Source organism: Malania oleifera, chromosome 12, assembly GCF_029873635.1.
Source record: "Malania oleifera isolate guangnan ecotype guangnan chromosome 12, ASM2987363v1, whole genome shotgun sequence".
NCBI classification, from domain to species: Eukaryota; Viridiplantae; Streptophyta; class Magnoliopsida; order Santalales; family Ximeniaceae; genus Malania; species Malania oleifera.
In genome coordinates, this window is record NC_080428.1 from 44,124,229 (window position 1) to 44,196,317 (window position 72,089).

At 35.8% G+C, this 72,089-nt stretch overlaps 1 protein-coding gene and 1 non-coding gene across 2 annotated transcripts; one reads left to right on the top strand and one right to left on the bottom strand.

Annotated features, from left to right (window-relative positions):
• The first annotated feature begins 2,831 nt into the window (after positions 1-2,831).
• Positions 2,832-7,476, top strand: LOC131144096 (GDSL esterase/lipase At5g45670-like). Its single transcript, XM_058092482.1, has 5 exons — positions 2,832-3,335; positions 5,892-6,016; positions 6,287-6,532; positions 6,683-6,938; positions 7,039-7,476. The coding sequence occupies exons 1-5, from the start codon at positions 3,089-3,091 to the stop codon at positions 7,266-7,268; spliced, it is 1,104 nt and encodes a 367-aa protein (XP_057948465.1). The 5' UTR covers positions 2,832-3,088; the 3' UTR covers positions 7,269-7,476.
• A 20,785-nt stretch (positions 7,477-28,261) lies between these two features.
• LOC131145287 (small nucleolar RNA R71) lies at positions 28,262-28,367 on the bottom strand. The gene has a single exon (XR_009134070.1). It is a non-coding gene; the product is annotated as a small nucleolar RNA R71 (small nucleolar RNA).
• Between the last annotated feature and the right edge of the window lie 43,722 nt (positions 28,368-72,089).

Sequence of the window (72,089 nt, forward strand, 5' to 3'; positions counted from 1 at the left end):
TCGCTTTAATTATTTTTTAACTCACTCTATTTCATTTCTCATTTTCTTTCTCGCTTCCATTCTCATTTCATTTCCATTTTCATTCAATTTCCATTCTCATTTCATTTTAATTTTCATTTCAAATTCCATATCTAGCTCATGAGTGTCACTAATTACCAATACATCTGTGTCTATACTCATGGCTGCCCTGAGGATATCATTCCACGTCATGCTTCCCCTCACGAATAGGGTAGTGAGGCCCGAAGGTTGGACCTAACCGCAGTTGGACGACCCGGTTAGGTCAAATAACATCATATATCTTGTGTTTGTAGTACGACTGGTCAGCAAAAAGTCTTGATCCGGGCTCAGGGGGCACAATAACTCTACTATACATCTCAGTCTACTATCACGCTACTCGCTCCACGAGTCTGTGTGGTTGCACTAACTCCACTAGCAACAGTACCGTGCTCTATATCACAACCCATCTTTAGGGTTTCCATGTCCATCCATCAGGGTTATAGCTACAACATACCAGCAATCATTATGCAATATTGACATTTCATCAATCACATGTCTGTATTCCTGAATTTCACATTTCAATTCTCATAGTTCAATATTCATATTTTTCAGAATTAACGGTGCAATATTCACATTTCTCATTTCCACATTTCAATATCTGTATGTAGTATTCACATTACAATACATACATTCACATATTCGCAATTTCTTATTCTCATATCATTATTCTCATTGTAGCATTATCCTTGCAATGTTAACATTTTTAGTATACTTATATCATATTCATATTGCAGTATTTACGTTGCAATATTTTTATTTCTTTTTTTCACATTTCAAAGTCTGTTTTGCAACATTAGCATTGAAATATTCACATAATAACTATTCTTAACTCAGTTTTCGTAATTCAGTATTCACAACTCATTTCATCATTTCTCAAAAGATATACATCTTTTAGTACATTTCACTTTCATCATTTTTCCCCATTTCAAATCTCATATTTCATTTCACATTTTCAGGTAAATCATTTAACCCAATTTAAATATTTCTAATAACGTAATACCGTTTCTCATATTTCTCAACCCATAAATTTTCAGAAATAGACTAATATAATTTATTCTTATTACCTGACTTATTGCGAGGTCCACTAACACCCTAAATCTGACACTCCTCGGTGTTCATAGTCTAAAAGCCTAAAAATCACATTTTTACCAAATTAAACAACCCAACTCCCAGAACATTTATTATTTAGAAATCTCTAAACTCTATATACTCAAAAGTAACTTAAAAATCCTTAAAGTATCTCATTTACCCTGATTTTGGGATGGTGTCCCAAAACTCCAATATGAAAATCTACTTCGTCTAAGATGCAGAGAATCTTCCCAGGAACCTTGTGGCGGTTCCTGATCGTCAATTCGAGTTTTAACAAAGCCAGAAACGAAGAGAGAAGTGAGAGAGAGTCGTGGGTCTAGAGAGAGAGAGAGAGAGAGAGTGAGAGAGAGAGAACGACGTTGAAAAATGAGGCTTTCACCCTTTATAGGCCGAAATTCGTCGACGAATTCAAGTGGTTCGTCAACAAATACATGAAGGTACTTTGTCAACGAGGAGGTTATTTCGTCGATGAACCTGCATTTCCCTAAACCCTCTTAGTAATCTCTCGTCGACGAGACACGTGTACCTCGTCGCTAAAATCTATGGGACATTCGTCGACGAAGGCCCTGGGTTCGTCGACGAAACCCTGTTTTCTTTCCCTTTTAAAATTCTCTTTTTCCTTCTCTTTTTTCTTTTTTTATTTTACTAATTTAATTTTCCAGGTCTCTACACTATAAGTATCAATGATTTGATAGCAAAGTAATCGGACATTTGGACATAATTAAAAAAAAATGATACAATTTTAAATAGTTAAATTTTATCAATTTAGAAAAATTTTGGCAACATTTTGCTTGTAAATAGAACATTTTCTATAGATATATGTTTCAAACCTGCGTATTTACAATAAATAGTTTACAATAATCCAACCAGAATAACGTAATGTGTTCATGCACCTATAAACAATTTATATCAAAATATAGTTTTATGAAAAAATAGAATGTGATGTTCATGGTTTGCATAACTTCCTCATTACTCAAAAACAACTATAATAATCAAATAATGCAATTGAGTTCATTATTGATAAAATTTTCACTTAACATATGCAAAAGTAAAAGGAACCTCTCTCACATTTTTTTTTTTTTATATTCAAACCAACTTTCAAAAATCGGTTGAGTATAAAATGGTAAGTATAGCCCACCCACCCTAAATTTGTGTTTTTTCTTTTTTTTTATTTTTCTTAAAATTTCCCTAAAAAATTCCATCACCTGCCCTGTTGTGTGTTCACAAGTATGCATTATTGTCTGTATATAAATATATATAAATATATATATATATATATATATATATATATATGCATAAACAGTACCGCGCGCGGGCGACTCCAACCCGGTTCCAGCTGGATGGCTAAGCATATATGCAGCCATGCAGGAGTCAGAAAATACTATTAATTAATGGAAATGAGGCAGCAAGCTAGCTAGAGAGCACCAGTTTTGGACGAAGAATACCATAAATTCAAAGGCATAGCCTATGCCCAGTGGACGATGGAAATTGAAGCGCACAGTGCACAGATAAGTAGCTAGCAGCATGGTGGACGATGGGAGCAAGCAGCAAGCGTCGGTCAGTCGTGGTCGCCTGGCCGCAACGTTTCACGCAGTGTATCCGTGTGCATTTAATGCACCGAACCAACCTCACCGTCTCTTTTCTTTTCTCAACTGTAAAATATATTATTGCCTAATAGATTTGTTGACTTCTATGTCATATCTCCACTTTCACTGCACGTTTCCTCCCTGGCTGCTTGCCTCCCCTCTCCTTCTATATATTCTTCCCAATCTGTCCTCCATTTCCTCCACACCGCCTGCCCTCTCCTTCTATATATTCTTCCCAATCTGTCCTCCATTTCATCCACACCGCCTGCCCATTTCCTTCTTACCTCTGTTTAACTGCCTGCTGAGGTTGCCTTAATTAATTTCTACCTTTCTTGATTGTTGTGTGCGGGGGGATTATGAGGGAGATGGGGTGGTGGCGGCAGGTGGTGGTAGTTGTGGTTGTGGTTTTGAAATGGGGAATGGGAGTGGAAGCAGCTTCGCAAGTGCCATGCTACTTCATATTTGGGGACTCTCTGGTGGACAATGGGAACAACAATGCCATTTCATCTTTGGCCAGAGCCAATTACCTCCCTTACGGCATTGATTTCCCTGCTGGTCCCACCGGCCGGTTTTCCAATGGTAAAACCACCGTTGATGTCCTTGGTGAGCTCTCTCTCTCTCAATGAATTTTAACTGTTTGTTGCTGAATGGCGATTACCACATTAGGTATGCACACTGCTAGCTAGTCCGCAAGTCTATTTTGGTTTGTTCAGTTGGCAGGCCAGTAATAGTGAAATTAAGTTTGAATCTCTGATAATTGTATTTTTTTAATTGACTCGCGGATAAAAGAAAACCACTGCCACTTTGTTTCTCATAAAGGTCATGTCTATGCAAATGCTTTTTGCAGGAGCAGCAACACAAAAATTCAAAACTCCACCTCACCACTTTACATAGGCATGTGCTTTTTAGGTGGCGCAATTTTTTTTTTTAAATTTTTTTTTTTTATAATAATCTTAAAATTTTTAATACTCCTCACTTAGACAAAAAAAAAAAAACCGTAATTACAAATATATCACAAGTAATTTACAATTAAACTAACAAAACCAGCCCAGATAACAAAAACTAAAACTAGCCTATCAAAACTTATACCATTAACCACGGTAAATTAAACTAAACATAAAACACAAATTTTTAGAGACGCTGACAAGGCTCAAACCCTCAAATTTTTAATTTAGAAAATGAAGCACTGGGCTAGGTTCCATTCAATGCCACTTTGATAAGTAACTTTTTTCCTCGAAACAATGTCTAGCAGCAACCATTTTATTCAATCAACTAATTAATTATATAAATCTAGAAGTTAGTGGGCGAAAACTATATATTGGAGTCTCCAGCTTATGTCAACTCCTTTGGGAAACAGTTCAACAGTTTATAGAATATAAGAGAGAGAAAAAAAATTGTATACGGCATGAGAGATAAATTATCCACCCATGTCTATAATTAATTATCTTTTCTATTTTGGGATGCTAGTTATGTGGATAGTTAAAATGATCTTAATTAATAATCCAAATTGATACGTCAAGTACGACAATCTACGTGCTCTTGGGGCAGTCCACTCACCTCTTCGGATAAGCTCCCTAATTAATTCGGTACAGCAGGCGTGATTTGACCTGGGAAATTTTTACTAGGAGCAAAAATAAGAATAAGAAATTATGAGGTGTATGTGTGAAGGTAATGAATGATGCAGCATGCACCATGTGAATCGAGATGATAAACTCTACTAATAATTCGGGAAGTAATTTTCTCCTGTAATTAATGAGCTTTAATAATAGCGATTGAAAGAGTGATGCTTTATTTATGGACTGTAATATATACGGTCTTCATTTGTGCTACAGGAGACCATAGATAAAATGGACTTCTCTATGTTGCCCATGGCGTCTACAATATGCCTGCAATGTAGCAGTATGTGTAACTATTTTCCTTGATTAAACTTTTAAGACTTTCATTTCAAATAAAGAGGAAGATCAAGCACATACTAAGCACCAAATCCACGATCACATGGAAGGAAACGTACATACAAACTTATATATATATATATATATATATTTCAATTTTGCTAGTGGAAAAAAATTAATTAATTTTTATTTATTTAGTTTGATGTGTGAGTAAATTCATAAACTAAGATTACAAAATTCTAGTCCCCTTCATTATTTAACCAAAAAAGTAAAAGGTCCCCTTAAAATATCCCATTGTCCAAATTTTGGAATTTTTACGCTAATTAGAGTTTCTCATACTTAAATACAGGGAAATGTGTGAAGAGGCATGAGATTGATGAAAGGTTGATTACTTCATATATATATATATATATATACATAGCCCAAGTTTAACGTAGACTTTCAATAAAATAAAATAAAATAAATTAACAATTATATACTAAACTCACTAATTAGCATTTGATTTGAAGGTCAAATCTAATATATACTTTTAATCCTATGTTTAGAGAGATTCTAGATTTAAATTTGTATTGAATTTTGATAAAATGTAATATTAAACTATATTAAAATTTATTTAAATTTACGCAAAAGCAAAATTCATGCTCCAAAAGTAACATAAATTCTTACTTTCTTTTAAATTCTTGAAAGCCCGGACCACATTGACTTGACTTGATCCCCAATCTTTTGAGCTTATACAACAAAGTTTTCTTTCTTCTTCTTTTTTGGAATTTTGTGATAGGTCAACTCTTTAACTAATACTCACAGTCAAGCCAACTCAATTCGACACACAAGTTGATACATAGAATGAAAAGGACCTCATTAATTTCGAATTGAACTCATGGAATTAATAGAAATGGTTCATTCCATTTCCTGCATTTCAGTTAATTATGTTCAAACTTTGGAATTATGGAAACACACAATATTTTGATTTTGTACTCACTGATGCAAAAAACAATATTATGATCGATGAAACCAAAATATTTATTTATTTATTTATTTTGTCTAGGACATACAAATAGATAAAAGAATAAGATGTTTGCCATAGAAAAATCTTACTCTTAGGAGGCATGAGAAAGAGAGAATGAGATAGGAGATGACTACTTAAGAGAGGAAAAGAAAATTGTTATTCCTGGTTCCCAAATTCTCATTTGAATTAAGCTGGATGGGTAAATATAAATAATATAAAATAGTATCTGAAAAAATAATTCTACATTTTTCATCTCTACAGCGGAGCTTTTGGGATTTGACAGCTACATTCCGCCCTATGCAACAGCAAGAGGTCAAGACATACTTGGGGGAGTGAATTACGCATCGGCAGCTGCTGGTATTAGAGATGAAACTGGACGTCAACTGGTAAATTAATAACTGTCTCCCGCATTACTTAACAATTAAGGTGGCCGCAAAGCTAGTCTTTCAAAATTTCTGAATACCAATCACATTTCAATCTCATGTTTATTAGTATTGGAGTCAGAAAATGACTTGAGAGCGATCTTATAATGCATATCAAATAAAAAAAAAATTATTAAAAAAATCCCTCTCTTGATTTCCCAATTAGTGTCATTTTTTCAGAGAGCAATAATTCCTGATTTATATATATATTTTTATGTATATATGATGTACAAGGGAGGTCGAGTGAGCATGAGTGGGCAGGTAAGAAATTACAGAAACACAGTGTCCCAAGTGGTGAACTTGCTGGGCGGTGAGGCAGCGGCCGCCAATTATCTGAGGCAGTGCGTATACACCGTCGGAATGGGCAGCAACGACTACCTCAACAACTACTTCATGCCCCTCTTTTACTCCTCTAGTAGTCGGTATACGCCCGAGCAGTTTGCCGATCTCCTCATTCAACAATACTCCCAGCAATTACGGGTAAGTACTCCATTCTGATCTATCATAGCAATTAAATCCCGTCACGGGTGTTGCACAGAAGCAATTTAATACGAAAATGGGCCTTTTAGACATGGATGACCACGATCAGCTTCATGCGTTTTCTTCTTTTTCCGGAAATGATGAATGCAGAGTTTGTACAACTATGGAGCGAGGAAGGTTGCGTTGATCGGGGTGGGGCAAATAGGCTGCAGCCCGTACGAGTTGGCTCGAAACAGCCCGGACGGCAGGACCTGCGCCCAGAGAATTAACAATGCAAACAAACTTTTCAATGACAGGCTTAAGTCTTTAGTTGACACATTGAACAGGGACCTAACTGGTTCAAGTTTCACCTACATCGACGCCTATGGGATTTTCCAGGATATACTAAGCAATCCCTCCTCATACGGTATGCAAGAATATTTACCGCCATGCGTTTGATCGCGCCGGGATAACAAGCAAGAATTTTCCAATTTATGTATGGGTTGACATGCATATGTTGGGTGCAGGTTTCAGAGTGACAAACGCGGGATGCTGCGGTGTTGGGAGGAACAATGGTCAAATTACATGTCTGCCTCTGCAAACTCCATGCCGGAATCGGAAGGAGTACCTGTTCTGGGATGCCTTTCATCCCACAGAAGCTGCAAATGTGATCGTGGGCAAGAGATCTTACAGTGCGCAGAAAGCCTCCGATGCTTACCCAATTGACATCCAACGTCTGGCTCAGCTTCAACTCTGAACTTTGGAGATGATAGCTGACGTAAAACTATATGTGTCCCTCGTCATTAAATTACTACCGTTGTTATTGTCCCAATGGACTGAATTTTGTTATATGGCCCTTAAATGACCACTCACCCCACTTTTGTCTCCCTTAGATCCATCTATAATGTAATGGCTTGCAAAGTGCGTATACATGGCACGGTATATCATAAAATATTTCATCATCATTCCATAGCTTTTTATGCAGTGTGCAAGAGTCATGCTCTGCATGAGTCATGCTATGCATCAGGGTTGTAATAATATGGGCCATGTGACAGAATTTTACGAACTCCACATTGCTGTACCCAATCAAGTCCTTATCACGAGGATCTGTATCACCGCGAGTCCATGATACTGAGCACTTACTTGTGTACAATGAATTGAGTGTCCAAAAGAGAAATCTACTTTTCTTCTCTACAAGAAGATATACCAGCTGCATTTAATGAGTGGGAGTAGAAAAAAGGTGACAAGTCTCCACTCAATTTCCATCTCCTTTTTCTTTTAGGGCAAAATATATTGACATTCTCTGTAATTTGGTTAAAAGATATTAACCTCTCATGAGATTTAAAAAATCTCATAGACCTCCTATGAAGTTCTAAGAATAGCACAAACCTCTCATGAAGTTTATCAAAAAGATACTAGCCTCCTCTGAGATTTGACAAAAAGACATTTACTCTCCCTAATATTTCAAAAATTTCACACCTTCTCTTGAAATTTGTCAAAAAGACAAACCTTTCCTTGTATTTGATTAAAGGTAAATCTTTTAAGGGGAGGTTGTATCTTTTTGGCAAACTAAAGAGGAGACTTGTCGCATTTTTGAAATTTCAAGGGAGGTCAATGAAGTTTTTGAAACCTTAGGGAAGGTCCCTATCTTTTATTAAATCTCAATAGAGGTGAGTTTCTTTTACCTTATGCAAAAAGATAAGAGTTCTAAGAGGTGTTAGTATTGTCGGGGTTATCCCACATCAGTTGTGGAAGGGTCTGTTTGGAACTTGATGTGAGATTGTGTAATGACTCGAAGAATAATAGTATTTAGATAATAAAGAGGGAGGGAGATGGAAATAAAAACAGAAGAAGGTAGCAAACTTCGTCGACGAATGCGACGACGTTACACTTTGGATATAATAACTCAAAAGATTTACACAGGGTATTGTCGACGAACACAGAAAGTTCATGGACGAGCGCATAAGGAGACCTCGTTGACGAAACCATGTCTCATCGACGAGAAGATATCGAGAGGGGTTTTATGGCAGTCTGAAATTCGTCGACGAGGGAGGAAGTTCGTCGACGAAATTCCTTAAGGACTCGTTGACGAGATGACATGTCTCGTCAATGAATCTAGGGCTATAAATAATGAAAACCTGGATTTTTCAACAAAAAATTTGCTTAAAACTTCATCTCTCTCTCTCTCTCTAAAACGTCTCCCACTCCTTCTCTCTTTGATTTTGAGTCCGTTGCTCACCGGATTGAAGATCCGAGGCCACCACGATGCTCCTAACAAAGTTATCTACAAGTCTGTTAGAGCTGATCATTGGTGGAATTGGTTTAGAGTTCATCCCAAATTCAGGGTAAGGTGTTTTATTCATAATCTTCTTTCCCTGCAGTTATAGGAAATGTTGTATGTAGGAAAATACTGATGTTTTGTTTTGAAAGATGTCGTTTTCAGGGTGCTGAGTGGAGAAACTTGCGGGTGTAGGGCTAGAGTTTAGTGAGGGCTTTTCAGAAACTAGGTAAGGGAAATATGTTATGCTAGGAGATTTGATTATGTTAATAGAAATGTTATAGTTGCATGTATATCAAATATTATGTAGTTTTTATAGGATATGATATTATAAAGTATGCGTGGCCTGAGTAGATATTATTTAATGTAGACTTTTATACAGTTATTCTAGTATATGATGTTATACAGAACATATAGACAGCCAGATATTTATAGATATTATACAGACATATGTATGTATATATACAGTTTTATTCAGATAGTTTCATAAACAAATATATATATACTCAGATGTTTATTCAGATCAGTATATGTAATATTTACAGAATGTTATATTTTCCTAAATGTCATAACACTCAAAGTATATAGACAAATTATACAGTTATAGCATCAAGATGTTACAGATATTACAATATTTACAATACAGATTAATAGCGTTATGGTTATTTTAGAAATAAAATAAAAAATAGTAAAAGAGTACAATATATATATGTATATAGTATCAGATCCCTATGGAAAGATTACAGACAGATACAGCTTACCGAGTACGGTACCATTACTATATACAGAATAGAGTGCAACCACATATCTCAGATAGTATGTGGGTACCATCAAACTGTGTTCAGAGAGGATGCAGCTCCCGAGTTCATTGGGTTGAGGTGGCTAGTTTGACGAGGTAGCAATTAGTTCTGAGCTTAGGAGTGGATGCAGTTTGGCCGAACTGAGGTAGCATAGAGTATGATGACTTACTTGGAGGGCCGACCAGGTTAAGTCCCGCCTATAGGCCGCACAACCCTGTCATGAGCGGTCAAATCATGACATACAAAGTCCCAGGTAAAGAGCACAGTTATATATATGTATATGTATACAGTTTTACAGCTTTGTTGTATATAGTATGATATTGGCAGTATGAATGATAGAAAGTACAGATGTTACAAATATTTTAAACTACTATACATGTGATATATGTGCTTTATAGATTTGTCAGATCGTGTAGTTTTAAATACTATTATTATAGTTATACTACTCGGTCGCCATACACTAGTAATAGTATATTTCCCCTTACTGAACGTTGTCTCACCCCATTACTTTACAACTTTTTAAGTGAGCCAACTAGGCAAGCAGATCAGGCTCGCGGATAGAGAGTTGACTTGGTTACCCTGGTTGTAGGGTAAGTTTGTGATAGGGTTTTGTATTTTTTGGGTAGATGATACTGGAGGGAGTTATTGTATATGACTATGATCTGTTTGTACTAAATTATGATATTGTTATTATATATGGTTGTATGACTTATGTTTCCGCTGCTTAGGTATGGTTATATAGATATTTATAAAAAAAAAAAATGGTATAATTTTGACGACGTTATAGATTGGGAGATTATTGGGGTTTATCCCGCATCGGTTGTGGAAGGGGCTGGTAGTCTGTGTGTTTGGTGGTCGAGGGCCTTCTCAACTCCAAAAGCTATCTCATGGGGTGAGGTTTTCCCTCACACTTAATAACTAACTACTAGCCCCTTCCACAACCGATGTGGGATAAATCCCAACAATCTCCCCTTCACACATCGGGCTTCAAATAGCCCCTTCCACAATCGATGTGGGATAACCCCAATAATCTCCTCCTCACACATTGAGCTCCAAACGGCAGCAGTATGTACCTGGAAACTAGGGGAGAATGTTGACCCATGGGTTCTGATACTAGTGTGGGATGGTCTAGGGCCTTCTCAAGCCCAAAAGCTAGCTCATGAGGTGAGGCTTTTTCGCACACCTAATAATTGACCACCAGCCCCTTCCACAACCGATGTGGGATAAACCCCAACAAGTATATGAAAAATAAATGCCAAAGAAGGTCTTTGGGAGTTTTGAAACCTCATGAGAGGTCCATGAGATTTTTGAACCTCAAGGGAGGTTAGTATGTTTTTGTCAAATCTTGAGGGAGGTTAGTGTCTTTTTCCTTTCTTCTTAATGGTTAAGAAAAAAGTCCAAACTAATCAAAGGAGCTAAACTCCAAAAATAAAAAATCTATTGGACAAGATTGTTCAAAAAATAAAATAAAATTAACATGACAATTGAAGGTTTTTTTTTACAAGGATGACGAGAAGAATTGTATTAATAAGCAAAGAAGGTACAAGGTTACATAAATCAAAACACTTAATATCTAAAATTAATTACAAAACTAGATCACTGAGCAACTAATTAAAGAAACTCATCTTAAGTAAAATTCGAAAATACAGAGCAAGTATAAGACAAAATTAGTCTGAACCTTAATGTAGGGGCATCTAGATACTTGCCTTACAAAAATTCTAATTTCTTTCTTTCCATAGTTCCCACATTATAGCTACGTACGAATACTGAGTATTTGAGTTTTCAATGATTTCCTTTAGGCAATGACAACTTCCACATGTTTAGAAACTCTAGGACAATGTTGGGCATGATTTTGCACAAATTAAGGGATACTAGATCAAGTTGTCATACTGAATTTACATATAATGCTACAAAAGGCAATTAACAAATTCATAATCTTCTTTGCATAGAAAAAAAAACGGGACCAAATCCATCCTCCATTTATATTTTGCTCAGCAAAGAATTCTATTGAGGGACCTACTCTATTGGAAGAAATAAAGTTTTGAAGGGATAAGAGTATTCTAGATCAATTTGAAATCATGCTCGAATTTCTATCCTTGGAATTGTTTTTCTAATAGACCTGTGTACATATATTTGACCACAAATACCTGTTAGCCTTGGTTGTAGGAACCTAAACCAAGAAAATAATAGAAAAAATAAAAGAGAAAATAAAAGAAAAGAAGGAAATCAGTTTGGCACAGGACCAAACTGTCGATGGTTTTAGTGAGATCGAGGAGACCGTCGACGGTTTCAACTACCGAGAGCTCATATGTACTGTGCATGGGAGAGTTTTGTTTGGTAAGTGACCAAACCGTCGGTGGTTTTAAGAAAACCGTTGACGGTTTCCTATGAGGCTGAGGCTTATAAGTTAGAATCTTATTATAATTTTTCATTCTAACTCACATTTTCTCCTTCATAGGGTTTTCTCTCTTACTCTTTCTCACATCTCTCTTTCTCTCTCTCTCTCTCTCTCTCTCTCTCTCTCTCTCTCTCTCTCGTCTCTCTCTCTCTCTCTCTCTCTCTCTCTCTCTCTCTCTCTCTCTCATAAGCTCCCCCAGGTCACCCACTCGCTCTCCAATTCTCTCTCCCTCCGCCCGGCTTACAAGTCCATATTCCTCGGCCGGTTTAGAAGCTAGAGTTTCGGTTCTCCAAAGGTTTTAGGTAATTTTTTTAGGATCTGGTAAAGGGATTAGATTATGTCAACTATTTTTGAAATATGAACCGGTTAAATTGAAGTATATGATTACATGATAGTATATATGTTTTTCTGAATGAATCAGGCATATGGAAATGATAGTTTTGATTATTATACATACTTGGGGAAAACTAAAGTAAATGAGTTGATCATCTCCCTTTTTTAGTAAAACATATAGTTTGAGTTAAATTAAACCCTAGAGATGAGCATACTCTTTTTTTCAACAAATTATATGTTCCTCGGGCATTTTAATATGTTATGATTTATTAGTCAAAATTGTGTGGCATGAGAACGAGTATTATGACATAATTAAACATGATGGTTTTATCACATGATTTTATCAATATATGATACGACAGATTTTTATGGTTATGATATAATGATATGACGGCTATGTGCCAGTTACGATATAATGATATGGCGGCTATATGCTGGTTGTGATGTTATGCTATGCCGGTTTTATACCGAGATAGAATATGATGGCTTTGTGCCGAGTTATGATATGCCGATTTTATATCGAGACAGAATATGATGGCTTTATGCCGAGTTATGATATGTCGATTTTATACCAGGATAGGAAATGCTGTATTTTATACAGAATTATGAACATGTCATGTTTTATACACTACTATGAAAATGAAATCATGTTACAGTTTTTATTTTATAAATTGCATTATATGATTTTTGAACCCTGATGGACCAAAAGTTTAGAGATTGCTCGGTACCGTAGCTATAGTGATATAGTAGTGCAATCATACTATTCTGAGAGTGTTGATATTAGATAGTCGATATGGCCATAGTAGAGTAGAGTGCCCCCTTAAGTCCTGACTAGTTGGGCAGGCAAATCGTACTTTAGATGATAGTTTTGACTTAGCCTAGTCGTAGGTCAGCCATGGTTAAGTCTAGTATTTGGACCTGTAGAGACTCGGGGAATTATAGCAATTGAATAATAAAAGGAAAAAAAAAAAAAAGAGAGGAAAGGAAATTTCAAAATGGGGACTCAGTAGGGTCTCGTCGACGAGAATTTACCGAGAGGGCTGATTTTAGGTCTTGAAATTCATCGACGAGGGTTATGTGTTTGTTAATGAACCACCTTCTTGGACTCGTCAACGATGTGTCGTGGCTCGTCGACGAGGCTGAAAATGACATTTCAGCGAGATAAATCAAAATCTCTCAGCTCTCCCTCTCTCTAGTTCGCTTCTCCCTCCTTCTCTCTACAATTCTCGCCTCATTTCTCCCCGTTTCGATGATCAAAAGCTGCCACATTGATCCTGGGGAGATTCTTTACAAGTTTGCCGAAGTAGATTGTTAGTTACGCCAACTTAGGCACTATCTCAAAATCAGGGTAAGTTAATTATTAGGTATTTCCAATATTACCAGGTTAATTTGAGCCCAAATTTTGTATTGTATGAGAATATATTGGTGATTTATGGAGTAAAGTTATGATGTCATGATATTAGGGTTAAGGTGTTTTTGGGACCCTGCAAGCATGAGTTGAGGACCCCAGCGGATATTTTTTCAGGAACCCACGTAAATTATAGTTTGGGAAATTACGAGTAGGCAGGTTCAGGGAATATGAGTGTGATGATTTTCTGGGAAATTCATTGTTTTACTGGAAAATTTGTATATATGTAATTTCAGGATATTGAGATTGGTACGCCAAGGGGTGAGGGTTGAATTGGAGGCAAGCTTCCCGATCAGATAGGTAAGGGAAATATGTTATGCCAGCTAATTTAGAAATATTTACCAATTAAATATGATATATGATTATGAGTGTTTTCAGAGTATATATATGTGTGTGTGTGTGTGTGTGCATGTGTGTGTGTGTGTGTGTGTGTGTGTGTGTGTTTGTTTTATTTAATTAATTGTGTGTCATGAAAAATTATTAGTACAGTACAAAATTTATACAACTTTCATGATATTAGAATTTATGTGATTTTATATAGTTAAAATATTCAGTTTTCTTAGTAACATGATTATATAGTTTATACAGAAAGCACGATATGCGGTAATAGTCAGAATTATGATTTATACAAATTATGATTTTTATAGCTTATACAGAAATATGAAATTCAATTTCAGTAAACCATGATATTCCGATTACAGGACCATAACATTCAAATATATCAGTTTATTTAGATAAGTTATTACAACGTTATGGTTATTTTAGTTGAAGAGAATCATGGTTGACCAGCAATATAGATATATCAGTTATATGTATATATAACATCAGACCCTGATGGACCAGATCAGTTTTTAGAGTATGGTACCGTTGCTATTTTAGTTCAGAGTGCAACCACATATCTCAGATAGTATGTGAATTTTCAGCAGTCGATCGTGCCTTTGTTGTGGACAGGCTCCCCGTCAGTTAGGGTTGAGGTGGCCGATCTGACTATCGGAGTTCAATTGACTTATCCTGGTCGGCCAACCAGTGTTAAGTCCCACCTACGAGCCTCACAACCATGTCATGAGAGATTAATTCATGACTTTTAGTTATCCATCTAGGGAAGTTTTCTCAGATATTATTATATATAGCTAGATTTACAGAAACCGCAGTCATACTTATAGATATTAGAAGTATTTTGAATAGAATATTTAGGAAAACAATTTATGTTAAGTAACATCGGTGTGAGTTATACTGTGTTCTATTTATACGTGTTTTCTCAGACTCGGCTGTTGAGAGCATACAGTACTTTTAAATCAGATATTACAGTTATACAAACTCATCTGCCACATATTGGTAATAACATATTTAGTCTTACTGAGAGTTGTCTCATCCCAGTAATTTATCACTTTTCAGGTTAACCAGATAGATGAGCAGATGAGGCTCAGAGGTAAAGGGAACTACAGTACTGCCCTATTTATAGGGTGAGTAGTTTTGGGAAAGATGCATTTTTGAATGGTCTCTAGGAGATTAGATGGAAGATTTTTGGGAATGTTTATGTTGTATGTATATTTTGGGAATACTGAAACTCTGGTATTGTAAATGTGGATATATGCTTCTTTTTTTTTACCGTTGTATTGGAAGTTTTGTGGATGTTTAGGCTTCCCAGTCCTCACTTGGATTTGGATGACATCATAGATTTTATTCAAGGTATCAGAGTAGTATAATTTTATGGTATATAATAAAATGGCATGAAAATCAGGTTGTTACAATTTGGTATCAGAGCCTAAGTTGATAGGTTCTGTAGACTTCAGACTATAGCAGAAACAATACCAGAGTATGGGAAAAGGATTTGAGGTTTTTTTTTTTTGTAGTTTAGGTATAGGATTTCTATGGTGGTTTTTGTGTCTTTCCTGGGGTGATGATTTCGGGAAAGCCAGAGTAAACTATTGTCAGGTTGTGTGTTTAGGTTGCAGGATTGAATCTTGAATTTAGACCAGGGATGATAAGTTAATTGAAGATATGTGATTTTAGATTGATGAAATATATATTAGATATGTAAGAAGATAGGGTCCTTAAACCATGTTCATTGTCTTTTTGGGATGGACCCGAGGAATAGTAGTGCCCACGCTAGTGGTAATGAGGGCACAGGGCCCTTGAGGGCGGACGGAGAATATTTAGATGTTGTTTTGTGTCACGTGGCTCAGCAAGTTATGACTGAGATCGGCAGGAGCTTAAGGGTGTAGGGAGGTCCGTCTGTAGGCCTGTGTTGTACCATAGAAAAATTCATAAAGATGAATCCTCCAGCGTTCTCAAGAGGAGCTGATCTTGCAATTGCTGAGAACTGGATGCAGAAGATCGAGAAAATATTGATAGTGCTTCCATGCACAGATGAGCAGCGGGTCCTATATGCTGCTTATAAATTGATTGGTGAGGCCGAGAGATGGTGGACAGCCACGAGGTTATTAGAGGAGCAGAGAATTATAATGGTGGCTATGACCTAGAGCCAATTTAGAGAGATATTCTTTAATAGATATTTTCCCGACACTATCAGAGAGGCTAAAGTACAAGAGGTTTTGAATTTGTCCTAAGGACAGATGATAGTTCAGAGGTATGCAGCAAAATTCATCTAGTTGTCACGCTTTTGCCCTTATATCATCCTAGATGAAGTTAAGAAGGACAGGATGTTCGAGAGGGGTTTGAGGCGAGACATTTATAAACATGTGGCAATTCCTAAGGTACAGGATTTCTCCGAGTTAGTAGATTGAGCTACCATAATAGAGGAAAACAATCAGGGAGATGCTGGAACATCGAACCAGAAGAAGAGGTATGTTCCCTCAGGTTTTTAGACCGATTCTAACTGGGGCCTATGGAGAGGATACCAACATAGTGGAGGTCATAGGCAGATGACGGGACATCATGAGAATCAGGGTGTGCAGACCTAACTTGCATGTCAGCCATGTGGAAAGAAACATTTGGGAGAGTGCCGAGTAGGAAAAGACGTTTACTATCATTGTGGGAGACCCGACCATAAGGCACGAGTATGTATAGGGCCGCCGATCCTTGAACTAGCTTCCATACCATTTCAAGGTGGTTATCAAGTGCCCCGTGGAGGCTAGCAGAGGAGCGTAGCTCTGGCTAGGGTTTATGCTTTGACGCCGAGAGACACCAAGGCTGCTGGAGATGTTATTACAAGTACACTTATTGATTTATCATATAAAGCTATTGTTTTGTTTGACTTAGGTGCCACCCATTCTTTTATGTCATCAAGATATGTTAGACGGTCTAGAATTGAGACACAGTTTCTAGACATTAAGTTGTCTATAGCCACACCGACAGGATTAGTAGTGAGGTGTAGGAGGGTACTTAAAAAGTATCCAGTGGGCATCCAGGAGAAGGTATTACCAACCGACCTCATGGTATTAGATATACAAGGGTTGGATGTCATTTTGGGTATGGATTGGCTGGCAGCTAATTACGCTAGCATTGATTGCCATCAGAAAGTGATGATCTTCATACCCCCTGGAGAGTAGGAATCCAGGTTTGTGGGGTCGCGTGTGCACGCATCACCACAGTTGGTGTTAGCTATTCAGGCGAGGAGGCTACTTTTAGGTGGTTTCCAAGGATATGTTGCCTACATAAAGGAGCTGCCAAAGGAAGAAATGAAATAGGTGGACATTTTTGTGGTTAAATATTTTTCAGATTTCTTTCCAAAGGAGTTACCTGGCTTACCACTAGATCGGGATATAGAATTTGCAATTGATCTGCTTCCAGGGATGTCACAGTATCTAAAGTGCCTTACAGAATGGCTCTAGTTGAATTATAAGAATTGAAAGACCAGTTATAAGAGTTGTTAGATAAAGGTTTTATTAGGCCCAGCGAGTCGCCCTAGGGAGCGCCAGTCTTGTTCATGAAAAAGAAGGATGAGACCATGAGGATGTGTATTGATTACAAAAAGATAAACAAAATGTCACTCAAGAATAAATACCCTCTTCCTAGAATCGACTATATATTTGATCAATTCCAAGAGACCCAAGTCTATTCCAAGATTGAACTTCGGTCAGGTTATCACGAGGTGAAATTTAAAGTGGAGGACGTTTCGAAGATAGCTTTTAGGACCAGGTATGGACATTATGAGTTTCAAATTATGTTGTTTGGTCTAACTAATGCACTAGCTGCATTCATGGACCTGATGAATTGGGTGTTCCATTAGTATCTGGACCAGCTCATTGTGGTTTTTATAGATGATATACTGGTCTACTCGAAGAGTTTTGAGGAGCACGAGCATTATTTGAGGCTAGTGTTGCAGATATTGAGAAAAAGAAAGTTGTACACAAAATTCAAGAAATGTGAATTTTGGCTGAGGTAGATCACCTTTCAAGGGCATGTGATCTTTGAGAATGACATTTCAATTGATCCAGGTAAGATAAAGAAGTGGTAGATTGGCCAAGGTTGAGGAATGTTCAGGAGATCAGGAGTTTTCTAGATCTAGCAAGGTATTACCGACACTTTGTAGATGATTTTTCCAAACTATTAGGTCCCTTAACACTGCTCACGAGGAAGAATGTGAGGTTTGAATGGTCTGATGAGTGTGAGCAGAGCTTCTAGGAGTTGAAGCGGCGGCTAGTTACTGCTCTGGTGTTAGCCATTCCATCAGGATAGGATGGATTTGTCATATATAGTGTTGCATCCCAGAGCGGACTTGGGTGTATGTTGATGCAACACGGGAGAGTTATTGCTTATACATTAGGGCAACTTAAAGAACATGAGAAGAACTATCCTGTGCATGATTTAGAATTAGCTCTGGTAGTGTATGCTCTCAAGATCTGGAGGCATTATCTCTATGGAGGAAAATGTGAAATCTTCGCGGACCACAAAAGTTAAAAGTATTTCTTCACCCAGAGGGAGTTGAATATAAGGCAGAGGAGGTGGCTAGAGCTCATTAAAGATTATGATGGCACTATCAGCTTCCACCCAAGGAAGGCAAATGTGGTGGCTGATGCACTGAGCTGAAAGTCAGTGGGAGTAGGATTGTCAGCAGTGGAGATTCAACATCCTATTCAGATGGATTTGGAGAGGCTAGGTGTGGAGCTGATAGAAGGTGATCACTAAACATTTATTGCCAATGTGCTGTTACAGCCTTCGTTGCAAGAAAGAATTAAAGCTACCCAGAGTGATGATATCGAGTTGGTAAATTTGATAGAGAAAGTGCAAAATGGATAGGAGGAGGAGTTCAGCATATCAGATGACAGAGCCCTGCTGTTCCGTAGCAGACTATGTGTTTCAGCAGATGCTGAGATTAGGAGGACTATCTTAGAGGAGGCACATAGATCCCTATACATCGTGCATCCAAGTAGTACTAAAATGTATCAGGATCTACAGGAATCCTTCTAGTGGAGCGGCATGAAGAGGGAGATTGTTGAATTCATGAAGCAGTGCTTAATGTGCCAACAGATAAAGGCTGAGCATTAGAGACCAGCGGGGAAGTTACAACCACTCTACATCCCTAAGTGGAAATGGGATCACGTCTCAATGGACTTTGTAATAGGGCTACTACCAGCATGGTAGGGAAAAAATGCTATTTGGGTGGTCATAGATTGACTAACGAAGACCACTCACTTTATCCCTAACAAAGTCAACTATTCTATGGACAAGCTAGTAGAGTTGTACATTCAGGAGATAGTTTGCTCCAATGGTGTGCCGGTATCCATAGTCTCGGACCGTGACCCTCGATTTACATCACGATTTTGAAAAATATTTCAGGAGGCTATGGGGTCGCAGTTAGCATTCAAAACAAATTTTCATCCTCAGACAGATGGACAGACAAAGTAGACGATTCAGATACTTGAGGATATACTGCGAGTTTGTGTGCAAGATTTCGGGGGTAGTTGGACCTAGTATATGCTGCTGGTTGAGTTTGCTTATAATAACAGCTATCAGGCCAACATCAGCATGACACCTTACAAGGATTTATACGGTAGGAGGTGTCGTTCTCCATTATATTGGGAAGAAGTGGGAGAAAAATGAGTTTTGGGATGAAAATTGGTGCAGCAGGCATACGATAAAGTCTGACTTATTAAATATAGAATTAGTGTAGCTTAGAGTCGGCAGAAAAGTTATGTAGATATTTGCCGCTAGAAGTTAGAGTTTGACATCAGAGATCAGGTATTTTTTAAGCTAGCTCCACTAAGAGGAGTTATGTGGTTTGGGAAAAAAAGGTAAGCTGAGCTTTAGGTACATTGGCCCATTCGAAATACTTGAGAGGGAGGCATCAGTTGCCTACAGGCTGGCTTTACCACCAGCCCTATCTAGAATACATGACCTATTTCATGTTTTCGTGCTGAGGAAATACGTCCTAGACCCTTCCCATGTGATCAGCTATGTAGAGATAGAGCTCAGAGATTCACTAGTATATGAGGAAACACTAGTGCAGATTTTAGATAGAAGGGAACGGGAATTGCGCTCCAAAAAAATTCAGTTAGTGAAAGTTCCGTGGAGGAATCATGCTATAGAGGAAGCTTCATGGGAAATTCAGGAGGAAAAGGTACAATGAAACAACCCAGGATTTTTGCACAGGGTCTCGTCGACGAATACAGGAGATTCTTCGATGAGCGCATAAAAGACCTCGTCGATGAAGCGACATCTCGTTGATGAGAAAATACCAAGAGAGGTTTTAGGGCAGCCTAAAATTCGTTGACGAGGGAGGAAGTTCGTCGAAGAAATTATTGAAGAACTCGTTGATGAGGTGACGTGTCTCATCGAAGAATCTGGCCCTATAAATAGTGAAAAACTCATATTTTTATCTAATTTCAGTATTCCTCTCTCTCTCCTCTCTCTCTCTCTCTCTCTCTCTCTCTCTCTCTCTTATACGGTCTCTCTCACTTCTCTCTTTGTTTTCGGGCCTGTTTCTCACCGGAATGAAGATTTGAGGCTACCACGATGCTCTTGGAGAAGTTCTTTACAAGTCTGCCGGAGCTGATCGTTGGAAAATTTGGTTTCAATTTCATCCCAATCTCAGGGTAAGACATTTTGTTCAGTATTTTCCTTTTCCTCAGTTATAATAAATGTTGTAGTTAAAAAAATACTGATATTGTGTTCTGGGGGATTTTGTTTTCAGGATGTTGAGCTAGGAACCCTGCGGGTTTAGAGTTAGAATTTTATAGGGGCTTTTCAGAGTTAAGGTAAGGGAAATATGCTATACTAGAAATTTTAAAAATGTTAATATAGATTTCATAGACATGTATATATATACCAGTTTATTATACAGTTTTTACAGAATATGAGTTCAAATGCTTGTGTGGCTTGAGTAGATTTTCATGTGATGAAAACTTATATAGATTTACAGATATTTTATCCAGAACAGTATATTACAACTTTATTCAGATCAGTTTGTTATAGTTTTATATAAATCAGTATATCATAGATATTTATCCAGAATAGTATATTATAGTTTTACTAAGATCAGCAAATATATAGCTATATAAAGAACAATATACACAATGTTTATAGTATGCCATGTTTTCTATTACCATAACATACAGAGTATATAGACAGAATATATAGACAGATATACAGAGATAGCATCAAGATGCTACAGATTACAGTATTTACAGTACAGAAAGATAGCGTTATGGTAAATTTGGAAAATGATGAAAACAGTAAAAGAGTATATATGTATGTATGTATATATATATATATATATATATATATAGTATCAGATCCCTGAGGAAAGTATATAGACAGATACAGTACAGACACAGAATATAGAGCACGGTACCATTGCTAGATATAGATAGAGTGCAACCACATATCTTAGATAGTGTGTGGGTACCGTCAACCGTGCTTGGAGAGTATGCAACTCCCCAGTTCACTGGGTGGAGGGAGCCGGTTTGATGAGGTAGCAGCTAGTCCTGAGCTTAGGAGTGTATGTAGTTTGGCTGAGTTGGAGTAGTGTAGAGTATAGTGACTTACCCGAGTAGGTTAAGTTCTGCCTACGGGCCGCACAACCCTATCATGAGGGGTCAAATCATGACATATAGAGTCCTAGGGAAAGAACACAGCTATGTATATGTATATAGTTTTACAGCTTTTATTATATATAGTATGATGTAGCACTATGAATGATAGAAAGTTTAGATGATACAAACATTTTAGGTTATTATACATGTGTTGTACAGAATCGCCAGATTATGCAGTTTTTGAATTCTATTATTATAATTTTATGACATAGTTTTCACACACTAGTAATAGCATATTTCCACTTACTGGGCATCGACTCACCCCATTACTTTAACATTTTTCAGGTGAGCCACCTAGGCGAGTAAATTAGGCTCGCAGATAGGAAGTTTACGAGATTACCCTGGTTGTAGGGTAAGTTACGACAGGGTTTTGTATTTTTTTGATGGATGATGATGGAGGGGTTTATTTTGTATGGTTGTGGCTTGTGTATACTGGATTCTGGTATTGTATAGTATATATGTAAATGGTTGTATGATTTGTATTTCCGTTGCTTAGGTATGGATGTAGATACACACACACACACACACACACACACACACACACACACACATATATATATATATATATATATATAATGGTAAGAATTTTGAGGATGTTACATACAATATTAATCTATATTATTTAAATAAAGTCATTTTTGATTTAATCAGTACAAAAATGTAGGGTTGTATTTTAGATTATAGGATAAGATAGTGTTTTGGTTTTGGGAGAATTTTCTTTTATGAGTATATTTGCAATCTCCTATAACCGTATATGTAACCATGGTATTCCTCCACCATAAGTGAGGGTAATTAATAAAATAAGTAGCCATTTTTTTCTCAGAGGATGGTGTATAGCACAAAAAGCAAATTTTGAAGACAAAATTTTATAAAGAGAGGAGAATGTAGAGACTCGAGGAATTATAGCAATTGAATAATTAAAAAAAAAAAGAGGAAAGGAAATTTCAAAAGTGGGACTCAGTAGGGTCTCGTCAATGAACGCAAGGCGTTCGTCGACGAGCTGTCTTCTTGGGCATGTCAACGTGGACATGTGTCTTGTCAACGAGACTTACTGAGAGGGCTGATTTTTGGGCCTGAAATTCATCTACGAGGGTTATGTGTTCATTAACAAACCTCCTTCTTAGACTCGTCGATGAGTCCATGCGGACAGCACTCTACAAATACCAAAAAATGACATTTCAGTGAGATAAATCAAAATATCCAGCTCTCTCTCTCCATTTCGGTTCTCCCTCCTTCTCTCTACAGTTCTTGCCTCGTTTCTCCCCATTTTGATGATCAGAAGCTGCCTTGATGATCCTGGGGAGATTCTCTCTAAGTCTACCAGAGTAGATTGTTAGTTAGGCCAACTTGGGCACCATCCCAAAATTAGGGTAAGTAGATTATTTAGGTATTTCCAGAATTACAAGGTTAATTTGAACCCGGATTTTGTGTTGTATGAGAATATACCGGTGATTTGTGGAGTAAAATTAGGATGTCATGATTTCAAGAGTAGGATGTTTTTGGGACCCTGCAAGCATGGGTTGAGGACCCCAACGGATATTTTTTCAAGAACCCCAGTAAATTATAGTTTGGGTAATTATGAGTAGGCAGGTTCAGGAAATATGAGTGTGATGATTTTTTGGGAAATTCTATGTTTTACTGGGAAATTTGTATATATGTAATTGCAGGATTTGAGGTTGGTACGCCAAGGGTGTGAGGGTTGAATTGGATGCAAGCCTCCCAGTCAGATAGGTAAAGGAAATATGCTATGCCAGCTGATTTAGAAATATTTACCAGTAAAATAAGATATATGATTATGGGTGTTTTCAAAGTAAGAAAATTATATAGTTTTACAGATTTCAGTATATATATATATATATATATATATATATATGTGTGTGTGTGTGTGTGTGTGTGTGTGTGTGTTATTTAATTAATTGTTTAGCATGAGAAATTATTAGTACAACACAAAATTTATACAACTTTCATGATATCATAACTTATGTGATTTTACATAATTAAAATATTCAGTTTTCTCAGTACCATGATTATATAGTTTATATAGAAAGCACGGTATGCAGTATTAGCCAGAATTATGATTTATACATATTATGATTTTCACAACTTATACAAAAATATGAAATCCAGTTTCAGTAAACCATGATATTCAAATTACAAAACCATAACATTTCGATATATCAGTTTATTCAGATCAGTTATTACAACGTTATGGTTATTTCAGTTAAATAGAATCATGGTTAACCAGTAATATAGATATATCAGTAGTTTATATTAAGCAACATAGGTGTGAGTTATACTGTGTTCTATTTATATGTGTTTTCTCAAACTCGGTTGTTTACAGCATATAATACTTTTAAATCAGATATTACAGTTATACAAACTCATTTTCCACATACTAGTAATAGCATATTTCGTCTTACTAAGAGTTGTCTCATCCTAATAATTTATCACTTTTCAGGTGAACCAGATAGATGAGTAGATCAGGCTCGGAGGTAAGGGGACTACAGTTCTGCCCTGTTTGTAGGGTGAGTATTTTTGGGAAAGATGCTTTTTTGAATGGTCTCTAGGAGATTAAATGGAAGATTTTTAGGAACGTTCATGTTGTATGTGTATTTTGGGAATACTGAAACTCTGGTATTGTAAATGTGGATCTATGCCTTTTTGTTTACCACTCTATAGGAAGTTTTATGGATGTTACGGCTTCCCGGTCCTCACTTGGATCGAGATGACGTTATAGACTTTATTTAGGGTATTAGAGTAGTATAATTTTATGGTATATAAAAAAATGGCATGAAAATCAAGTCGTTATAGGACCGCACAACCCAATCATAGGAGTTTTTAGATGATGTGTTATAGTTTCCCTTCAGAAAGGTTCTTCTATGCATATATGTAGATTTATGATAAATGGGCTATATTTAGTCAAATGTATGTATTTTAAATAATACAGGTGCGAGTATAGTTTCAAATGCCATTTCACTTACAGTTATGTATATGAAGATGAATTGTTCACACTAAAACTCATGATAGCCACACACTGAAGATAATCTATTTTGTCTTACTGAGAAGAGTCTCACCCCATTAAGCATTTTAACATTTCAAGAAATCTAGGGAGCCATTCTTAGGAAGCTTTAGGGCGAGACTAGATAGTTTTTGGTTGAAGTAAGTTTTGCAAAACACTGATCTATACACGTATATTGATATGTTTTGTTACCAGGGATGTAATATGAACGCTTGGAGATACATGTGTAATTGTGGTAGTATTAGAACTCTGGTATAGTGTATATATATATATATATATATATATATATATATATATTCCGCTGCTTGTGTTATATTGATTTATGGACAGGTGTACCCGGTACCTCACTTCGGGTTTGGGTCTTTATAGTAATGCGGTATCAGAGATGTATGTATAGATTATAGCACTCTGGGCCCCACTAGGTTCAGGATGCTACAATTGTGGTATTAGAGCCTAGGTTTGCTAGTTTCTGCAGACTTTGTCCAATGATTTTACCAGAGTATATGTTTGAGTTAGAATGAGGATAGGAATGCGAAGATTATTTTGAGTTTTGTCTAGCAGCCTGGAGGCAGAAATTCCTTGACAGAATTTTGTGTTTTTTCTGAAATGATGGTTTCTGAAAAATCATGGTAATCCATGATATACTGCTAAGTTCATTGACCTATATCGCTTCACCCTATATATGGTTCCAGATGAGTTGAAGAAGGCACAGAGGTTCGAGAGGAGCCTGAGCAGGAGATTTATAAGCAGGGGACGGTTTTATAGGTGCGATATTTTTTGGAACTGGTGGATAAAACCACCGTAGCATAGACAAGTCAATAGGGGATCGCAAGGTTGCAGAGCCAGAGGAAGAGACCCATGCCTCCAAGTTTACAAGAAGGTACCAATCAGGGTCCATGGAGGAGAAATAACAATGTGGGCCAGAACCGGGAATGGGGATTGGAGCTGATCAGGGTAATCCATCACCCTGTCTTTGTACAAGGTGTGATGGGAGGCATTGGGGGGAATCCCGTGTTGGGAGGAATACTTGTTATCGGGGCGGGAGACCTGAAAACTTTGCACGAGACTGCTATGGGACATCGAACAATGCACCCCCACCTAATCAATACTGCGGAGGAAATCAGGCACCTAGAGGCAACTACCAAAGGAACACCGCCCAAGGGCAGGTTTATTCTCTTACTCTTTAAGACGGGAGACATGGTAATAGGTAGTATCTTATTGTTTTCTGATGAGTCCCTAAAATATATGATTTTCGACCCACATTTACCTGTACTTATCCTCATTTTATTATGTATTTACCCAGAGTTATCATTGTTCAGAGTTATGCAAGGTTTGTTTGCCTTTTCAAGAAAAATAGGTTAAAACCATGGAGGATTCAAAGCTCGAATTTATACATTCAACCAAGCTCTAGAGGCTTCAGATCATAAATGGACAAGAAGATGATGCTCGACCATGTGGCATGACAAGCAAACCACAGGGGCAACTTAATCTTCCACTGCAAACTCCGAGGTTGAGTTTGAGATAAGAATGTTGTAAGGTTCGACCAAGTGCTTGACCAAGTGACTTGTTAGGGTGACTATGCTGAGATACAGAGACAGAACTGAAATTCAAAGGCACCAAGAGTCTCGACGAAGTGGTCGACCAAAAGACCTTCCGAGGCAACTATGTCAAGATACTGACAATTCTTGAAGGCCGAGATACTGCAAGTCTCAACCATTAACTCGACCATCAATACCCTAAAGCACGACGAAGTCAAAGACATTGAAGATTTGAATCCCTGACTTCCCGTGAGATCCGACTAGGGTGCGCACAAGAATGACAAAGGAGCGACTCGGTCGATAGCAATGATCTTCTACGTGAGATTTGCTATAACCTTTCCTAATTTCTAAAACAAATGTTGTAAACCCTAAAGCCTATAAGTATTCATTACGAACACAAGCCTTAGGTTCCTATTTGGCCTCTCTTAGGTGAGTGACAGACCTAGGAAGTCATTAAGAGCCAAGATAGAATAGGAGTTGAGTAGTTTTGGTTTGTGTATGGAGTGTCCAACAACCTATGACAACCGACAGCGTTCATGCAATAGTCGTGTATATTAGGATCTCCTCTTGTACTTTTGGAATTAGTCATAGACGTTTGGAATGATAAAGGGATGATCTTTTTACTCATGCTTTCATTTATTGCTCTCAATTTACTGCTTTCCATTTACTTGTTGTATGTTAGATGAACGTTTGCAGATAAGGATAAGCACTGTTATGTATCAGTTAGAGGGAAATAGTTGGCTACGAAACCGCAAAGGTTTTCATTATTGTTAAGATAGGATATACTCCGGTTCCCAATTGTACTTCGAACGGTTGGTGCACCCTTGCTACCCTGTGCCCTCAATTGCCCCTCTCCCACTTTGGCCCGCTCGGGTTAGTACTTCTATGGAAGTTTGGATGAGCGTAGTTAGAAGCATGGCATCCAATGTCTAACTTGGACCACAATATCACTTTGTAGGAGTAGGGTAACATAGAAATTTACTTAATTTCCAGTACTTTAAATTTATTTGCTTTTAGTTAGATGCTTTCGAGTAGTTATGAGATAATCACCATTGCAAAATATCATCTTTCACTTCTTTTTCATAACAAGGCTTTAGTTACTATATTGGAAGATGTTTAATAACTGCGCTTCAAGTCTCCGTGGATCGATACCCAACTTACCCACTTTCTACTGAACTTGGGATAGTTAGATTTTATAAATAAGGACCCAAGCCTTGGCGAGCCTACCAAATTTTGGCACTGTTGCCGGGGACTTGGCTACAGTTATAAGCCAACTTCTGCTTTAGAGTACTATTGCCTTATTCTTTTGATTTGCTCTCCTTTTGTGTTCACTTTCTTTGTTAATTTCTATTTTCTTTGTTTTGTTTCCTATTTTTGAAGTTTGAATCTGTGTGCTTCCACGTGTGTATGTTTGGTTTGCACTCTTTGGAACCCGAGATAGTTCCCATAGATCTTGAGATTGAGAAATCCCGTAGGTCCTTTAGGAAACCTATCTCTAATCATGAGAAGGCTGAGTCGTCTGAGCTAAAAGCAATGGCCAAAGATAACCCCCCAGTTCCCACTGAACAAATCCCGGAACCCCATGCTCCTCACCTACCTCTGGTGGGAGAGCAACACCTCCGACCCCTTAGGGACTACTTTGTACCTAATGCATACACATCGTTGTCTTGCATCCGGTTCCTGGATGTGCAAGCGGCACAATTTGAGATTAAGACTTTGATTATCTTGATGCTGCCCAAACTTTCTTGGGAATTATACTGAAAATCCTTATTAGCATCTAGATGAGATCTTGGAAATTTGTTCCATCATCTATATCCCTAATTTCAGTGATGATGCTCTCCAACTTAGGATTTTCCCATTCTCTTTAAAAGACAAGACCAAATATTGGTTGACGTCCTTAGAACCAAACTCGGTGACTAATTGGGTCACCATGCAACATGAATTTCTTAAAAAGTACTTTCCAATTGGGAAGACTAATCAGTTTCAGAAAGCCATCACAAGTTTCTCACACATGGATGGGGAACTCTTTTTCGAGACTTGGGAGCACTTTAGGGACCTGCTCCGTAAATGTCCACATCACCAGGTCCTCAGGTGGTAATTAGTCCAAACTTTCAATGAAGGGTTGGCTGAGAAACATAGGTCTATGGTTGATGCGTCATGTGGAGGTACTTTCCTTACTAAGCACAAGAACGGGGCTTGGATTCTCTTTGAAAATTTTGCGGAAAACTCTCAGCAACATATGGCTCCCACCCATAGATTACCTAATCCATCAACCTCTAAACCTAAAGGAGTCTATGAATTGGCCGCAAACTAGGACATGGCCCCTACTTTACATGCTATATCTAAAAAATTAGATCAATACTTGTCCCTAGGACTGCAGATAACAGCGTGTGCATAGGTTTGCGCAATTTTCTTTAACCCTTCACATACATGTTATAATTACCCACATGTGCACTCCCAACCTGAGCTTGTGTAGGAGGAAGTAAAGGCCACTCATGATTGGTACGATAAGCCGTCCAATGATCCTTATTCGAATACCTACAACCCGAGGTGGAAACAACATCCTAACTTCTCATGGAGGCCACAAGCTCCCTATTTTCAAGCCCAAAGACCTCCATAAGCCCCGAATGCTTTGCCTCCAAGACCATACCAAAATCTCCAAAGTCATCCTCATTCAGCCCCAAGATTTTCAACTGCCCAATAGCCATCTCCCTCGCAACCTAAGTACGACGCATTTTAAGAGACGGTGCTGATGTCCTTTAAGAATATTGAAGTTGATCGACAACTTCTTCATTCTGACTCCCAATCCATTGCAAAGATAGAAGCCACATTGGGACAACTAGCTACCACCTTGAGTTGGAGAGATGAAGGCAAGTTTCCAAGTCAGCCTATAGTAAATCCTAAGGGACAATACGGGGTAGAATATGAACCGGGCGCTAGCCCCTCATCATATTTTGAGCATGCCCATGCGATAACCACAATTCTAAATGGCAGGTTGATAGCTGAACAAGGCAAGGAGCAGTTAAGCACAGAGGAGAGCCAAGATGAAAAATTGGAAGCACCCAATGCGGATTCATGCACTCTTTCTTCCTTTAGTTGGGTACAAAGACCATTGAGTCTCACGTCTACCACCAAAAGGACCACACCTCACTTCGCCTCCCATAGGTCTTTTCACGGCTACCTAGTGACACATCTAGAAGCCCCACTTGCACCCTCTATATTTAGAAAAGAGGCTTCCACTGAGTCCATCTAGGACATGTTTAAACAAGTGAGAATAGATAATCCTCTCCATGATGACATTAAGCAATCGACTGTGTTCATAAAGTTCCTTAGGGACTTGTCAGCGCAAGGGATAGAATCAAGGGTGCACAAGGATGGTTTGGTTAAGCAAACCGAGCATATGAGTTAAATAATACTAAAGCACCTTTTTCCAAAACTAAAATACCTGGGCTCACCTATTATTTCGTGTGTAATTGGAGATTACACCATTGAAGGGGCCCTTCTAGATTTAAGAGAAAATGTGAACATCCTTTTATACTTAGCTTATTAAAAACTTAATACATGAGTGTTGCGACCCACCTCGGTTTCGTTATGCCTTACTGATTGAACTCTTAAGCAACCCCGGGGTGTGGTAGAAGACATGGTAGTCAAGGTAGGATATTTGCATTACCCTGTTGATTTCATCATTTTAGACATGGAAACCTCCATAAACCCGATTCCTGTCCTTTTGGGATGACCATTCCTTGCCACGACTAATGCCTGTATTCAATGTAGGATGGAGATTATAGACATCTCATGGGACTATAAGCAATGTAGGCTGAACATATTTAGTGCCTCCCAATATCCACTTAACGCCATCCAAGCTGTGGATGAAGACATGATTGACAAAATTATTAAGGACGCAACTCCGTCAATGCTATGGAAACACCTTTGGGAGAGTACGCTTCAACTTGACAACCCTACCACTACTGAATTTGTGGACCTTGTTGAGAAATTTATAATAAAATAGAAGTGGGTCTCCAGTTCTAAACATAATTTGTGGGTATGCAACTCCGGGTGTGAGGAAGAAAATTGAGAAGCCACTGCTACTTGGGAACCAAGATGAGTCCAAATTGAGCTTCAATGCGTCTGGCTGAAGATGGTAAAATTTGCGCTTCTAGGAGGCAACCCGATAAATTTTCTTTACTTTTTGAGTCCTTAGGATAGTTAAAGTAGGTTAAGTAGGGTTGAGGGTCTTTCAAGTAGAGTTTAGTATAAGCTGGGGGTGTGACAAAGTGTAGCGATCATCACATGTGTGGACAACTTGGTCGAGCCCCTGTACCGTTATGAGATTAGGAAATACTAAGAGGTTCGACTAGGTCCGTGACAACCACTGAGCTTGGTGCACCTTGGTCGAGAAACAAAGAGAAGCAATTTAAAATCTACTTGACCCCGACTCTTCATCTCCCGCCTTCTCATTAAAGCCTGGGCGAGCATAGTCGCCCTCTTCTTGCACTTGCTACTGGAGCAAGTCGTGGCCCCATTGCAATGTCTTCTCCTTCTGAATTATCTGTGGCATCCTCCCATGCATCATCTCATCCCGCTACCAAGATGCGATGGTTTCGAGCCCTGCCACATCGGGGGTCTTCATTGCGGGCAGGTAGGGTTTCGAGTCATAAGAGGAGGTTGTGCACGTAGTTCGAGCACCTTGCAGATGTCTACGTATGATACCATGACGAGGGTTGGCCCTACAATCAAGGGGCTCGCCGCACATAGTAACACCATCATTCATGAACCAGACCACCATTGACCTTTATGAGGTCCAGTTTCCACACCCTCTGCCATTCCACCACTTCCAACTGACCATGTCGTATATCCCACCGGTAGAGATTCCTAATCCTCCCACCACTACGCTTCTGTTTCCTAGGCCTGACCAACAACCATGGCCGTACGATTTTGAATCATATCAATCCCTCCCGCCAAGTACAATACTCGATCAGCTGCAACCACTTCTGGCTCTCCAGCCACGTCAGACTCAACCCCCACTCTCCCTCAGTTGGCTTTAGTACCTGCGAGAAATGACACCTTCTCATGACGTAGCATTAGCCCACCCAATCATGTTTTGTTCTAGATTCAGATTCTGACTCTGAGTCTTTCTAGAATCAACATTGCTTTGTCATTTACTTTTGGGTCTTGTATTATACCTCTGCAGAATAGGGTTTTTTTCTTTCTTTTTCTTGTTCTGGTTCACCATGTTAGAGTAGCAATCTCAATATTTGTAGAATGCCTTTCTACAATGTATTGCTAGAATCTTAATGACAAATTTCATGGTGTTTTTAGTCATTTTGTGTTTTTTGTGCTACAGTGTCAATTTGCATGCATGACTCGTATGAACATTATATTTTGTAAGAACACTGTTGGTTTTACTGGCACCATGCACTGTCCTATCCCTTCCCCAGGTTCTATTTTTCATTACACACTTCAGTGAGGACACTAAAGTTCTAAGTTGAGGCTAAGGGGTGGCACACTGCATGGCATAAGTCACGCACAAAAGGCCATTGCCGCAATTTTAAATTTGTGAACATAAATTCCGGTGAACCATGCTAAATTATTTCATACCCTCTCCATACACCTATATAGCCTAAGGTCACATGCATAAGCTTTTCAGTCCTATGATTTTATTATGCTCATTAACAATGCAGTAAAATAGTTGTGTAAAAGTTGCATAACATGGCCGACAACTTGATATTACTCTAGGTAATTGACTAGTGGTTTGTTTGGGTTAATATTGCAATATAAACTCTAGTATTTACATGGTACTTCACGGGGTTAAAAACAAACTTATGCACGATTTGCAATACTTAGGGTTCTTTGAGAGCATTGAGAGAACAACCATGGTGACTATGACACCTTGTGAGGTATTGTTGAGCCATTCATTCATTGCTCAAGTTTTTGACGTCAAACTTTGAGTTTATAAAACTCAACCATCTTTCTTTTACTGGATTCCCTTTTTCAACTAGTTGTTGCTCTTGTATTTGCTAGCCTAGAGGTGACATCAAGTGGGGAGATATAAATCTAGGTCTTGTAGCCTACTTAAGACATAAAGGTCAAGCCACCCTTAGAGACCGACTTTTTCCATGGACCCCTATTTGAGCTACATTCCTATTAGAAACATGAAGAGAAGATAAGAATGTGATGATTGTCTTAGCTGACCATGTAAAGAAAGAAAAAAAAAATGAAAAAAAAAAAAGAGAAAGAAAAACCTGTGCAGAGGAAAATAAAAACAAAAATATACACCTACTTTGAGGAAAGATAAAAAGGTCAAGCTAAGGACACACACTACAAGTTTGCACGTATGAATTATCTGCTGACCAATGCATTTGCTAAATTCACGCAAGCTTGGGAATAAGTTCATCTAGGGTGGTCTTGATTAAATGTGGCAAGTGAGTGAGAAGATACTAGGGTGAAGGACGCGACACCTTTAAGGCTGGATCCCTTTCCTATAAGACTAGTCTACTCCACGTTTCTAACGTTAATTCTTCAAATATGTGGGACGTTTGATCATGGCACTCTTCCTCACATATGAGAGTGAAACCATTTTCTTGAGTGAATTTTTAGGAATAAACCAATGAGACTAAGTCAAAATGACCGTTCTGTAGGTGCCTCTGAGCATTATAAGTGAGACAAATCGTACACCTTACACATGCCCTAGGAGGTGGCCTTTTCATACTTGGTTTTACATGCTAGTATTAACTTTAAATTATAATCATGGGCTAATCCTCTGAGAATAGCATGTTGAAATGGTTGTGTCATGTTAAGTTTTGCATGATTAATACATTGCGGAGTGTATGCATAATGGAGTTGTGTATGAAGGAATATGTATGTAATAAAGTTATATCTTTGTATGTAAAATGGTATGATTATGTGCATGCATTTCCCTCTTTTAAACAGGTGTTTGTGGGTATTGCCTTGGAAACCCTCACAAAACTAGAACTCGTCTACTAGGATCAACCTAGGGGTTTAAAGCTTGTTGCATACAGTAAATGTAATCGTATTTCCCATGAAAAAGGATATAGGTAGGATTTGGTAGTTTTCATTGATTTTGCTTTGCTCGAGGACTAGCAAAATGTAAGTTGGGGGTCGTGATGAGTTCCTAAGATATATGAATTTGGACCCTCATTTACCTGTGCTTATCCTTATTTTATTATGTATTCACCAAGAGTTATCATTGTTGAGAGCTATGCAAGGTTTGTTTGTCTTTTTAGGTAAAACAGGTTAAAACGATGGAGTTTGGCATTACAAGAAGACAAGGAAGATTTGGAGGATTTAAAGCTCAAATTCAGACATTTAGCCAAGCTCTAAAGGCTTTAGATCATAAACGGACAAGAAGATGGTGCTCGACTATGTGGCATGACCAGCAAACCACAGGGGTGATTTAGTCTTTCACTACAAACTCTAAGGTTTAGACTGAGATCAGAATGCTGCAAGGTTCGACTAAGTGCTCGACCAAATGACCCGCTAAGGCGACTACATCGAAATACTGAGATAGAACTGAAATTCAAAAGTACTGAGAGTCACGAAAAACTGGTCGAACAAGAGACCTTCCGAGGCGACTATGTCGAGATACTAAGAATTCTTGAAGGCCGAGATACTACAAGTCTCGACCATCAACTCGATGATTACATGCTTAAATTGTGTAATTAGGTGTTTTAATTAATGCATTAAGGTTATATTTTTAATTAAATGCCTAATTATTTTCAATATTTTAACATTTTGTTCTATTTATAATATTTGGGTTTTATCGAGTAATTTATGAATTTTTGGTATTTTTTATTGCAGGACAACTATTAGAAGCTAAAACTGACACTACTTTGAAATATGGGCATAACTTTCTCGACGGAGCTCCAATCGAAGCGATTCAAAATTTTGATGAAATATGAGAGAGTGCTCTACAATTTTTGTGTTTTGAGTTTTGAGATATATAGGTTGTAGTAAGGTCGAAATTAAGCTTGAAGTTTCTGTACCTGCATAAGACAAGGAAGTATGTGAGCCTAATATATTACATGTGAGCCATGAAACAAAAGCAAATTAAATGAATGGGCTGCTTCAATGTGGCTTTGTTGACCTTATAGGTTGCATTCGGTTTTGATAATGACAAATACTAATATTTGATGATTGACAAGTGTTTGTGCAGGTTCAAATTAATATTCTAAGGAAGGACACTTGAGGAAAAAAGAAGATCGTGAAGATTTGTAATTCGTGATTGAAATTCATATTCATATCGGTCTGTAATAATATAGGTCTGTAATGGTAACTTAGCCACGTGGATGTATGCTTATCACATGCACATCATGCACACAAGATATAGTGTAAGCTCAACTAAGACCATAGCAAGACCCTAGTCTCCAACACTCACACACATAGCATAAAACATATGAGTGTGTCTTAATTGTGCTCAGAATAGAAAAAATCTAAGCAAAGTTAAGAGCGTTCGAGTGACCGAACCTTTGGAGTACAAAACTCCTCGGGCGAGCGAACCATAAATGCATGTATCTTCTCTGGGCGCCCGAACCCTTTGAAAGGGACTATTCACAAACTCGGGCAACTGATGATTTTAGTTCAAATCAGCCTCGGGTGACCGAACACAAGAGTTCGGGCACCTGAACCTTGGACCGGGCACCCAAAGTTACGTAGCTTTGCTACTGACTTTGGTTCGAGCTATCGAACCAAGACACGAGTGACCGAATTAGCCTAGAATACTTTTATTGTTGTGTTTGTTCAGGCGACCGAACCTTGGTTCAGCCACCCGAACTCCAGCCAGTTAAAATAAATTAACCGCGGTTAAATAGGGTTATTTCGGGCTAATTGAATTTTAATCTTTTGACACTTTTTAATAATGCCCATTATATCCCGAACGGTAATAATTTTTTACGTGGCTATAAATATGAGTCCATTTGCTCAATTAACAGAGGATTTAAAAAAGTGATTAGCAAGAAATCCTCTCTCTCTCTTGAAAATCCATTTTGTGTCCTAACACTTTCAAACTTGCATCCCTTTGATAAAATTCGAGAGTGTGAGAGTTCCATCTTTGTTTATGTGATTGTTGCTCTGTGCTAATACTCTCATTGTTGTGGGTGCTTGAAATTCATTTTATTGGGAGCATAGCTTAGGTTTATCCCACAGATTTCTCCTTTGTAAATCTCGTGTGGGATTAAACCAAGAAAACTTGGGATATTTGCATTCCATTGCAAGTGTCCAAGTGCTTTGGTTTTGGTGTGCAAAGAATTTTTCAAACAAGCAAGCAATCTTTTCAAACTAGCTTTGTGCTTATTTCATTGAAGAAAACTATTCTGGAACTATTTTGATTATCTACCTAGTATACTTGGAATATTGATGTTTTGTTGAAATATTCTATTTAGATTCCAAGCCACTGCTTGTGTTGATTATTCTTTAGCATCATACTGATCGTATTATGTTGAATACTCTTGAGCTTTATATTGACTATACTGTGTTGAGTATTGATAGAACAAATCTTGCATCACTGATCTTATATTATATCCATGCTATTGATGCGCATTTGATTGAGCGTATTATTTGGGTACAAATCTACTTTACATGAAAGCACTTATCTGTTGTACCATTTGATTGTAAAATCTGAGTGTTTCTAGGCGTGGCCTAAGGGGGCGGTAATCTAGCCCGGTAAGGATTGTATGTACTGGTTGAGGTCAGCCCTCGAATTGACCAGGTTTGTATAGGTGTTGATATACCCGTTTAAGTAAGCAAGTTATAGTGGTAATCCTTGTGCTAGTTAGCCAAGGCGAGGACGTAGGCAATTGGCCGAACCTCAATAACATCTTTTTGTGTCACTTTTACTTTGGTGCTTCCTGGTGCATGTGGCATTAAATAAATTGCTTTATTTAAATTATGGTATGTTTACTTTACTTGCATTATATTGTCCTTAAGGTTGTGAACATACTGGTGTTAGAACATTCACCTAGGGATTGAATTTAAAAATACCAATTCACCCCCCCCCCCTCCTTGGGATCATGGTAAAGCTAACAAATGGTATCAGAGCCACGTTGCATAGACTAGTTGTTATTTTGCAAAAATATCATGGCTCATAGCTTCGCGACCCCTTTCCCTAAGGGACCATCGTCCACACGACCTCCTATTTTCTATGGTGTCAATCACACCTTTTGGAAACAGAGGTTGCGCATCTACCTTCAGAATACTGATTGGAAGGTGTGGAGGATTGTCTCTAAGGGAAACTATGTCCCTATGAAAACAGAGGGTGCAGCCAGGGTTCGTAAGATGGAGGATGAGTATGATGATGATAATATAAAGTTGTTAGTCTTAATGCCACTGCCATGAATATTTTACACTGTAGTCTTGATGTAAATGAATTTAACTTAATTATGGCATGTTCTATTGCAAAAGAAATATGGGATAAGCTAGAGGTCTCTGATGAGAGTACTAGAGACGTGAAGGACAGTAGGATAGATATGTTGACCAGTGAGTATGAGGCATTTAAGATAAATGTAGGTGAGTCCATTCAGAGCATGTACACCAGATTCACACACATTATAAACTCACTGCATGCATTAGGAAAGACCTATCCCACATATGAGATGATTAGGAAGATCCTTAAAGGCTTACCTCCTGTTTGGGAAGCCAAGGTTACGACTATTGCTGAGGGTAGAGATCTTAAGGCCATGACCCTAGATTAATTGATAGGTTCCCTGATCACATATGAATTGAGCATAAACGAGAGACTTAATGAGCATAATTGTGCTAAGATGGTTACTTCATTGAAAGCCTCCACTAACACATCTAGTGATTTTAGTGAATCTGACACTGATGATGAAATGGCTATGCTAACTAGAAAATTTAGCAGATTTTTCAGGAAGAACAGGAAGCCCTTTAAAAAATACAGAGAGTCTACTAATAAGAAGGGAGAGTCCAGCAAAAGAAAATAAAAATCAACTACTCCTGTGTGCTATAATTGCAATAAAGTGGGGCATATTAAACTTGATTGCCCACTGCTGAAGAAGGAGGCTAAGAAAGAGAAGAAAGCCATGAAGGTCAGGACTTCATGGGACAAACTCAGTAGCAGCAATTCAGAATCAGATCACAACGACTCGGAGGTCGCCAATCTGTGCTTGATGGCACACGAGGATCAGGTATTATCTTCTAGTTTATTGTCTTCATACTGCTCATCTGATGATTGTGATTCTGATTGCATGCCTACATTTAGAGAATTACAACTTGAATATATTCGTGTTTCTAAATTGTTAGGCAAAATGACTAAGGAAAATAATGATTTGAAAAAGAAATGTGAAAATTGGTCATAGTTGTTTAATATGGCAAAAACCTCTCATGCCTCTATTTTAAAAGAAAAAGATGCCACTATTGTTAAGTTTGAGAGGAAATTGGAGGATAGCTCCAAAATCATTTTTAAGTTCACCAAGGCCAAGATAATTTTGAAAAATTACTTGGTGCCCAAAGAAACTCCTTAAGTAAAGAGGGTATTGGTTTTAATGGTGTTGAAAATGTTAGGAGGCCTAATCTTTACTTAGGACACTTTACACGTGAGTCAAAATCTCATATTCCTCCTAAAGAGTCTAAGTGTAGATTAAGATGTTTTAAATGTAAACAAATTGGTCACATTCAGTTTGATTATCCACTTAGGAATAAGCATGTTAGAATTAGGAAAGTATAGGTAGTTAAGGGAGATCCTGATACTAACCCCCGTGGACCCAACAAAATTTGGGGACCGGCATCAGTTACTTAGCTTATTTTGTGATGACCCAAATATATATATATATATATATATATATATATAATTAAAGTACAATAATAATAAAATAATAAAAATGGTCATTAAGTTAATATCAATACAGAAGTGTTTTTCTGTAGGATCTTTGATTCCATGTTTAATGCCTAAGAAAGACCTTGTCTTAGCGAGTGCTCAGAGACCATTGCGGCTCAGTCGCTCCCTAGAGGTCGGCCTAGTCAAAATGGAATTTCATAGGATAAACAGAATAGACACTGTTTGTACACGTAAATAAGTACATAAAATAATGTTTTGACTGACATAATTTGCAGAAATATATGATAAAATAATAATAATATAAGTATCCTATGCGGGGCCCACAAGATAGTGTGGGGTTCACATAAGTTCCGAAGCCGTGTGAAGGTTTACAGAAGTCTCGAAGCTGTGTAGGGCTCATAAAATCGTATGAGGATTATTGGAGTTACATAGGATTCATTTGGGTCTCGAAGTTGTGTGGGATACACAAGACCAAGTGGGGCCCACAAGACCATGTAGGGCCCACATGAGTTTTCAAAATTTAAATTTAATTCTTATTCAAAAATAAATAATAAAATAAATAAATACTAAAAATAGTTTAAAAGTAATAACAATGATAATAATGATTAAGAAAAATAATAAAATAATTAATTAACTAATTGATTAATTAATTAGGTAAGTAGTTAATTAAAAATTTATTTAATGGGAATGGTGGCAAGCACTCCCACATGGCCTTCATCCCCATCCCATACTCAACTCATACCTTACCCATCCCTTGCCCATTCTTTAATTTTAAAAAAATTATAATTTCACCCATCTCCCCACACTTTTATAAATTCCATTTCTTCCCCAAAATTTTCCTATAAATAGGGAGCTCTCAATCTTCATTTTTCACAATAATTTTCTAAGGAAAAGAAGGATTAGTGAGTGAAAGAAATTGCGGTGGAGAGAGAATTTTTGAGTAAGTTCTTAATCACCCACTCTTTCCGATCTCATTTCTTAGAGATAGTTACAATGTTCGTAATGAAGAAGGTAAGTAAATTTTAATTATGTTAGTTTTTTTATTTATTTAAAATTTATACCCGAGTTTATTTTATAAGTAAATTTCAATTATGTTAATTACTTCCACAAAATTTCCGTGAGTTTATTTTTACGCATATTTAATTATACCAGTTTTATCTTTAATATACTTGCATCTATTTTTGGGTTAAGAAATGTTCTAATCCCCTCGGGTAAATTTTCAGCATTTCGTTCTATTCAAAAATAAAATTATATATATTTTTAACACAAAAATTGTGTGGCATGAGTTTATTTTTACGTTGCATTTTTTTTTATAAAAATATGAGTAAAGATGAGATTTTTATGATATTATTTTAAATTGCATAAATTATAATAAGATGATTTTAAAACCCCTTATGACAACGAAATTTCAAAGTTACAGATGCTCGGTACCACAACTTAAAGTTTATACGGATTAGAGTATACCCACACTGTTTATAGAGTGGTTATTTATGTTAGTGGATTTCTCCTGAGTGCACACCTGATTCCGGATCAGGACTTAATAAGAAAAATCTCACTTAAAGTTTACGTACGTTGATTTAGTTTGGTCGGCTAGCCAGCTAAGTCCAGTCTTCGGACCGCACAACCCAGTCATGGGGGGAAATATGACTTACGACAAACAGACATAATGGTGGTTTTTACAATATATGTTTATACATAGTTAATTACGTGTACAAAGTTACTGGTGATTTGAAGGAAAAATGTAAGTTTACATGAAAAGGATCATTCTAGTGCTCAAATGACGATATAAAGAAAACATATAAGGAAAAGTATATGTATATTTATCATTAAATATTTATACAGTTTTAAAGTTAAAAGTTTAATTTAACAGTTATAGTATATGATTATAAAATTTTACTGTTATAGTTGATGGTAAAAGTTTTATGTAGAAATTTTTAAATTTTTATTTATTTTAGAGACAATTTTGAAGTTATAATATTAAATATTATTTTACAAAAATTTTAAAAAGCTCATTTTGGCCACACACTAATAATAATCTTATTTACTTATTGAACGTCGTCTCACTCCAATCATATTTTTATTTCAGATAACTCTGAAAAGCATGTTGGAAATCAGGTTTAGCAAACATGCGGGTGGGGATTAGAAAAATAAAGATTGATTAGAAATATTAGTATGATTTCAGATATTTATGTTTGTGTAATTTTCTTTTTTTGAAATAAATGATTGTAATATGGATAATTAGCGCTCTGGTTTAATAATAATTGAGTTTATTTGCTTCCGCTATAAATTAGTAGTAAAAAATTAATATCCTATACCCCTTCGGGGTTGGGGTGTTACATATTTTGCAGGTATGCCTAAGATCGTCCTCCTCCAAGGACCATTGGTATTTGGATAGTTGGTGCTCACGGCACATGACCGACGACAAAGGAAAATTCACTTCAATTGTTCCCAAGGATGGAGTCTATGTGACATTTGGCGACAATGCCAAACGACGTATCATTAGGATAGGTAAGGTTGGTAAGGATTCTTCTCTTATTATTGACAATGTTTTGTTGCTTGATGGGTTGAAGCATAATCTACTTAGCATAAGTCAGTTGTGTGACATAGGATATAAAGTATCTTTTGAAAATGATTAATGCATAGTAGAAGATAGATTATATCACAAAGTACTTTTTAGTGCAAACCGTCATGAAAATGTCTATACTACTTCCCTTGATAACTTAGCTTCACAACAAGTCACTTGTTTTTCTGCTATAAATGAAGCTAGTTGGTTATGGCATAGGCGATTAGGACATGCTAGCATGGACTTGTTGTCTAAACTTGTTAAGAAAGAACTAGTTAAGGGCTTGCCTAAAATGTCTTTTGTAAAGGATAAAATTTGTGATGCATGTCAAATGGGCAAGAAAACCAAATCTAGTTTTAAGAAAAATAAATACATATATACTACTAGACCCCTAGAGGTGCTTCACCTAGATTTGTTTGGACCCAATTCTGTGCAAAGTCTTGGTGGTAAATCTTTTGCTTTTGTAATCGTGGATGACTTCTCTAGATTCACATGGGTGTTGTTTCTTACACATTAAAATGAATAATGTGAACAGTTCACTAAACTTTGTAGGAGAATCCAGACTGAAAAGGGATATAAAATAACTCAAATAAGAAGTGATAGAGGCACAGAATTCAAAAATGAAGGCATAGAGAAATACAGTGACTTAGAGGGCATATCCCATAACTTCTCTGCACCTAGGACACCTCAACAAAATGGTGTAGTAGAACGAAAGAATAGGTCACTACAAGAAATGGGTAGAACTATGCTAAATGAACATAACTTATCTAAATATTTTTGGATCGAGACCATTAATACTGCATGTCATGTTATGAATAGGGTGATGATTAGACCTTCGATTAATAAAACTCCTTATGAGCTGTGGAACAACCGTAAGCCTAATATTTCCTACTTTCATATGTTTGGTTGTAAATGCTTTGTGCTTAGGGATAATGAATACTTAGGAAAATTTGATTCTAAATCTGACTAAGGCACTTTCCTAGGCTATGCACTCAATAGCAAAGCATATAGGGTTTTCAATAAACGAACATTGACAGTAATTGAATCTATTCATGTTGTGTTTGATGAATCTAATCCATTTTCTAATAAAGATGATGAAGATGATATTGATATTAGAAAATGCTTTGAAAAAATGTCTATTGAAAACAATGCAAGTGACAATCAGGAAGCAAATGAAAAATCACCTAAAGATAATGAAAATGAAAATCAGGAACTACCTAGAGATTGGAAATTCAATAGAAATCATCCTATAGATCAAATCACAGGTGAACCATCTCGTGGAGTAGCCATAAGATCCTCCTTGAGAAATATAGTAAATCACTCCGCTTTCTTATCCCAAGAAGAACCTAAAAATATTAAAGAAGTTATACAGGATGAATCTTGGGTGATGTCCATGCAAGAAGAACTTAATCAATTTGAAAGAAGCAAAGTGTGGACTCTAGTTCCTAGGCCTAATGATCAATCAATTATTGGAACAAAATGGGTGTATAGAAATAAGAAAGATGAGAATGGGGTAGTAACGAGGAATAAAGCTAGATTAGTAGCCCAAGGGTATAACCAGCAGGAAGGAATTGACTTTGATGAAACATATGCTCCTGTTGCTAGGTTAGAAGTCATTCATATGCTACTTGCCTTTGCTGCTTTTAAAAACTTTAAATTATTTCAAATGGATGTTAAAAGCGCGTTTCTAAATGGTTACATTAATGAAGAGGTATATGTAGAACAACCACTCGGTTTTGAAAATCATAAATATCTTGATTATATTTACCGGTTGTCTAAAACCTTGTATGGATTAAAACAGACTCCTAGAGCTTGGTATGAGAGGTTTAGCGGTTTTTTACTAGAAAATGGGTTTACTCGTGGCAAGATTGATACTGCACTTTTTATCAAATCCAACAATGATGATATGCTCATTGTTCAAATTTATGTGGATGATATCATTTTTGGAGCAACTAATGATGGATTTTGTAATGAGTTTGTCAAATGCATGCAAAGTAATTTTGAAATGAGCATGATGGGTGAACTTAATTTCTTCCTAGGGCTGCAAATCAAACAAGCCAAACATGGAACTTTCATATGGCAATCTAAATATATTAGAGACTTGCTAAAGAAATTTAATATGGAAGATTGCAAAATTCTTGGTACACGTATGAACTCTTCCATTAAGTTTGATAATGATGAGCAAGGAATTCTTGTTGACGTAAAATTGTATTGTGGCGTGATTGGGAGTCTTCTATATCTCACTGCTAGCAAGCCTGATATTATGTTTAGTGTGTGTATTTGTGTTAGGTTTCAGGCTACCCCTAAGGAATCTCACTTAAAAGCTGTCAAACGAATCCTTAGATATCTAATTGGGACTATAGAGTTAGTCTTGTGATACCCTAAGCATACTACTTTTGAGATTGTTAGTTATACTGAAGCTGACTTTGCCGGTAGTAAGGTTGATAGAAAAAGTACTAGCAGCACTTGTCATTACTTAGGACAATCTCTTATTTCTTGGTTCTCTAAGAAACAAAACTCAGTTGCCTTATCCACAGCCGAAGTAGAATATATTGCGGCTGGAAGTTGTTGTACCCAAACTCTTTATATGAAACAACTTGTGGATTTTGGATTGCACTATGAAATAATACCGATTAAATGTGATAATACTAGTGCAATCAACATTTCTAAAAATCCTATCTCACATTCACGAACTAAACACATTATTATTAGACATCATTTCCTTCGTGATCATGTGCAAAAAGGAGATGTAGCTCTTGAGTTTGTATGCACAAATGAACAATAGATGGACATATTCACTAAACCACTTCGTAAGGATCGGTTCATCCAAATTAGACGTGAGTTAGGTCTAATGCACAGTAGAGAAGTTTCTTAGATGTATCATAGTTTGCATAGATTTAAGGGGAGCTCTCAAGTGAAATGTAACAAGTCTTAGCAACCAATTTCATTGTTGACTTGTTTACTAGCCTTAGACTTTGTGAATATTGATTATTGATTGTGTGCACATATCTATAACATGATCCTATTGCGTGTAATGCATATCGCTCACTACCTGTATTGCACAACTCCTTTGTCCACTTCATGATGACTTTGAATTTTATACTGGATTGTTGGACTATGCTAAATTGTTTGAGTAGTTATGGATAAATTGTTATGAAATATTTACACTCAAATAGGTTACAATTATACAGGATTTATTTTTGGAAAGTCCAATTTACAAATGGCACTTTGCAAAAAAATTTTCTAAATCTTTCCAAAATGTCTCCTGTATAAATGTAGCATTTATCCATTGCCTAGAGTGTTCACTCTTACAACCATTTTTTCTGTTGCCAAAAGGGAGAGATGGAGAGGCAAAAATAAATAAAGGGTAAAATAATTTGGCTAAAATAAATTGGATGCATATTGATAGGGGCAGCCTTCTTAGGCTATACGCATATTTTTGCATGGTATATTTGTCATCATCAAAAAGGGGGAGAATGTTGACCTTATAGGTCACACCCGGTTTTGATAATGACAAATACTGATATTTGATGATTGACAAGTGCTTGTGTAGGTTCAAATTAATATTCTAAAGAAGGACACTTGAGGAAACAAGAAGGCCATGAAGATTTGTAATTCGTAATTGAAATTCATATTCATATCGGTCTGTAATAATATGGTTCTGTAATAGTAACTTAGGCATGTGGATGTATGCTTATCACATGCACATCATGCACACAAGATATAGTGTAAGCTCAACTAAGACCATAGCAAGACCCTAGTCTCCAACACTCACACACATAGCATAAAATATATGAGTGTGTCTTAATTGTGCTTAGAATAGAACAAATCTAAACAAGTTAAGAGGGCTCAGGCGACCGAACCTTTGGAGTACAAAACTCCTCGGGCACCCGAACTTAGACAAAGTCAAAAAGTTGACCAGCCATTAGGCGACTAAACCATAAATGCATGTATCTTCTACAGGCGCCCGAACCCTTTGAAAGGGATTGTTCACCAACTCGGACAACCAAGGATTTCAGTTCAAATCGGCCTCGGGTGACCGAACACAAGAGTTCGGGCACCCGAACCTAGGACCGGGCACCCAAAGTTACGTAGCTTTGCTACTGACTTTGGTTCGGGCTGTCGAACTAAGACACGAGTGACTGAATTGGCCTAGAATACTTTTATTGTTGTGTTTGTTCAGGTGACCGAACCTCAGTTCAGCCACCCGAAGTCCAACCAGTTAAAATAAATTAACCGCGGTTAAATAGAGTTATTTCGGGCTAATTGAATTTTAATCTTTTGACACTTTTTAATAATGCCCATTATATCCCGAACGGTAATAATTTTTTACGTGGCTATAAATATGAGTCCATTTGCTCAATTAACAGAGGATTTAAAAAAGTGATTAGCAAAAAATTCTCTCTCTTGAAAATCCATTTTGTGCCTAACACTTTCAAACTTGCATCCCTTTGATAAAATCCGAGAGTGTGAGAGTTCCATCTTTGTTTATGTGATTGTTGCTCTGTGCTAATACTCCCATTATTGTGTGTGCTTGAAATTCATTTTATTGGGAGCATAGCTTAGGTTTACCCATAGAATTCTCCTTTGTAAATCTCGTGTGGGATTAAACCAAGAAAGCTTGGGATATTTGCATTCCATTGCAAGTGTCCAAGAGCTTTATTTTTGGTGTGCAAAGAATTTTTCAAACAAGCAAGCAATCTTTTCAAACTAGCTTTTTGCTTATTTCATTGAAGAAAACCATTCTGAAACTAGTTTGATTATCTACCTAGTATACTTGGAATATTGATGTTTTGTTGAAATATTCTGTTTAGATTCCAAGTTACTGCTTGTGTTGATTATTCTTGAGCATCATACTGATCATATTATGTTGAATACTCTTAAACTTTATATTGACTATACTATGTTGAGTATTGATAGAACAAATCTTGCATCACTGAGCTTACACTATCCATGTTATTGATGCGTATTTGATTGAGCGTATTATTTGGGTACAAATCTACTTTACGTGAAAGCACTTATCTGTTGTACTATTTGATTGTAAAATCTGAGTATTTCCAGGCATGGCCTGAGGGGGCTGTAATCCAGCCCGGTAAGGATTGTATGTACTGGTTGAGGTTAGCCCTTGAATTGACCTAGTTTGTATAAGTGCCGCTCCACCCGTTTAAGTGAGCAAGTTATAGTGGTAATCCTTGTGCTAGTTAGCCAAGGCGGGGATGTAGGCAATTGGTCAAATCTCGATAACATCTCTATGTGTCACTTTTACTTTGGTGCTTTCTGGTGCATGTGGCATTAAATAAATTGCTTTATTTAAATTCTGGTATATTTACTTTACTTGCACTAGATTGTCCTTGATGTTGTGAACATACTAGTGTTAAAAAATTCACCTAGGGATTAAATTTAAAAATACCAATTCACCCCCCCTCTTGGGATCATGTTAAGGCTAACAGGGTTGCTGGAATAAAAACACATGAAGGGGGTCGTGCACTGTAAGAAAAAGAAAGCAAGGAGGGCCATGGGCTTTGGAGGCCTTAAAGGAATTGAAAAATATTGATTTTTTAATGCATTTGAAATGTCAACAATTGGAGGCTTCTTGTGGGGTTTAAAGTAGGATTTCTTAGAGGGTTCACAACAAGGGCTGCTGCAAGGCAGTGGGCTGGAGGGCAAGAAAGGACGGGAAAAGAAAAGTAAACAATGTGGGGCTAGTTTTAGGCCAGGTTTTTTGTAGGGTTTCTATAGGTTGTTTTTTAAAGTTTTCGGAGGGGGGCTCTCCTATTTTTTTGGGTGCGGCAAAAAAGAGAGGGGCTCTCTCACGGCATCTCCTCAACCTCTCCATTCCCCTCTCTCTCTCTCTCTCTCTCTCTCTCTCTCTCTCTCTCTCTCTCTCTCTCTCTCTCTCATCTTGTTTATTATTTTTAATGGTTGTTTTAATACATCGTTTGACTAGTTTTAATGTTAGATTGAATATTTTCCTTTTATTTATTATTTGATAGGTTTATTAGATTAATCATTGTCTTGTCTTTTATTTTGTTATTTTGAATGTTTTCAAGCTTGAATTAAATTGTTGTTTTAATTTAGTATGCATTTAGTCTAATGTTTGGAATGATTTTAGGTTAGATTAATTAGTTCTTTAGTTTTAGTATATATCTAGACTATTGTTCTTTTAATTTTTTTATTTTTATTTTATTGTTGCATTGATTTATTGTGGAAGTAAATTGATCCGAAAACTTCGAATTGCAAGCATGAGCGGTTAAGTTCGGTAACTCGGGTTATGAGTCAATGTCGTTTTCTTTCCATGGTTTATTAGTTCTACTAATAAATTATTATTAAAACTTTTATTTGGTTAAAACCAAAAATTGAAGACATCGTTGATAAATCACTAGCTCTTATCTCTTGTTTTGTTGTTGACGTTAGGTACATCAAAACCTTGATTTAATTTAGTATTTTCGTCAATTAATTTTTACATGAAATTTAGTTGATGCTTAATGAGAGTTTATATTTTCTTCCATTTGAACGTGGCAAATTCACTTGAGCTTTAGACTGAAATTTCATCTTATTAATGCCTTGATTGGATTAACAATAAAAGGAGTAAGGCCTAGGGAATTAGAAAACTGTGGAAGCAACAAAATACGTTGAACCTGTAACCCGATTGGAATGACCCGGGAATTTAAATAATTAGAAAATAAGATAAATGAAATGGATTAATGGATAATGAAGGAAAAAGGAAAGAAATTAGAAGGAAAAGCAGGCCGTGTCGACGAATGTCCTTCTAAGCTCATTGATGAATTATGTTTCTTGTCGACGAAGAAATCCTGAGAGAGAATTTTGGAAACCCTAAATTTTATCGACAAAGTTATCTTCTCGTCAACAAAGACTCTACAGTGCCTCATCTACGAATCGATGTGTCTTGTCGACGAAGCCCTGCCTATAAATAAGTTGTTCTTCATTTTCAACTTGAAATCTCATGAACTCTCTCTCTAAAATGAAGCTCTAGCCTTCTCTCTTCAATTTTGGGCTGATTTTGACCCAGTATGACGATCTAGAACTGCCAGGAGGTTCATGGGATCATTCTTTTCAAGGTTGTATGAGCTGATAGTTGGATTGTGAGGTTTGGGAAACATCCCAAAATCAAGGTAAGTGAATTATTTTGAGATTTTCTTAAGGAATAATGTTATATGGAGCCTAAAAAATAGTAAATAGGTATTTTTCTTAAGATCTGAGTTAATTGGAATTTATTTTGATTAAGTTAGGATTTTTGGATACAGGGTCCAAGTGAACGCTGTGGGTATCGGTTCGGGGATCTCACAGGTGTAGTTTGAAGTCAGGTAAGGGAGAAATTTATATATTAAATCAGGTTTTTCACGAATTAAAATGGATTGTGTATTATTTATGTATATATGTTTATGTGTGAGCTTAAAATGACAGCCATGAAATTTAGGTTTTTCTGAGGCTAGGATTGTTTATATAGTTATGTATATGTGAAAATAAATGAATGAAAGTGAAAAGGTTTTTTTCTAAGGAAGTAAGTAAGGAATGAAATTTATTTTCAGTATATCAATGTTAATTATGGGTTGGCTTATTTTGTAAGAAATGTATATGAAATTTTACTGCTAAAACTGTGTGGCATGAGATTTTGTGCAAATATATGTTAGATATATGAGATGCAGGTTAAGTAAGTAAAGCTTATGAATAAAATATGATATTTACAATGATGCTTGTGTATGTTAAATGCAACCATGTAAATGTAAGACAGCTGAAAGACAGCCATGTTAGCATATCTAGCACATCTCTGTGTAGATTAACTGATGACAGCTAAAAGGAGTTGTGTTAGCAGATTCTAGCACATTTCTATGTGGAAACTAACTAATGATGGCTAAAGACCAGTTATGCAATGAAATTACGATGAAATGGTAATGTAATGAAATGACAAACGTTAACGATACGAATGGGAAAGAGTCACTTAAAGTGAAATGAAATGCAAAGTTAAGTTATGAACATGAATGAATATGCATGAATGTATAATGACAGAAAGGAATGATGTATTATGATATTAGAAGTATGTATGTACGTAGAATATGTTACGATTGGGCAAGGCGAACTCTTTGCCTGAGGGTTTTGAGAAAGGCGAGTGCACTAGTAGCTTCAGATGTGGCAGTAGCTGCATAACGTACTAGAAGGGAACCTACTTGTATGGGCGGGTAGATTTTCCTATCCTTAGGGCCTTTACCGGTAAACTAATGTTGAATGTGTGAGTACGAGATTAATCTAGCACTTGAGGGCTTACTGAGTAAGGTGAGTGCCCTGGTATGCTTTAGTTGTGACCTTAGGGTTACCTAAATATCAGAGTAGAGGGGTGCTACTTGTATGGGCGGGTAATCACCCCTATCCTTGGGTAATCTTGTGGGTTAAATATTTGCTTGTGTTTACGTAGGTTCAGAAAACGATTTCAATGATATGTAATGATTTGCAAATTTTTTAATTGATATCTATATACCTCATGTTAGCCACGCACTGTTTTAATATGTATACTTCTTCCCTTACTGAGATGTGTCTCACCCAAATACGAATGTTTCTTTTTTAGAACATCCTCGAGGTCGAGCTTAGGAGCTCGACGGTATTTTTAGCATTTTTGAGGACTATATAAGAATCAGGGTATATATTGATACCATTTTGGAGATGTAAATATTTATGTTTTATGTTTTATGTCATTATATTTTAAGTCAGTTATGAAGGAATGATTGTGAAAATACTGGAATGTTTTGGAGATAGATATATATATATATATATATATATATATATATATATATATATATATATGGAAATGCAGGTGATGGATAGTTTTTGTGGATTTATAAATAGAAAATAGAAAACTCTGGTATTATGGAATGTTGGTATTATAGAACTAGGTTTATGAAGATTATGGTTATGTTTTCCACTGCATATGAATATTATGGATTATGGATTATTAGGATAATATCAAGTTTAACGCACCAAACCCAAGTTTAGGGGTTTGGGGCGTTACACCAAGTGTTTGGTAGATTGTTTCAGTTAATTTGTTTAGTTTTGATTGCATTATTAGATTTATATTTTTAGAAAATTGATAAAATTTCAGTCTCATCTTGATAGTTTACTCAATCATTTCCCATTTTGTTTACTGTTTGCAAAAACATAAAAAACCAAAAAGATTATCACACCGCATTTTACAGTAATAGGATTTCACTAAACTTTCATAAATACTTTGATACTCAGTGGTCCTTGTAGAATACGATCCTGGACTCATCCTTGATACAACTTGACACTTCTGCACTTGGAAACACAAGTCAGAATGAGTCAAGTTCTTGGCACCGTTGTCGGGGACCAATTGGTGTCATCAGAGTGTTTTTCTAATTTCAGAGAGGGTGTTTGTAGAGCTGTGAATGTCTTCACAACCTGAGTGATATCTACTTCCTTTCCTTTGACCTGTTTGCTTTTATTTTTGTTTTATTTCGTTTATACTGAGTTTGTATGTCTCGTTAGGCTAGAGATAACACCATTAGATTGATTAGGAAATACTTATCCATCTCATCATCGAGTGCACCTATTTCACTTGAATCACTTGAATGATCATCTTACACTCATAGCATCATGGTTGAAAATGAACATCATGATAAGTAGAACCCTAAAAAGAGCCTCAGAGAATACTTGCAGCCTATTAGGACCAGCACCCCATCTTGCATTATTCTACCTTTGAATGAAAATGCTTTAAAATTTAAACCTGGGATGATTCCATTGTTACCTCATTTTCATGGCATTGAATCTAAAAACTCATATTTTCATATCAAAGAGTTTGAAGAAATATGTTACACATTCATGGATAGAATATGCACTAAAGAGGTAATAAGACTTAAATTGTTTCCATTTTCCTTAAAAGACAAGAAAAAGACCTAGTTGAATTCCCTGAGATCAAGATCCATTAGGACTTGGCAAGAAATGCAAACTGAGTTTTTAAAGAAAATTTTTCCCATGCAGAGAACTAATGCTTTGAAAAGACAAATCATGAATTTTTGCCAAAAGGATGTGGAAACATTTTATCAGTGTTAGGAACGTTTCAAAGACCTTTTAAATGCATGCTCTCACCATGGATATGATAATTGGAGGGTCATTAGCTTTTTCTATGAGGGGTTGCAACAAAAAATGAGGCAATTTGTAAAAACCATGTGCAATGGTGAGTTTTTTTACAAAGGACCCGAAGAAGCATTTTACTATTTTGATTATTTGGCTAAAAACGCCCAATTTTGGGATGTCTCTAATGTGTATGATAGATCTGAAAAGCAAAAATGTATTAGTGGGGTGGTAAATATCAACTGAAAGAAGCTGATGATTTTAATGCGAGGCTTGCACTAATTTCTAAGAGGTTAGATTCCATTGAACTTAAGAAGGTAAATGAAATGCATGTTTTACCATCATCTTCTGAAATATGCAGCATGTGTGAGGATCCAGGGCATGTGACTGATGCATGTCCAACTGTTCTTGCTTTTAGGGAAGTTTTGCTTGATTAATCTAACCCAGTGCATATGGTTTCTAAGAATTCTTCTTGACCTTATTCTAATACTTACAATGTAGGTTGAAGAAATCATCCAAATCTTAGCTGGAAAAATGACCAAGTGGGGCCTTCTGCGCAAGGACCAAGTCAATATACTCCTTATGCAGTAGCCGGCCAAGGCTTGGGACCACCTCATTTTCAAAATCAACCACCCCCAATGCAAAGAAGAGGAGTGGAAGACTCCATACAAAAGCTAACTGTTAGCTTGCAATAGTTTATGTAGAGTCAGAGCACGATCAACAACTAGAACTCCCAGGCCATCAATGAGATCAGAGGGACCCTCACTAGAGTAACCACCACTTTGAGTAACCAGGAGAAAGGAAAATTTCTAGCTTAATCCCAACCCAATCCAAAAGGGCATGGTCAATCATCTCAGAATTTGGGTGAAGGGAGCAATGTGAAATCAGTGAAAGCTATTACAACTTTGAGGGATGGTAAGGTTTTGGGTGACCTTGCTCATAGTGTAGGAAGTTCAGGTAAAAATGCTAACCCTCCTCTTGATAGTGGTGAGTAAAGCACTTTAAATTCAAATAATGATGCACGTCTCATACCTGCACCGTTTCCACAACGTTTGCTTTCTTTGCACAAGGATAAACAGCATGCTGAAATCTTAAAATTTTTAAGCAAGTTAGGATTAACATTCCACTTCTTGATGGTCAGTCTAGGTCTTTTTGAGCTTAAACCCTATCATGCATGATATGCATTAATTATTACAAACCATAATGACTTAAATATTACAGTCCCAATTAAAATAAAAATACAATAGATAAATATTCCGGGTCTTTATTTTCTTCAAGTCCATGTGCATCATATAGAAACCTCCAATTGATCCTGCACACAATCTCATCAAACATTAAGTACCAAGGTATTTGTCATAATCAAAACGATATCTGACCTATAAGGTCAACAAAATCCTCTTATAAATCACATGTTTATGCCTCAACGAGTAAAAAATAATGCAAACAAGGAAAAACACACAAACAAAATTTGTTGATATTGTGAAAGAAAGGGTCACATAAGATATTTTTGCCCTTATAGAGGAGCTAGAGGCAAATAAAGGAAGATGGAATGGGTTGTAAAGAAAACTAACCCCTTGGGACCAAGGAGGAATGGGTACCAAAAGGAACACATGAATTCTTTGAATTGTTTCCTTAGAACCTAGGATTAGGAAGTAGAATTTACGTAGTTTTGACCAAACCTAGGAAAAATAAAATAAGTGTTGTCCAAGTGAATTTATATTGTGCTAAATTAAAAACACTTATTTTGTGGATAGAGTTTGAAATGAGAAAATTCAAATTTTTGTATTTTAATTTATTTAAAATTATTTTTCTAGAAATTTATGAAGAATCATGCCTATATTGATAGGTTGAAATTATAAAACCAATTTGATGCTTTAATTGTGTATATGTCATTATCATTTGGTTTGTTTTTTGAAAATGTTGGCTATTGATTATGGGATGATATAGCATGTGCTCAAAGCTTATTCTTTAGGAATAAAATTTATGAGTAAGTAAATTGAAAAACCTTGTTTTTCTCATGTGAATTACTAAGGTTTGAATATAAGTTCAAAAGCATGCTATGATACGTTAATCCATCTCTTATGGAAAAGAGATGTTTTCCTTAGTCACATAAGTTGTTTTGATTATATATGCTTTAGTTTGGATACATAGTTAGAATATCTAAAACATAACATTCTTAAAATTGAGATTTAGTAGAAATAATCATAACAACAAGTGGTATTTTGAAATGAAGCATTTACTTGTGGTATCATATGTTTGAAGAATACCTTTCCAATTAGTGGTAAATTAGGAGAACGTGTCTCCTATTTTCTAAGAGCATTGTCAAATAAAGTTAAGTTTACATCTACATGCTCTTTACCAAGTTGTTTGGACACATTCACCATGCTTAAATTACAAGCATCAATATTTTGTGCTTATTTTGAAACTGACCATTTTTGAATGATTGATCCAACATGAAGTTGTAATAAACCTTATAAATCATCATTCATGAGTAAATAAGGAAGTCAATTTGAGCATTTCAGATGTTATGGGTTGGCACTCACTCACCGCACCACCATGGAAGTATATCTTAAGGGGGAGAAGTTTTAGTAAAATGAATTATACCTCTCCTTTTTACGATGATCAAAGGGTGAGAAGATTTTTGGTTTCCTATATACAAGATGTTTGGTGTTATGTGTGGAGGAGAAGTGAAATGTACGTTCGGAACAAGATGTTTGGTGGAGAAGTGAAATGCATATGGTTGCATGAAAGTTCTTTTTGCTTAACTTGTTTCACCTTGCATGAACTTTTTATTTTATGAATTGCATGTTGAAGCTCCAATGGATATGAAATGTTTTTATGTCTTATATGCATAAAGTAAAGGGGAGCAAATTTTAGATATGCATATAGTAAGGGGGAGCATATTTTAGTCTAAAATAATAATATGCATAATTTGAGGTGGAGCTTTAAATCATACCCTATAAAGAACACCAATGGTTTGCCATCATAAAAAATAAGGAGAGTGTTAGCTTTGGTGGCAGTCATATTTCATATTTGGCATTCTTATTACATATGTGTTGTGATATCTTTGAATTTTCAATCATGCATATTTTAGTCTTAAATAATAATATGCATAATTTGAGTGGAGAGCTTTAAATCATACCCTATAAAGAACACCAATGGTTTGCCATCATAAAAAAGGGGGAGAATGTTAGCCTTGGTCGCAGTCATATTTCATATTTGGCATTTTTATTGCATATGTGTTGTGACATCTTTGAATTTTCAATCATGCATATGGTGCCCAACATTCATAATTGTGAAAAAAAGTACTTCAAAAATCACATTTGTCATGCATAATGCATCATTCAAATATCAAGATTATGACAATGTTACCAATATCGTTACATGCTCATAATTATGCTGTTTTGTTCAAAAACCAAGTGATATATTCATAGATACCAATATATTTCTTTAGTTACCAATGTTGATGTCATATCATGCACTGCTCATGGATGTCAATTTTTCATTTATTCATGTGATCCATCATAAGCATGCATGGTCAAGTCATTTCAAAACTCATGTTTCTAAAACATGCCTAATAACTTTATGCTCATATTTTCAAAAATATAGTAAGCCATAAACATTAATATTTTTGCATCGTTATTAAATATTTCAAAATACCAATTTCAAGATATACACATGTAGCATATGACACATAAGCATGAAGTCTATTATTCAAGAAACAAAGGGAAAGAAAGCAAAAAAACTAAGTGTTGTATCATTCACCCTATCAAAGTACATGCCAAAACAAACTTAGAGCGTACGAAGAGACAAACCCTAGGTCAGTTGACAGACTATAAATTTTTCTTTAAGTTGTGTCCTTTCAGTTAGTTTCTCTACTATGTAGTAGATCAAGCTCTCTTCTAATGGTTATAAATCTATCGTCTGAGAGATGTTTAGTGAAGATATCAGCCCATTGATCATTTGTATTAATGAATTCTAGAATGATGGCTTCTTTTTGAACATGATCTCTTAGGAAGTGATGTCTTATGTCAATGTGCTTGGTTCTTGAGTGTGATATAGGATTTTTAGATATGTTTATCGCACTCGTATTATCACACTTAATTGGTATAGTTGTGTATTTCAAATTGAAATCTCTTAATTGTTGTTTCATGTAAAGTGTTTGTGCACAACAACTCCCGGCTGCTACATATTTAGCTTTAGCAGTTGACAAAGCCACAAAGCTTTGCTTCTTAGAGAACCAAGAAACTAATGATCTTCCTAAGAAGTGGCATGTGCCACTTGTACTTTTTCTATCTATTTTACACCCTGCATAGTCCGCATCTGAGTAACGGTGTCCTTAGGATACCATAGTCCTAAATCCATAGTGCCTATTAAGTATCTTAGGATTCACTTAAAAACCATTAGGTGTGATTCTTTAGGTGCTAATTCAAAGCGTGCACACATACACACACTAAACATTATGTCGGGTCTACTAGCAGTTAGATATAGTAGACTTCCAATCGTACCTCTATAATACTTTGAGTCTACGAGTTTTCCCTTTTCATCTTTGTCTAGGATGATAGAGGTACTCATAGGTGTTCCTATGGGTTTACTATTTTCCATACCAAATTTTTTTATCATTTCTTTTATGTATTTGGATTGATTTATTAAAGTCTCATTCTTTTCTTGTTTAATTTGAAGTTCAAGAAAATAGTTTAGTTCTCCCATCATGCTCATTTCAAATTCTTCTTGCATACATTTTACAAATTCTTTACATAGATGTTCATTAGTGGCACCAAATATTATATCATCTACGTAGATTTGAATTAAAAGAATGTCATCTTTCTTAATTTTAATGAACAAGGTACTATCAATTTTTCTTCTTGAAAAACCTTTCTCAATTAGAAATCCACTAAATCTTTCATACCAAGCCTTTTTAATACATACAAAACCTTAGTTAATCTAAATACATGATTAGGATTTTCTATATTTTCAAAACCAGGGGGTTGTTCAACATATACCTCTTCATTTATATACCCATTTAAGAATACACTTTTGACATCCATTTGGTATAACTTAAATTCTTTGCAGGAATCATAAGCTAACAGCATTCTAATAACTTCCATTCTAGCTACAGGGGCAAAGGTTTCATCATGGTCTATCCCTTCTTCTTGATAATACCCTTTAGCTACAAGTCTAACTTTGTTTTTAATGATTATACCATTCTCATCATTTTTATTTCTAAATACCCATTTAGTTCCTATGATTGAATGATTTTCAGGTTTAGTTACTAATTACCATACTTTGCTTCTTTCAAATTGGTTTAATTCTTCTTGCATGGAAATTATCCAAGCGTCATCTCTAAGAGCCTCTTCAACATCTTTAGGTTCATTTTGAGATAAGAATGTATCGTGATTACATAGATTCTTTAAAGAAGATCTAATAGTTACACCTCTAGATGGTTCACCTATAATTTGATCTTGAGGGTGATCTTTTGTGTACTTCCATTCTCTTGGTAATTCCGAATTTTCTATAGGTTCATCTTTTGAGTTTTCTTCATTTACTTCCTTTTCTTCCTTGATTTCTATCTCATCCTCCTTTTTGAAAATATCATCATTTTCTTCATTTTTTACTTCTCTTAAAAAAGGATTTGACTCATCATAGTCTACGTGAATTGATTCAATTATGGTGAGTGTTCTTTTGTTATAGATCCTATAAGCCTTACTATTTGTGGGGTATCTTAGGAAAATACCTTCATCCGATTTAGTATCAAATTTTCCTAAGTTGTCTTTGTTATTGAGTACAAAACACTTACATCCAAAGACATGGAAGTAAGTTATGTTAGGTCTTCTTCCTTTTCATAACTCATAGGGTGTTTTGTTGAGGCGCTTGATCTAATAGAAACTCTATTGATTACATAGCAAGCTGTATTTACAGCTTCGTCTCAGAAATACTTGGGTAAGTTATTTTCATTAAGCATAGTTCTTGCCATTTCTTGAAGGGTTCTATTTTTTCTTTCCATAACTCCATTTTGCTGTGGGGTTCTAGGTGCTGAAAAGTTGTGACTTATGTCATGTTCATTGCAAAATTTTCAACGTCTTGATTCTTAAATTCTCTTCATTGGTCACTTCTTAGATTTGAGACATTATACCTTTTCTTATTTTGAAGCTTCTTACATAGAGTGATTAACGATTTACAAGCTTTCTCTTTGTTAGCTAAGAATAACACCCATGTGATTCTTGAGTAATCATCAACGATTACGAAGGCGTATTGTTTTCCTCCTAAACTTTGAGTTCTAGTAAGGCCCAACAAATCTAAGTATATGAGTTCTAGGGGTCTAATAGTTTATATATGTTTCTTCTTTTTGAAGCTTTTCTTGATTTATTTTCCTAGTTAACAGGCATCACACACTTTATCCTTGACAAATTTGGTGTTACGCAAGCCTTCAACTAAATTCTTTTTAGAAAGCTTGGATATAAGATCCATGCAAGCATGTCCTAGCCTTCTATGCCAAAGCCAACTATTTTCACTCATGGCAGCTAAGCAAGTTGTATCTTGAGAGTTCAAGCTATCAAGGTTTATGCAATATACATTGTTCATTCTAGGTGCAGTGAATAGTGTCTTATGATCCTTAGAATTCTAAATTTTGCTGAGTGGACAATTAAACATTATGTGACGTTTATTTTTACACATGTAGCAAGTAGTATGCTCATAAGTATTTGTTGATGAAGTACTTACATAATGTTTGGATTGATTTACAAAATATCTCATAAATAAGTTTTTCTTTCTTTTGTTTGGTGTTCCATTGTAACCAATTCCTTCTTTGTTGTTTGTCATCCTTTGTTGTCCTACCATTTTTTCAAAGTTATCTTTACCTTTGGTAAAGTTGTAAATGACCTTTTCCTTTTCTTGAATTTGGTTTTCAAGATCATTATTTATTGCACTCTCTTGCTATCCTCATTCACTTGAGACTTAGCTAATTTTTTAGACAAGTTTTCTACTTCCTTCTCAAGCTCTTCAATCTTAAAGTCTTTTTCTTCTTCAACAAGTTTTGAGGATTCAAGCTAATTTCCAAATGTTTCATTTTGTTGTTTCAAGCTTATGTTCTTCTTTGAGACCTTAATGTACTTATTATGTAGAGAGAATAATTCAGCTTGAAGTTCTTTATGAGAAGGCATGCTTTCACATGAATTACTAAATGATTCATCACATGGATCTTCATAGAGAGAGTAGTAAGAGTTTACCTCTTCGTTGTGTGCCATGAAGCACATGTTTGCTACTTCTTGATCGCTTGACTCGCTCTATGATTCACTCAAACTTGTGTCATCCCAAGTTGGCTTCATTGCAGGCTTCTTTTTCCTCTTTTCTTTCTTGAGTTGTGGGCAATCCGACTTGATGTATCCGACCTTTTTACAGTGATAGCAAGTGGGAGGTTCATTTTTGCTTTTGTATTCCCTTTTATTACTTTCGCCTTTTTCAGCTTTTGATCCATTGATTTTTCTATGAATTTCTTGTTTCTTCTCAAGAATTTTCCAAGTCTTTTAGTTATGAGAGCTAAGTCTTCATCTTCTAATTCACTAGATTCATTATCTTCCTCATTTGAAGGTTTTTTCAAGACTTTTAGAGCTATAGACTTCTTGTTTTTGTTTTCAGTGCTTCTTTCCTTCAACATCATTTCATAGGTTAGAAGAGATCCTAGGAGTTCATCTAAGGAAATTGTTTAAAAGTTTCTCCCTTCTGTTATGGCTGTGGCTTTCGGTTTCCAAATAGGTGGAAGTGCTCTTAGAATTTTACGAATCATCTCATGGGTGGAGTATGTTTTTCCTAAGGCACTTAGTGAGTTTATGATATGTGTGAACCTAGTGTACATGTTTGTTAGAGTTTCATCGGAATTCATCCTAAAAGCTTCGTATTCACTAGTTAACACATCAATTCTACTTTCCTTAACATCTACTGTGCCTTCATATGCTACCTCTAATTTATCCCAGATGTCTTTAGCTGTTTTACACGCCATTACTCTATTGAATTCAATGGCATCAAGTGCACAGTATAGGGCTTTTATTGCACTTGAGTTAATTTGCAACATTTTGAAATCTGATTCGGTTAGTTCTTTTTCTTCTTTAGGTACTTCTTTTCCATCTACTAGTTTAGTGGGGATCATATTTCCATTTGTGACAACATTCCATGCCTTCCAATCCATTGTTTGAAGGTAGATTCTCATTCGTTGCTTCCAAAAGGTGTAATTGAGTTCACAAAAAATGGGTGGTCGAGTTAAGGATTGACCCTCACCAAAGGAAGCTACTCATATTTGTGCAATCTAGATCTTTATATAGCTACTTGTTAGGATTTGCTATAATCGCGCTCTGATACTAATTGAAACCTAAGGTATAGTCCCAAGAGGGGGGGGGGTGAATTGGGTTATTTAAACTTCCTAAGAGTCTTTTTATAAGTTCTTGATTTTTTAAAATCTTTTAAAGACTTCTTATATTCTTGTTGATTAGGCAATCAACACAAACACTTACTTCAACTATTCAATCCACAACCACAACATACACAACCAATTGAATAACTATTAAAGCCAAACAAACACCATACAAGTAATTAGTATTAGCTTTCCAATATTCAGCAACCCTATTTATGAATGTGCAAGTCCTGTAGTTGGCCTTTGAACTGAAAATTAAAATAACATTCAATCCCTTTTCAAAATCAGAATTTAAATAAATTTTCAGCTAATAGGTTTTGGGTTGTTAACCAATCAACGTACACCCTAGCAGTTTCCGCAAAAAATTGATTAACCAACATACTCCCTTTCGGTTTCCGCAAGCCCAAGAACAAATTAGACTTTGGTTTATTTAATTTTCAATATGCGTTGTTTTTATAATTGAAAGAATTACAACATTCACTCAGTTTATATTTTTTGCTGAAATTTAAAGAGAGTAAGGGAAAGAGAGTGACGCCGCTGTTTTTACGAGGTTCGGCTTACCCCAGCCTACGTCCTCGCGTTAAATCAACCACCTAAGGATTTCACTATACCTTGTTCATTCCGGGTGAACAAAAACTTTACAACAATCAACCTCTTTTTCAGGAAGAGAAACCTCTCCAAGCAACAACCTATGCTTGGTCCAACGAGTCAATAATACCTTGAACCGTCAAAGATCTAGTAAAAAGGAATGGATATCTACATATAAAAACACTCTCAAATACAGAGCAAATTGTATAAGTTAAATCTCAAATCGTACTTTAAAACCAAAACTAAATAGAAAATGTGAACCTCAAGGTTTAGAAGTCACCAAAGTTTCTTTCTTATTGATATAAGAATTTTAGATGCAACTTAGAATCATAACCCCTTTTTAATCTAGAAAATTCATAAAGTTTTCTCCCAACAAAGGTGTGATCAAGAATAAGCTTTAGGAGAGTTTTAACATGGAAATCATGTATTGCTGGAATGTATACTTCATTTAGCAAGGGAGGAATTTATAGACTTTAACATGAAACATTTAGGTAACTTTTCAAAACATATTAAATTATAGAATTAATTTTTAAAAATCTTCCATTTAGGTAACTTTTCAAAAAATATTAAATTATAGAATTAATTTTTAAAATCTCCCGTTTAGGTAACTTTTCAAAAAATATTAAATTATAGAATTAATTTTTGAAAATCTTCCATTTAGGTAACTTTTCAAAAAATATTAAATTATAGAATTAATTTTTGAAAATCTTCCATTTAGGTAACTTTTCAAAAAATATTAAATTATAGAATTAATTTTGAAAATCTTCCATTTAGTTAACTTTTCAAAAAATATTAAATTACAGAATTAATTTTTAAAAAATTTCCCGCAAGTTTGAAATTCAAAAAATTCTCAATTTTGACAATCTTCCCGCAAGTTTGAAATTCAAAAATCCTTAATTTTGACAATCTTTCCACAAGTTTGAAATTCAAAAAAAAAAATTCTCAATTTTGACATTCTTCCCGCAAGTTTGAAATTTAAAAATTCTCCGCAGAGTTAATCGGCTGACTCACTTGATTGGGTCAGTAGTCAGTCGACTGGGCAGTCCTCTCTTTTCAAATATTTTTTATTTCTAATTTTTTTTTTAAATCTAGTTTACTTGAAAAACTTAATTATGACTTTTCAAAAACAAGTTCAAGAGTTTTTTTTTTTAAGTGCTGGTCTCTAAGTTTTTATATCTTAAGGAGCTTCACATATCTAAATAGTGATGACTTGTAGTACTTACAAATATCCTTCTAAGCATGATCTCTTTAATCACTAAGTCTTACAGTCTCTTGAGGTTCCATCTTTACTTCAAGGTCTGCTTGGCTTTTAAGCTCTTCATGTATCTTTTATTTCTTCAATGTTCTGAGAAGCTTTCATTTGGTTAACTTTGATCTCTAGCTTATTTTCATGATTAATCGTGAGTGTCCTTTTACTTAGACCTGAATTAAAATCACTCAACAACGCATGTTAAAATATCCTTCATTTTGTTATCATAAAAATAAGATGGAAAGCCCAGTTAGGCCAACATAACCTCACTTAAACCTTTTTCTAAAAATGACTAATATGTCCCTAACGGTCAGATTTTTTAAAAAGTCTATATATATCTCCTCATAACTCAAAATTAGCAAGATTATTAGTTATAAAATCCTCTCAAATTTTTATATCATTTTTTCATCTTCCTAAGCTTGTTTTTCATCATCTCTTTGTTATATATTCGAAAAATCATTTTTAAGAGGGTATTCTTTATCTTGGGCATTTTATTTTTACAAATCATATTACTTATACTCTCATATTCCATTATTTTCAAAATCATTATCTTGAGAGTAAATCCTAAGTTTTCTCCATATATTTTCTTTGATAAATATCTTTGGAGAAAAACTTGTTTATTACTTGTGAATCTTGCACACATATTGTAAGACTTCAAAGGCTCATGTATTTTTCATTACAAAATTATTTTCAAGCAAGAATCCTAATTCCCCTAAGCTTTATTTGAAAAACTAGTTTTTGGGAAAAATCCTAACATATTGAAAAGAGTACTTTGAGCATATTTTTATTTTAATATCTCTGCTTAAAAGGTCTCTTACTCTTGTTAGTAAGAAAATCATTTTTCATACTTAGTCTTTATTTGAGAAATAATATTTTATTGAAAAATACACATTCTCACATTGAGTTTTAAATCATATCATATGTGAGTGCATTATTTGGTTGAGCATATTGGTGCAAATTTGCTTAGAGTAAGAAGCGCTTTACTTGTACACAATTTATATTAAATTTTTTGTATTCCATGAACGGGTCTGAAGAGGGAAACTAGCCTTGGTAAATAGTTCCGGATTGGCTTAGACGCGGTTAAGAAAGATAGGTGCACCATCCTAGTAAGGTGTAGGTTGAGGTCAGCCCCGTTAATTAACTTGGTTGTAACTGGTGTCATTCCACCCATTAAGTGAGCATTAGTGAAATCCACGAGCTTGCGAGCAAGAGGCGGGGACGTAGGCAAAATTGGTCGAATCCCAATAACATATCCTGTGTCAGCTCTATCTTTCCTGATACTCTTTATATTTCTGCAATTTAATTTATGTACATGTATGTTTATATTTGAATAGTTATATGAATGTTGTGCATGCTTTAAATACTGTGAATGATTTGAAAATACTGAATCTGCTGCATTTGTTTTATATATCTGCCCAGTATCATTCTGTTGGGGTATTGGTATGTGCTTAAACAGAACCTAGGTTGGGAATTACTGATTGTGGAATTGAAATCAACCTAGGAAATTTTAATTGCCCAATTCACCCCCTTTTTGGGAATACACCAAAGCTAACACGGTTTTAGAGATTCATCACTATTAGTCCCTTATTAGTGACGGTTTAGTAAACCGTTACTACTAGTTTTTTAATATAAAAATATAAAAAGTAATTTATTTCACCGTAATAGTGATGGTTTTAGAGATTCATCACTATTAGTCCCTTATTAGTGATGGTTTAGTGAACCGTCACTACTAGTTCTTTTATTTAAAAAAATAAAAAATAATTTATTTCATGGTATTAGTGACGATTTTAGAGATTTGTCATTATTAATCCCTTATTAGTCATGGTTTTGTGAACCGTCACTACTAGTTATTTCATTTAAAAATATAAAAAATATTATTTTTTTTCACTATAATAGTGATAGTTTTAGAGATTCATCACTATTAGTCTCTTATTAGTAACGATTTAGTGAACCGTCACTACTAATTCTTTTATTTAAAAATATAAAAAATAATTTATTTCATCATAATAGTGACGGTTTTAGAGATTCTTCACTATTTGTCCCTTATTAGTGACGGTTTAGTGAACCGTCACTACTAGTTCTTTTATTCAAAAATATAAAAAAAAATTTATTTCACTGTAATAGTGATAGTTTTAAAGATTCGTCACTATTAGTCCCTTATTAGTGACGGTTTAGGGAACCATCACTACTAGTTTTTTTATTTAAAAATATCAAAAATAATTTATTCCAGGGTATTAGTGACGGTTTTAGAGATTCGTCACTATTAGTCCCTTATTAGTGACCGTTTAGTGAACTGTCACTACTAATTCTTTTATTTAAAAATATAAAAAAGAATTTATTTCACAGTAATAGTGACGGTTTTAGGGATTCGTCACTATTAGTCCCTTATTAGTGACGGTTTAGTGAACCGTCACTGCTAGTTCTTTTATTTAAGAAAAATAAAATTATATTATTTCACCCCATTAGTGACTATTTAAAAAATTCGTCACTATTAGTCACTTTTAGTGAAGGTTTAGTGAAATGTCACTACTAGTTTTTTTATTTAAAAAAAATTTTATTTCGCACTATTAGTGATGGTGTTACATATTCGTCACTATTAGTCACTTATTAGTGACTGTTTATTTAGCTGTCACTACTAGTTCTTTTATTTAAAAAATATAAAAAATAATTTATTTCACACTATTAGTGACGGTTTTGGAGATTCGTCAGTATTAGTCAATTATTAGTGACGGTTGGGGAACCGTCACTACTATTTCTTTTATTTAAAAAAAATAAAAATATTTTATTTCACACTTTACCCTGCGGGTTTGCCCCAATCTCCCTCATTTTTCCTCATTTCCCTTTTTGTTTCCCTCCTCGCCTCCCCATCCTCTTCTCTCAGTTGCAGCCCTAGCCCCTTACCATCGCTCATCGTTCGTCGCCCATCGCCTCGCCGTCGCCCTTCGCTACACCTTTTGCTCGGTACAATTCATCGTTTCTCCGCATTTAGCATTTCGCACCATAATTTCTACCCTCAATAATCTTGCTTCATTACAGCCTTCTTTGCAACTAATTGGAACAGTATGAAAAATTCCTCTGAATCTATTTCCATATATATATATATATATATATATATATATATATTTGTCTTGACATTCTCCCCCCAACTAAATATTACAAAAGCAAAGCAACTTAATGGTGATATGGTGGTCCTAGGACTCAAAACCTTGAGTAGCAGCAGGTAGTTTATTGTTAAGTATCTGCTATACTGTTATGATGTAAATTGAGAGTAATTGAGAAAAGGTGTGGTTAAATAACCTTTGATTTTTTTTTCCAAGTTTGCTTATCGTAGGTTCGACTAAATTGTTGCAATTACCATTCCATATTGTTGACAGTATATTTTTGTTGATTCTTCAAAATTCCTTGTATTTGAATTTCTTATCATTTGAGCTCTAGATGCACAGGCTTTACGGTATTTCCAGTTCTCTATATTAAGGTTGGAGAATTGTATTTCAATAGCTCCTTTCCATCCGATTTGTCAATATTTTACATGTCTTTGGTACTCTTTTCTATTAATAAAATTTATGTGTGGTATAAAAATGATATTGATTGCATGGTTATTTAATTTTGTGCTTGTGTGTAGGTTCTTTAGAAGTTTGTTTGTTTGTTAGATTCGTCACTATTTGTTTTTTTTTTTTTAAACTGTCTGGCCGCCTTTGCTATGTCATGCATTCCGGATTGGTTCATTTTAAGATGTGTTATTAGTATTGCATAATTCTGACTATTGGGATGCACATCCTCAATTTTAACATATCTTGAGTTGTGTTTTCTCTTTGCACTGGCTATATCATTAGTAGAACAAAATGCAGTGCCATAGTAGAGGATTGAGGGGGCGGGGACCTGAAATGTTAATAGAAGGGTAAGGATCCTAATCCCACTCAAAAGAAGAAAGGGGAATATAAGAAAAAAAAAATTAGTTCTTTTTAAATAATTGCTCGAGTCTAAAGAAAGTACATTTATGTGGATTTAGCTAATGATTACACTAATACTGTTCTTGAGAATGGAGAAATGTTACGTTGATATATGATCACATCCCGTTCGAATTGTGAATAGTGTCGTTGTATTATGAGTAGTGCCTTGCGGCCAACTTCATTTTAACTTCCAACAAAAAGATGCTTCTTGAACAGCCTTTAAAAGGTTCTTTAATAAAGCTTCTACATAAGTTGATTGTATAGATCTGTGCAAAATCATTTTCTAAACATTGTATTCTAGGGAATACAGTTGGTAGTTTCAATAATGTAAATTTTATTTTTTGATTATGTATTATGCAAGTTCACGAAGGGAAATACAAATTGCTAAAGTTGTTTCTTTATTCTATTTCATTTTTTATTATGTATTATGCAAGTTCAAGCGAGGACATACCGATATTGAGGACGTATAGGTTTAGGTACGCATGTTATGTTGTCACCGTGTATCTGACATGTGTATTCTACTGAAAATATATTTATTATGGATCCATATAATATCCAATCTTCATTTATTTATTTGTGTAATATTTTGCAGACATTGCACCAGGAGGTTGTCGAGGCCGACTTCAGTCTAGTCTTTCGACTACATCGTCACTGGTGGATGATCCGACATCCTCAAGACCGGCAGAGGATGTCAATCCTCATGCGGCACCATCACCATCTCAGCCCTCGGGACCCAGGCTAGACATGGATCCATCAGCTGGGGATCAAACCCAGGGTGAGTTGCACACCATAGTGAGCAGCGTTGGTAAGGCTACGAGTAATTGATTTAGAATAAAACTATTATTGGTCGTTCACGTTTATGAATAAAATATTGTTTTTTAACTCTTCTTTCAACATCAACCTCTACAGCACAGACATTGAGGTCAGACCATGGTGTAGCAAAGAACACCGAGCTACATAAGCACCTACACAGGACTGGGGAGCGGATACGGATCGACATTCCTCTAGGCTTCATGGCCCTGTGTGGCAGAATTTGGTGCAAAGCTTGGACTCAGGAGCTTGGCATTATATGCTGACAATATGCTCCAGTCACCACATTCAGTTGGCCGCAGGTGACAAAGGCTCAGCGCATGGTGCTATACAGGCACGTATTGGTAAGTAATTCCAAACATTTTTTTTTTTTTACTTTTAATATACTATCCAAATAACTGTCTAACATTCTAGTTGTATTTCATATGCAGAAGGAGTTTGATAAGGACATTCTCCATGCCAACCATGTAAAAAGGGCGGTCGACGTGCACCTTTGCAACAAATTTAAGACCTATTCTTTCAAAATGCACGAAAATTTAAGGCGATGGGTGATCAGGCAGAAGTGCACCCATACGATAAGATAACCCAAGAGGATTAGGAGAGGGTGTGTCGCCATTTCCACGACCCACACTATTAGGTGATGTGTTTGTATTATAATAACTACTTTTTGTATATTGATGTGGCTAATAAAAAGTCATTACATCTTTTTTGTAGAGTATATGTGAAAAAAAAAATGCTAAGAACCACAACAAACTCCCTACGACGCATTACGATGGGTCAAGGTTATTCATCAATCATTGAATAGTAATTTCTATAAAACTATCTGACCATTACCTGGCGAGTGTTATTTATGTTTACACTACCAAATTAATATTAGTGATGTTTTATATGATAATGTAGCATGATCGCGAGACTGGCGCAGGGGAGCCAATTGTTGATCTTTATCAGAGAACACACCAAAGGTGCAGACGTTTTATTCAAAACGTCGAAGTGTTATTCTTATTTCTATCATTTTCATGACTGAAAATAGGCGAAGATGCTTGAGTTGAGGGATACACCCGTTTCAAAGGGGAGTTAGCCATTGACGGATTACAAGATCTCCACTCAGGAGCTTGGGGAACTAGTGGGCGGCTGGGTGAAAGGTCTTAGGAGTGGATCCATCACGCCAACAGCATCATCTTCTACGAGTGCGGCGTATCGTGCTGAGTTTGAACGAGCATGTCGAGCCGCTGAGTCTCAAGCGAATCAGATGGTTCACCGGATGCAGATGATGGAAATGGAGAACCAGCAGGTGAAAGAGACGGTGTCCAACTATGACTTGAAGAACCAGCAACTGAAGGAGAAGGTGTCCAATTTTGAAGCCAAGTTGAGTTCCTTATGAATAGGCAAGTGCAGCTCGAAAAAATGGTGCACCAATCTCGTCCAGATGATGTAGGTGGCTCCTCCTCTCATTATACGGTATGTTAAAGGTAGTTTGATTCTGCAACATATTTGCCATTATGGGGTTTCGTAGTAATAATATGAAATTAGTACATTATGTATTTTGAATTTAATATTACTTGGTATAATTAGCATCTATATGGGTCTTCGAAAGTATGAGCCTACGAGGGATAGATGAAGCTTAAAATACTAACAATGCAAATCAATTTTTAAAAAATTTAAGTCTTTTTGAACCTCATTATATTCCTTGCTCCTTCTGAAATCCAAGCAGACTTATAATTTATAGTTTACAACCTTATGCATGTGAAGAAGATAACACATTGAAAAAGAAACGAATGGTTTGAAAACCAAGGTGTAGTCCCAAGAGGGGGGTAAATGGGGTTATTAAATTTTCTTCTAAATCTTTTTATGAATTCTTAACCTCTTCGAAATTCTTTCAAAAGTTTCTTGACTTATTGTTGATTTAGCAATCACACAAAATTCAATGTTCTTTTATTCAATCAACAACCACACAATCATTCAATCAATCAACCAAACCAATTAACCACAATATATTTAAACAAGATATGAGATTTAGCTTTCAGCTTTTGCAGCCTTGTGTATAAGAAATTTTATGCAAGCCCTGTAGAGAATGAAATTGATTCTTCAATGTAAACCACAACTCAAATTCCCAACAACTCAAAATTTAAATAAACTCTTAGTTAATTTATCTTTGGATGTTAACCAATCAAGGTACTCCCTTTGAGGTTTCCGCAAAGTATTGATCAACCAATGTACTCCATTTCAATTTTCACAATCCTAAATCAAAATTAAACTTAAGTTTACTTAATTTCAAAATTACGTGGTATTTATGATTAAGAAATTAAATCATCTATGCAGTTTATATGTTTGCTGAAATTTAAAGGGAGTAAGGGAAAGAGAGTGACACCAGGTTTTTTACGAGGTTCGGCCTATCCCCAACCTATGTCCTCACCTTAGGAAAACCACCTGAGGATTCACTAGACAAGTTCCTTTCTGGGCGGAACAACACCGTTACACAATCCTTTAGTAAGCAAGAGCACCACCTCTCCAAGTGATACCCCTCACTCGGTCACTCCTTCAATTAGGCTAGAGATGCACCTCTCCAAGCGATACCCCACATTTGGTTAACGATCCAACAACCTGGAATAGTCTAAGAAATAAGAAACAAGAGCTGCGTACAATAATGCTTTCACACAAAGCAGATTAGTACAATGTCAAACTATATACTTCAAAGTAATTCAATATGAAATTTAAATTGAAGCTCAAGAAAATGTATCACCGAATGATTCTTTCAATGATTGAAAGGATTCAGAATTGTAGCATAGGATTGGTGATTGAGAGTCAGCAAAGTTTCAGTAGAATTCGTGCACAAGATGAGAGTGAGAGAGCCTTTGAATTTTGAGAGCAAAAGCAATTTAAAGAGTATGAATGCTGATTGTGATGCTTGGTGAATTAATTCAATGATCTTGAGACTATTTATAGATTTAGAAAAGTATTTAACTTGATCCCCAAGTTTACTTGGAGTAGTGCCCAAGTTTTAAACAAGCTTGAGCCTCAACAATCTAATTTTAAAAATTTGTCCGTTATAAAAATTTGAAATCTGCCACGTGGCAGTAGCCTATCAAGATTTGGTCAAGTGCCTATCGCTGAATTACACAGTTCAAAAACAAAGTTAGTAGGGTGGCAGTCGCCTGGCAGAACCCAGTCAGGCTTCTCAGATTACCTCATTAGGCGCCTGTCAAGGTCAAGGTAGTAGTCTGACGATCTTCTGTCTGTGTATTTTAAAACCATTTAAATTGACAGCCTACTGACAATTTCAGTCATGCTCTTGTAAAGACAAAATGTTGATTTTAAAATAATTTTTTTTTTAAAACTCTCTTTGCTTCTCATTTCTTGGAAATGTAATTTGTTTACTTTAAAAAATATTTTGCAAGATTAGAGTAAGGTCTCTAGGTCTCTTTTATACTTAATGAGCTTCAAAAATAATTTCATACGTGAGTATACTTGAAGTACTTACAAAACATATCCTAAAACCCTACACTCTAAGCTTGAAGTCTTCCATGATATGGTCACTTTGAGTTTCCTTGGACTTTAGATTTAGTTAGCTTTAGATTCCTCATCCTTTGATCATTTTGGTGTTGCTTTGAGCTTCCTTTGGATCTCTGTAAGTATGAATATAGCTTTAATGGTCTTGATCCTTTATAACTATTGAAGCTTTTGAACTTTGCGCTATATGCAATTTTGAAGCATCATCACTTTAACAAATACGTTCAATTCATCTTATTTGTTATCATCAAAACAAGATTTTAAGCCTTGTAAGGCCAACATGGTGGAATTACCTAGGCATCTTTGAAATTTTAACCGGAGTGCACAAGTATGAGTAACTTTGATACATTCTACAATAAGTGCTTGTTGTAGTACAAAAAAACGCCACTTTTTTACAAAAGTGCTTATTTTAAGTGATAAGTGTTATAAGTGCTTTTTTTAAGTGCTCTGAAACGATGACTAGTTCTTTTTGGTTACTTATTACGTTGCATATGACTTTTTATTTATTTATTGAATGCTAGTCACAACTATTGCGTGTTCATTGAATATCTTGTGAATATACTCGATTGAGTTGACACTGGTAGTATAAATGTCACCTACATGGCTAATGTAGATTTGTGTATTGCATGTTGGTAGTGAATCTAGGTTTTTTGCATGCCCTTTTATATATACAGATATAGATTTATATATATGAACTCCTTTTTAAGTCAAAATCCTTTTGGAAATTGTTTAAATTACAGTTGGCATGCTGCCAAAATTTTGTTAAACCTTTTTTTAAAAATGAAATCAGAAATTATTTTGCTAAAAATGTTTTTGAAATAATGAGTGAAAATCCTTTATAGAAGATTGCATGCTTGAAATGAAATACTAGCTATATACCTCTTATTCTAACATATTGTTTTATTGTTTTATTTTTGAACTTCATCTCTAATGAACTTATAATAATCTCAAAAAGGGCTATACAAGATTGGTGGAGTGATTCCCTAAAAAAAAAAATAATAATTAATTAATTAATTAATTAGTTAATTAAATTTACAAAAAAAGAAAAAAAATAATTAAAATTTATTTTTATTTTTATTAATAAAATATATTATTACTAAATTAATTAAATATTATTATTATTATTATTATTATTATTATTATTATTATTATTATTATTATTATTATATATAAACTTAATATCTTGAAGCTTGAAGCTTCAGGATGCAACTAGAGAGCCGCCCCCCCCCCCTTCTTCAATTTCTCCTTTATTCTGCGTAGGAGACTTGCACAAACTCTCTCTCTCCTCTCTTTCTCTCTCCTTCTCTCCTGAATTTAGTGCCGGATTCTCACCAAATCGAGAATCAGAAGATATCGTTGAGCTCCATTTTCTGCTACCGTCATTTTTACCGAAGCAGATCGATGGTAGGAGCGGCATAGACGTATCTTTTAAGGTAAGCCAATTTTCCCTTTTTCTTTAATTTCTTACAAATTATAAGCCCAATTGACGAACGAACACCACCACTAGAATCTAGGGATGATTCTCTACAAGTTTAATGGGACGAAATTCTCGAGGGGTCGTCATGGGCAAAACCCCAAATTTGGGGTACGGGGGTTATTAAGAGGCTTATTTTTAATTAATTAAGATTAATTTAGAAATTCTAAAATGATGAGCATCTGAAGTTGAAGTAGAATTTTCAGAATTTAGGGCTTGGGTGAGCGCCGCGGGTGTAATTTTGGGACCCACAGGCAAAATTCAGAAAATTAAGTCAGAGTGTTAAATATTAGTTTAAATGTTAATTTGAGGTATATGGAACCTAGTGAAGGTTAGATGGGTATTATTTTGGGGAAATAAGTTGATTAATCTGGGAAAAATGCAAATTGCAGGATTTGAATTTCGGGCGCCAAGGGCGTAGGATTTGGGTCCTAATGAGACTCTCAGTAAGTCAGGTAAGTGGAATAAATTATAACATTATTTTTAGAATTACCATTTGAATTAATATATGAAAATGAGTATATTGTATTTTGCCTAAAAATTATTATGATATAAATATCAGATAAATTGTGTGGCATTTGAGTAGTATTAATTTGTGATGCTTTGGAGACTGAAATTAATATATTATGAATATTAGATCAAAACTTTGTGGCATATGACATTTGTTGAAAAATATGAAATATAATGATGGGTATTTTCTGAGAAAATATTGAAATGAGAAGGATTCATATGATTAGTGAAAAATAATGAAATGTGGTATTTATATGTGAGTGGAAATTATTTGCATGAGAAATGAGTTTGTACAAATTATTGATATGAGTATTTTGGGAAAATATGAAAAATACGTGAAATATAATATATGTTATTATGAGATGATGAAATGTGCACAGAAAATGATGAAAATATTTATATTGAACTAAATTGTGATATACTAAAATATGATTGATGAAATGTCAATACCGCATAATGATTGCGGGTATGTGGTAGTGAACCCTGATGGATGGTTATGATATTGAGCACGGTACCGTTGTTAGTGGTGTTAGCACAACCACACGGACTCTTGGAGCGTGTGGCGTGACAGTCGACTGAGCCATTTTGTAGGGTTGTTAGGCCCCCTAAGTCCAGATCAGGGTTATAGGCCGGCCAGTCGTACTACAGACGCGATATGTGATATGATATTTGATCTAACCGGGTTGGCCAACTGCAATTAGATCCAGCCTTCGGGCGGCACAACTTTAACCATAGGGGGAAGCATAACGTAGAAAAAAAGATCCTCAGGGTGGCCATGAGTTACAGACGCGATGTTGGTATTTGATACCAAGGATACTCATGAGCTGAAAAATAAAATGGAA

Coding starts and splice junctions, on each gene's coding strand:
- LOC131144096 (XM_058092482.1), top strand. CDS start 3,089: ATGAGGGAGATGGGGTGGTGGCGGCAGGTGGTGGTAGTTGTGGTTGTG. Junction 3,336..5,891: donor AACCACCGTTGATGTCCTTG/GTGAGCTCTCTC, acceptor TCATCTCTACAG/CGGAGCTTTTGGGATTTGAC. Junction 6,939..7,038: donor AAGCAATCCCTCCTCATACG/GTATGCAAGAAT, acceptor TGTTGGGTGCAG/GTTTCAGAGTGACAAACGCG.